The 69641-nt window shown below is 52.7% G+C and overlaps 3 protein-coding genes across 4 annotated transcripts in view; 1 reads left to right on the top strand and 2 right to left on the bottom strand.

Moving 5' to 3' along the window:
* Positions 1-18315: 18315 nt before the first annotated feature.
* On the bottom strand, positions 18316-30420 carry NDUFA8 (NADH:ubiquinone oxidoreductase subunit A8). Its single transcript, XM_049773081.1, has 4 exons — positions 30279-30420; positions 24042-24205; positions 21199-21364; positions 18316-18629 (listed from the first exon to the last, which is right to left on the bottom strand). Exons 1-4 carry the CDS (start codon positions 30327-30329, stop codon positions 18492-18494), a joined length of 519 nt encoding a protein of 172 aa, XP_049629038.1. The 5' UTR covers positions 30330-30420; the 3' UTR covers positions 18316-18491.
* A 155-nt stretch (positions 30421-30575) lies between these two features.
* MORN5 (MORN repeat containing 5) lies at positions 30576-58905 on the top strand. Of its 2 annotated transcripts, XM_049773082.1 has the most exons (5): positions 30576-30697; positions 34628-34775; positions 37286-37397; positions 37886-38017; positions 58687-58905. In XM_049773082.1, exons 1-5 carry the CDS (start codon positions 30651-30653, stop codon positions 58764-58766), a joined length of 519 nt encoding a protein of 172 aa, XP_049629039.1. In that variant the 5' UTR covers positions 30576-30650; the 3' UTR covers positions 58767-58905. The 2 variants fall into 2 exon arrangements, 1 of the variants encoding a protein (XP_049629039.1); XR_007495851.1 differs by lacking the exon at positions 37286-37397.
* Positions 58906-64766: 5861 nt separating this feature from the next.
* The window catches only part of LHX6 (LIM homeobox 6), a 25393-nt gene continuing 20518 nt past the window's right edge, over positions 64767-69641 (bottom strand). The window contains exons 9-10 of the mRNA XM_049773073.1: positions 69544-69641; positions 64767-64787 (exon numbers count right to left, since the gene is read on the bottom strand). The exon at positions 69544-69641 is cut by the window's right edge and continues 6 nt beyond it. Of these exons, the coding sequence (XP_049629030.1) occupies positions 64767-64787; positions 69544-69641 (119 nt within the window). The remainder of the gene's footprint in view (positions 64788-69543) is intronic.

Genomic DNA, 69641 nt, shown 5'->3' with positions numbered 1-69641 from the left:
AGGAGGTCAAGTGATAGGCATGGTTCAGTTATGGTATTACAAACACAGTGTCTAAATGAAAAGTGTGTGTGTGTGGGGGGGGGGGAAGTGTCTGGGAATGGGAGGGAATGGGAGTGGGGAGATGGGAGGGTAACTGGGGAAACTGGTGACAGGAAATGAGCACTGGCAAAGGGATGTGGTGTTGGAACATTGTAGGACTGAGACTCAACTATGAACAACTTTTAAACTCTGTATCTTGCGGTGGTTTAGTCAAAATGTAAATTATTTTTTTAAAAGAATACCAACTCCACTGTGTACTGGGGCTGTGCTAACACATGAGCTGAGCCATGCCAGACTGAGTGGAGCCTGCAATAAACACGGCCATCTGCTCACCTTCCTACCCGTGTCTCTGACCCCGCACCCTGCCAGGAGTCAGGCAGGGCCTGCACAGTCAGTTCCACAAGCCCCAAATTTTGCTCCTCACACCCGCATCCCAGGCACAGTATTTTCCTGTTTCCCCATTAGGTCCGTCAGTTCTTGGTGGCCAAGACCCCACATGCCCCCAGGAGCTCCTCCCACAGCTTCCTTCCTGTGCTCCACCAGTCCCTCTACTCACTCGAGGGGCCTTGGACTCACCCACTCCAAACCAGCCACTTTACTCCAACTGGCCGTTCTCCCATCACCTCCCTTCGTGCCCTGCCTCTCCTCCCATCCAGGCTCCATTCACTTGGTCATTCATTCATTCACTCATTCATTCATTCATTCACCCACCTGCCGGTCCACCCATCCTCCTCCCTCATTTATTCACCCATCCACCCACTCATTCATTCACCCATCTCCTTCTCTCTTCCTCCATCTACCCACTCATTCATTCACCCATCCCTTTATCACTACTTCCATATATTTACCCATTCATTTATTCATCCATCCATCCATCCATCCCTCCATACACTCATCCATCCATCCATCCCTCGCTCCCTCCATACACTCATTTATTCATCCAACTGTCCATCTCTCACTCCAACCATCCATCCGCCCACCCGCCCATCCATCTGTCCGGCCCCCTGCCTCTGTCTCTCCATCAAACACATCATTGTTGATCATTTGGGCTCTGATATCAGAAGCAAAACAGCCCCTGCCCAGTGCTGACAGCCTGTGTGAAACACAATGTGATGGACCCCTAGAAATGCTCACTCTGAAGCAGTGGGGCATCGCCCATCAAACTCTCCACACCTGCCTCCCCAACATCGCATCAGCCTCAGCCTTTGGTTCTGCAGACAGGTGGACAACTGGACACACGGACAATCTCGGCAGAGCTCTGCAGTGGCCAAGCTCCCTCTCCAGCTCCCCAAGGTGTCAGGTAGGGCCTAGCTCCCTGGTGCGCACACATGCTCCCTGTCTCCCCAGAGCTGGCCCCACCCACTCCATCTTCCTGCTGGGTGCCCCTCCCCAGCCCTCGATCACCTGCCCGTCACCCCCCCACTTCCCACCTCTCTAACCCTTACTGGAAGGCCCAGACCCCCACTCAGGTGCCTGCTCTTGGGATGCAGGCACGTTGGTGCCCTGGGAGAGGCCCAGCGGACTGTGGGACTGCCCAGGTATGTCTCCCCTTGCCAAAGCCTCTGTGGAAACCAACTGCTGCGATTCAGGGAGTTTCCATGGCAACCGCCCAGGCCCCGTGCCATCGCCTGCAATCAGCACTAGGGCTGGCCACCCGCTGGGCCTCCTGGTTTGTTCCCCCAGGAGGGGAGGCAGGGGGGGAGAGGTCCAGAGCCCTCCCTCTCCTCCTCTTCCTTCTCCCTCCCCCCATCCAGGCACCCCAGCAGAGCAGGGCTAGAAGGCTAAAGGTTCAGGAAGGCTCTTCTGACTGGGCGGCAATGGGCCTCTGCTCTCAAACAAGCCACTGGGGCCAGGGGTGGGTTAGGGGGTGCTCCTTGCAGGTCCTTCGTCTCTCTGCACCTCTGTGTGTGTGTGTGTGTGTGTGTGTGTGTGTGTGTGTGTGTGTATGTCTTCATCTCTTACATGGTGGCTGTGGGGAGGGGACCAGGCTGTGGCCAGGCTGTAGTAGGTGCTCACCTAACAGCATGGTCAGAATTCAAGGACTGAAACAGCTCCTTTCTGCTGGGGCTTGCTGGTGACCAGTAGCTGGAAGAGGGTCAGTGAGTCTCTGGAATAAGACAAGCCCACAGTCAGGTAGAGGTACACAGGGAAGGACCCGAGGCAGGAGTTGCCAATGGATGGAACAGGCAGGACAGAGCGGTGGCTGAGGGCTCCCTCTCTATTCCTGAGGGTGTCTCCTGGGGATGTGGGGGAGCCTCACAATGCCAGAGTCCACTCCACTGGCTCTGTGACCCAGGGTCCCGGTGGGTGAGGGTGCCCTTCACTGATGCTGCCAGGCACCGCCTGATCTTGGGAACTGCAGCTTCTACTCTGGACCAAGACAAAGGCTGGGGGTGTGTGTGTGGGGGTGAGGCAACAGTACAGGTGGGAAGGCATTTGTTTTTCAACACACCCAACCAGCATTCCATCCGGGGCAACCCATATAGTCCCCTGAGTCTGCCAGAGTAATTAATTTCTGAGGGCAGAGCCAAGGTTCAGCCCTGAGCACTGCAAGGTGTTGCCCAAAATTCAGTGACAGACATCTCAAGGCAAGGTCTTGAGACCCTTCTTGGTCAGGCGTGAGTTTCCCAGATGTCAGGTTCTGACCTGACCGTAGGGTCTCAAGTTAGAACTCAAGAAGTGGCCCTGGGGGCTGAAGTGACAAGCATCGAGCATTTGCCTTGCACACAGCTGACTAGGTTTGATCCCAGGTACCCCATAGGATCCCCTGAGCACCACAAGAATGCAGAACTGCGTAGGAGCACTGAGCTGAGCACTCCTGGGTGTGAATCCAAAACAAAAACACACAAGCAAACAGAAAAAGAAGTGGCGGTTTCCCTAGGGCCCCCAGAGGCTGACCTTGTGTTTCAACAGAGGTCACAGCACCCGTTTCTCTGTCCTTGTCCAGTCTCTACCAGGGAAGCCAAGAAGAGTGACCCACTAGCCTGCCCATCAGAGGCCCCTCTGGAAGAGGCTTATTTAAGGTTACACAGCAAATTGGATGTGAACTCAGGCTGCTTGGTTCTGGAACCCAAGAGGAAGAAATCAAGTCTTGACTCCTGCTTTTCTGGGGACCTCTCATTGTCCTCTCCCTGCGTCTACACTGCTACTCCTGGCATCTTTCCCTCCTCGGCCAGGCACGAGTGCTTAGACCCAAAATTTTTTCTTTCTTTTTTTTTTGTTTGTTTGTTTTCTTTTTTTTGTTTTGTTTTATTTTGGGGCCACACCCGGCGGTGCTAAGGAGTTACTCCTGGCTGTCTGCTCAAAAATAGCTCCTGGCAGGCATGGGGGACCATATGGGACACTGGGATTTGAACCAACCACCTTAGGTCCTGGATCGGCTGCTTGCAAGGTAAACACCCCTGTGCTATCTCTCTGGGGCCCGTTTGTTTGTTTTCTTAGATCAGAAATCACTCCTGGCAGGCCGGGGGACCATATGGGATGCTGGGATTCGAACTCGGTCTGTCCCAGGTCAGCAACGTGCAAGACAAATGCCTTGCCGCTGTGCTATCACTCCGGCCCCAACAATTTTTTTTAAGATGCTCTTTGGGGGCCGAAGAGATAGCATGGATGTTAAAGTGTTTGCCTTGCATGCAGAAGGTCGGTGGTTCGAATCCCGGCATCCCATATGGTACCCAGAGCATGCCAGGAGCTATTTCTGAGCATAAAGCCAGGCGTAGCTCCTGATTGCTACTGGGTGTGACCCAAAAACCAAAAATAAAATAAAATGCTCTTTCACAGATAAGTTTTTTTCTTTTCTTTTCTTTTTGTTTTGTTTTGTTTTTTTGTTTTTGGGCTACACCCGGTGATGCTCAGGGGTTACTCCTGGCTATGTGCTCAGAAGTTGCTCCTGGCTTGGGGGACCATATGGGACACCGGGGGATCGAACCTCGGTCCGTCCTAGGCTAGCACTGGCAAGACAGACACCTTACCTCTAGCACCACCATGCCAGCCCCAGATAAGATTTTTTTCTTTTTTGGTTTTTGGTTTTTGGGCCACACCCGGCGGTGCTCAGGAGTTACTCCTGGCTGTCTACTCAGAAATAGCTCCTGGTAGGCACGGGGGACCATATGGGACACCGGGATTCGAACCAACCACCTTTGGTCCTGGATCAGCTGCTTGCAAGGCAAACACCGCTGTGCTGTCTCTCCGGGCCCCAGATAAGATTTTTTTATAATAAAGTTTATCACTCAAATTAATAAAATACAACCTAGACTTATAAAGAAGAGAAAAAACAAATAACATCACAAATAACAGGTCAATATTACAACAGTTACAAGAGATATGCAAATAATGGTAAGGGGATGCTATGACTAACCATATGCCAAAAAATTCTGTAACCTAGAAAAATTAGGCGTATTTACATGAATGCAACATAAAAGACTGAAGCAAGAAGAAACGGAAAAAATTACTTATCACATGAGTGAGTCCTCCAATTTCTAGCCCCAGGTGAGTGCCTAATCAGCGCTCTCTCCCTGCCCTGCCTCCAGATTGATGGGGAAACTGAGGCCCTGGAAGCGAGAATCAAAGGTGCTCTGCCCAGCCCACCCTGGCCACAAGGAGTGGTGGGGTCCCATTCTAGAGGACCGGTGGAACAGACTCCGCCGAGGAGGTCTGCGGCTGCTGTGGGGCTCCCTGCTGGAAAGGTTGGCGCTGAGCTCCAGGGAGGCCAGGGTGTGACCCCCGGGAGGGCAGCACCCTGGGGTCAGGCAGCTTGGCCGGGCTCCCAGCTCCAGCCCGGGCCAAGCCCGAGGTGGGGCTGCCACATTCAAGCGGCTTCCTCTCCTTTGTTAGGAGTGATGCCGCCGGCTTCCTGCAAGCCCAAGAACCCGTCGCAAACAATAGCGCTGTCAGGAAGCCAGGGAGGGTGCCTGGATCTCCCCCATCCCTCCCCACCTCCCGAGACCCGGCCAGACCTTTGTGGTATCTCTTCCAGCCCCTGTCCCCCCAGCCTACTCCCTCCACCCCCACTCCCGCCTTACTCTGTCACCAACAGGCTGTGTGTCTGCGGGCAGGACACTCACCTCCTCGGGGCCCAGGCTCCCTTCTACAACCCCTTCTGCAGCCCCTGGCAGCTGGTGTCAGAGGAAAACAGAGCGACATAGATAACCGGGTGAAGTGCTCGGTGCTTAGGAAACATTTTGGAAATGTGTGATGGGACCCCAGGGCGGTTCAGTGGCTGAACACTCCTGTCTTGGAAGCAAAGATGAGACTGAGTCCGACCACCATGTACTGCCCATACATGCCAAGTGGCTTGGCTGTCTGGAATCCCTAGGATCACAGCAGAATACATCTGGGGGTGTGTGTGTATGTGTGTGTGTGTGTGTGTGTGTGTGTGTGTTGTGTGTTGTGTGTTGTGTGTGTGTGTGTACACAACTTCTGGTGTATGTGTGTGTATGCGCCACAATCAAAGCTCAACACAACCACCAAAACAACAAAGGGAAGGGAAAGGCAGGACAATGATCTTTTGGGGATGAAGAAAGGACATAGCCAGTGGTGTCCAGGGCTAACTCCTCACTCGGTGTTCAGGGATTACTCCTGGCTGGTCGACAAGCACCATTCGAGATGGATGCTGACCCTCAAACCCTGAATGGCTGATGAAAGGCCAGTGACTTACCAGCTGTACGATCTCTTCAGCCCCTAATAATATTTTTTGTTCCTTTTTGGCTTTTGGGCCATATGCTCAGGGCTTATTCCTAACTCTACATTCAAGGATTATTCCTGGAAGTTTCGGGGGTTTTGAAAGTTATGGGGTACAGGCATTGAACCCAGGTTGGCCACAGGCAAGGGAATTGTCCCACCTCTGTACTATCTCTCCAGGCTCTTCAACCATCATCTTCTTTTAGAATTTTTATTACTTTATTTAAACACCATGGCTTACCAGGCTGTTCATGATACAGTTGTTTTAGCCTTTGATGTTCAAACACCAAGCCCACCACCAGTGTCACATTCTCTGCATCTGCTCCCAGTTTTTCCATTTACCCCAAGCCTGTCTCCTTGGCAGGCACAAAATAACTTTAAATAACTTTATATTGCTAGTAAAACAAAAATGTCCTCCTACAAATTGAGAAAAGAAAATAAAAATATGTAGATGTAGCCCAAGCCGTCTCAGGAGCATTGAGTGGAAATGAAAAATGGTCAGATCTAAATACCTATCTCAAAGTTAATGACAACAGAATCCAGAGGCCCAAGCGACAACAAGCTAGTCACAAAAGGTACCGTGACACTAGCAGTCCAGGGGGCTAAAGGTGGAGGTTTGGGATGCATGTGGAGAACTCTGGTAGAAGGAGGTCAACACAGGTGGTGGGAAGGGCCCAAATTCCCTGTCACGGTGTGCCTGAAATACAACTGGGAAAGACTTGGAATTCACAATGGTCTCAATAAAAATGTTTAAAAATAGTAATGGAATTATAGAAAAATTCAGTAGAGGGGCTGAGGAGGTGGCGCTAGAGGTAAGGTGTCTGCCTTGCAAGCGCTAGCATAGGATGGACCGAGGTTTGATCCCCCGGTGTCCCATTTGGTCCCCCCAAGCCAGGGGCGATTTCTGAGCGCATAGCCAGGAGTAACCCCTGAGCGTCAAACGGGTGTGGCCCAAAAACAAAAAAAAAAAAACAAAAACAAAACAAAAAAAAAAAACAACAAAAAAAGTAAAATTCAGTAGAAGGAGGCCAGAAAGATAGCACAGCGGTAGGGCTTTTGCCTTGCATACAACCAACCCAGGATGGACTGTGATTGGAATCCCAGCATGCCATATGGTTCCCTGTGCCTGCCAGGAACAATTTCTGAGTGTAGAGCCAGGAGTAACCCCTGATCGCCATTGGGTGTGACCCAAAAACCAAAAAAAAAAAAAAAAAAGAAAGAAAGAAAAGAAAAGAAAAAAAAGAAAAATTTAGTAAAAGAAAATTTGTAAAAACTGTTTATCTCACAACGAGGTAAAATATAAATGAAGTAAAATATAAGTAATTGTCTGAAGATTTCCAAAGTGCTCAGAAATCGCACCTGGCAGGCTTGGGGGATCATATGGAATGCCGGGATTCGAACCATCAAACGTCCTGGATGGGCTGTGTGCAAGGCAAACGACCTTCCACTGTGCTATCTCTCCTGCCCCTGTCTGAAAATTTATTAAATTGTGGGTTGCTTGTTGAGCCTTCAGGGTTATTGACTTTGTTTGTCGAATGTAGGGGGCTTCTATACTACTTTCCCTTGTAACTTGGTGTGTTCCTACTAAATGTCAGCATTGAAAAATTTGCAGGTGGGGCTGAAGTGATAGCATGAAGGTAGGGCGTTTGGGGTGAATGCAGAAGGATGGTGGTTCGAATCCTGGTATCCCATATGGTCCCCCGAGCCTGTCAGGAGTGATTTCTGAGCATAGAGCCAGGAGGAACCCCTGAGTGCTGCCAGATATGATCCTTTCCCCCCCCCCCCAAAAAAAAGAAAAAATTGCAGGTGTCACAAGGCTACCTACGTAGCTAAACACCCCAAGAATTGCAGGATGGGTAGAGTCGGCCAGTGAGTTTATGTGGTGGTGGCTGTGGGAGGTGTCTTTAGCTGCTGGGGCTTCCGGAAGTATAAGGGAGAGGAGAGGTAGGAATGCTGTTCATCCTCGCTCTGAGAAGGCCCAGAGTTTCTGGCTCCCAGGCTGACACACCTGGAGTTTCTGCAGGGAAACTCAGTGGTGAAGCTAGGAAGTTGGGCCATTGGCCTGGTAGCAACTATGGGGTGTGAATGCAGCTGCTAGGACTTTGGCAGGGCAGAGACTTGGCCCACCCCCCTCCCAAGGGTGCCCCAGAATTTTCAGCTGCAAGACCTGTGTACCCATAAATTTTCACGGCTTGATTTGCAGCTCTTTGGAGAAGAAAATGAGTCTATATATGGAGCTGGCCGAGGCGCTGAAGGGTGGCGGCTGTGGGATGTGGGTGTCCCATATTCTCTTTTCTTATGAAAATATGCTTGACTTGGAATCACGAACATTGTTCACTCACATATTTCAAGCCTTAGATTGTGTATGGAGGTGTGGCTAGGACTTTCAGTTTTAGAATCAGGCAAAATTGGGTTGAAATTCCAATTCCGGGCAGAAGAACGATTGCTTCAAACAAAGGCAAAGGACAGGGCCCGAGAGATAGTAGAATGGGGAGGGAGATTGCCTTGCAAGCAGCTGACCCGGATTTAATTTCTACCACCTTATATGGTCTCTTGAGCCCTCTCAGGTGTGGACTGATCCCTGAGCACAGAGCCAGGAGTAAGCCCTGAGCACCACAGGGTATGGCCCAACCCCGTATCCCCAAAGGGCTGAGAATATCTTTTTGCGAGCAGGAAGCCCAGGTTATATCCCTGGAACCACACGATTCCCCCTGAGCACAGAGCTGGCAGTAACCCTTGAGCGCCACCAGCAGCAAAACCATAACCATGTAAACAAATCCCAAGTTTGGAGTGTGGCTCAAGTGATACAGCTAGGCCAAGGATGTACAAGGCCCTGGGTTCAATCCCCAGAACAGGGTGTCCACTGCCCAGCACAGAGGGGGTGACACAGGACCCCTCAAACACAGCACCCACCACCACGGTGACGAAGGAGGAAAAGATTCCAATTCTGAGCTCTACTAGCTCAACAGGACAGTATATCCCGGCTAGGATACTGGGAGACTAGCTGGACACTGGCTGGGATAGCTCAGAAAGACGTGGCCTTTCTGAGCCCTGGTTTCTTCTCCACCAAAGTCAAATGCCTCACTGTTGTTTTCATGTGCATTTCCCTAATCACGATGAGTGCATCTTCATGTGACTGCTGGCCAGAGGAACGGAATAGCAGAAGGAGCTCGCGATGTGGGGTTCAAGATACCCAACACAGTAGTAGCAATGGGAGAGTTGATTCACACAATGCAGGTGCAGGTGGGGGAGGCCCAGAGGAGGGGCGCTGAGGCCCTTGGGAGATGGGGAGGTGTTGGAATTCTGTGTATAGGAATGAATAGATTGCCTACCACAGAATCTCAATCAATAAACATTTTAAATGATAATAAAAACAAAGTCAATGGGCCAGAGCAACAGCATAGCGGGGAGGGTGTTTGCCTTGCATACAGCTGACCCAGGTTCGATCCCTGGCATCCCACATGGTCCCCCAGCCTGCCAGGAGTAACCCCTGAGCACCACAGGGTGTGGCCCCAAACAAACAAAAGTCAAATAAAGCACACACACAGCATCAGAGTAATAGAGAAACCAGTTGGTGGTGAAGCCAGAGGAATAGGGGGCTGGAACATGTGACAAGCAGCTCAGGTGAGCCCTGCAGAGAGGAGGTGCCAGGTGTGCATGAAGCAGGCACAGAAAACGTCCTGGACCCTCATTCATAACACGCCTGTGACTCCTCCATGCAGCCTCCTCCCACAGCCCCTTGATACTGCCATCCAGTGCCCATCCGGTGCTGCGTAGTTTTCTTTCTTTTCTCTTTTCGTTTTTAGCCCACAACCAGCAGTCCTCAAGGCTGACTCTTGGCTCTGTGCTCAGGAACCACACCTGGTGGGGTTCAGGGAACCATGGGCGGTGCTGGGTATTGAACCTCGATCAGCTGCATCCCAGGCAAGTTCGTTATTCCTCCCACCCCTACCCACTATCACTTGGGGCCCAGCATGACTTTCCATTATTCCCTCACAGCCAGTCCTTCAGGTGCTCAGGGTTGGGGTGGTGGGGGAGTCAGCTGTCAGGTACCAGTTGCGTCCCTACGTCCTTCCTATCCAGGCTTCTGTTTCCCAGTTTGAAGAGCTTGAAGAGCTGCTTCCCCCCTGGTCCCTCTCACTCTCTGGGACAAGCTCATACCCTGCTGGCATGTAAGTGAGCGGAGGCCCCAAATTTCCCCCTGCAGAGGGTAGAGGACAACCCCCCAACCAGCTCAAGCTGTCCCCAGCCTGGGGTGCTTATGTCGATGAACACGGCCTTTTCATTAAGGCCACTGTCCTCCAATTAGCCCCAAGTGCCTGCCAGGACACATGGTGCTGGGGCCCCTTGTTCTAGCAGGTTCTGTGGGAAGGCGGCCTCCTCCGGAGTCTCTACAAACTCCCACCCTACACCCACTGCCAGGCACACCTGCCCCCTGAGGATCACAGTCCCTCCACAGCCTCCTTTGACTCGATCACCAAAAGGGAGATCCAAAAGCCATCCTCCATGAGACCAGATCAGTCTTGCAGCCCATGGCTGCCTACTGAGTTTGCAGCTATGTTGCCCTGAGCAAATCACCTCTCCATCTTCTCCCTTGCACCCCCAACACCTGTGCACTGTCACCCTCTCCACCTCCTACCGTGCCTACCATCCAAAGCATGGACCCCAAAGCTACAATTGAGTGGGGGCTGTGGATGGTGACTCCTGGATTGGGAGCCCACCGCTGGGATTTAACTTGGATCCTGGTAAAACTGAAACTCAAGTCTCCATCTTGGAGAAGCTCAAGTACAGACAAGGAGGTGGTCCAGAAAAAAAAGTCCTTTGCCCAGACAGACAGTGGGTGGGGAAGCTTACCTTCCTAAAAGCTTCCAGTGCCAAGACGGAAGCGCCTTCATCTTCCTGGCCTTGCAGGGTTTCAGCTATGGCTGCAACGAATGACCTTGTGTACTTCTTAAATACTTGAAAATTAAGCTTCTAGTGGAAGTGGGATGTTTTTCTAAAGCAGGCATAGTACAGAACCTGTCTTAGCTTTTAAACCATGAAGCAAGTCAGGCTCCTTGATATAAAGGAAGCCAGGTGCCTGAGAGATAGTACAGTGGGAAAGACACTTACTTCCCTAGCATGGGGCCAAGCCAGATTCAATCCCTGACACCCCATATGGCCCCAGGAGCCCCTCAGTACAGAGCCAAGAGTAACCCCAAACGCTGCTGGGTGTGGCCCCAGAAAAATAAGAGAGCCCATGTGTCAGTTTAAGCTCTTCTAGCCAAGTAACATACACCATGCATCTTGGTTTAGTGACTGACTCCATCCCCTGAGATCTTTTAGGGCTGAAGGGAAAAGGAAGAAGGCAATGGCTTTGGTTTGGGTGTTCTGACATTGAGAGAGGTTAAATATCTTCTCTGTATAGATTGTCTGATCTGAAAAGTGTGTGTGTGTGTGTGTGTGTGTGTGTGTGCGCGCGCACGTGCGCACATGTGCACACACACAAACTAAAGTTCTGCATGTTCTTCACAGTATTGCTCTGGGAGTGTTTCTCTCTGTGAATATTGATCTGCCTCCAGATCCTTAGGTTCTGACACTCCAGTGCCCTCTGCTCTTTATTCCCAGGGCTGTGGCCCAGGCCCCACTGACAGTCCCCAACTGGGATAGCCCAGGCCCAGTCAGAAAGCAGTTCAAGGGTCTGATTGCTCCCAGCCTTCCATTCCAAACTAACTCTCAGGCAAGAATGATGTTGAACAAAACCACTTTAAGCTTATCCTTCAAATGTTGCCATGGGGCCAGCAGATAGTGCAAAGGCTTGAAGCCTACACTTTGTATATGGGAGCCCCTGGGCTTGACCCCACCACCACATGGTCCCTGAGCATCACTCAGATGGCCAGGAGTAGCCCGAGTATCACTTAGTGATGAGTCCGAAAGGAAAAACCAAACAAATGTCAGTGCAGGGATTTAGTATAAGAAAGGCCCTTTCATTTTAATGTAATTTTATTTTAGCTTACTTTTTGAGAAGCAACACCCAGCAGTGCTTGAGGCCTTCCCCTGGCTCTAAGCTCAGGGATCATTCCTGACAGGGCTCATGGAACCATATAGGGCGTTGTGAGTTGAACCCGGTTCAGCTACATGCAAGGCAAGTGCCCTAGCAGATCATGTGGGTCCCGTTTTATGCCATCGTCATTGCTCAGGAAAAGTTTTCTTAAGAAAATCACCGAGGGGCCAGTGGGTAGGGAGCTTGCCTTGCCTCTAGCCAGCCCAGTTTTCATCCCCAACATTCCAGGAATAACCCTCGTGTCACCAGATGTTCCCCAAAAGAAAACAAGTAAATAAAAACTTTAACAGCAATCAGAACAAGCCAGAGAGATAGTACAGTGGGTGTATTATTAGCAGTGCCAGTGGTCAAAGGGGAGGTTGGCTACGCACAAGGCAAACACCTTGACCTCTCCACTGCCTCTCTGATGCCTGTTTTGTTCTTTCAGTCATTGTTTTGGGGGCCACAATCAGTGATGCTCAGGGGCTATTCCAGTTCAGGGCTGAGACTGTGTGTCACCCCCAGCAGTGTTCAGGAGACCATGTGGTGCTGGGGGACTCCAACCCGGATGTCCTGCATTCAGAGGCTTTGTTTCAGCATTTTGAGTTCTCTCCCCAGCCCTTTCTTGTTTTGATTTTTGGTTTGGGTTACTCTTGGCTTTGGGGGCTCAAGGGACACTATGGCATGCTGGAAATCGAACCTGGGTTAGCTTATGCAAGGTAAATAACCTACCCACTATGCTACAGCTGACTCCTTAGTCCCTTCTTGAACCTTTTTTTGGCTTGACTCCCTCCCCAGATTCTCAGAGCCTTTTACTCCTCTGCATGCAGAGGTGCTGCGTGTCCCACAGACAGCACCCGCAAACAAACAAAGCCTGCTTCCCAATACCTTCCTTTCAGACGGCAAGGAGAAGAAACATTATTATTAGCTTCCCTTTCAACTCTTCCACCAGCGCAGCAGAATTGATTAAAACAAGGCTTCCAGAAAGGGCATGCCTGCTTCATTTGCATTCAACCCTCAAATTAAAGGAATACTGGTGTGCAATTAGATGTCTTATTACCATACCCTAATCTGACCTTTTATACCTCCTCCCCTGATTCACAGGTTTTATTTTTTCCTAAGAGGGATTATCCGGCATCTTTGGGGTGGGGGAAGGCGGAGAGAGCAGGGATCCTTCTTTCTCCAGTAGTGCTGATCATCTCAGTGGAAACCTGAGCCTCCCTTCTAATAGAAAACACCTTCGTGTTTTCTCGTGTTTATCTGGGTAAAACTCTCTGTTGAGAGACGCCAACGGCCGGCTGGGGACCATGAATTCAGCAAACAGCTACCAAGCACTGAGATTCCAGGAGCAGGGCTCCAGGCAGGAGAACCCCTGGAAAGTGAAATGACAGGTTTGCTCAGTGTCCAAGATGGTGGTGGCAGTAGTAGTGGTGGTGGTGGGGCCTAAGCACCGGAGCAAAGAGAGAATGTAGTCGAGTTTGGGGGTTCTTGAGGGGCACTTCCCTCGGGGGACAGATGTGAGCTGTGAACTGAAGAAAGTGTTCAGAAAGAAGAGGTGAGGTTGGGGCCGGAGAGATAGCATGGAGGCAGGGTGTTTGCTTTTCATGCAGAAGGACGGTGGTTCGAATCCCGGCATCCCATATGGTCCCCCGTGCCTGCCAGGGGGTGATTTCTGAGCATAGAGCCAGGAGTAACCGCTGAGCGCTGCCGGGTGTGACCCAAAAACAAAACCAAAAAAAAAAAAAAAGAAAAGAAAAGAGAAAAGAAGAGGAGATGAGGAAAGCGGCAGATAGACAGACAGACAGACAGACAGGCAGGCAGGCAGGCAGGCAGAGAGAGCAGAGATTGACTACATGAATCAAGTGGGGCTTCAGGGGTCATGGTGAAAGGGTGAAACTGGAGTTCCCGAGTCCGTCTCCAGAGAGAGCATCCCAAGAGGGGTTGCAACTATACAGCAGATGAAGGAGACACACAAGAGCTGATAAGTCCCCTACTAGGGCTAAGAATGCCTCAACTGCACCAGCCTGTACCCACAAAATGAAACTCCAATCGGAACCCTTCCCACAGGGGTCCTTGCCCAGGAGTAGGACTGGAACCATCATTCAGCTAGCAGTAAAATGATCTCTGGATGCAAAGTCAGCTTCATTCAAGGCTTTTTGGGCTTCCAAGTATCAAACCCTTTCGGACCTCCCACTGGAGAAAGCGATTTTGAACACAAATGGGCAAGAGTAATGCTAATTATTCTAACATCTGGGTGTCCAGGACACAGGACAGATCCAGGACAGCAGGATCTGGGGAAGGGATATCAGGGGAGGAAGGAACCCAGACCTAATCAGAGCATCAGACACTTGAATGTGCATCCAAGGTTGGGATCTGAAAGCTCAGATGATCCACAATCTCTGATCACCTCCAGATGCCCCTTTCTTAGAGAGGAAGCCTGGGGCTTCAAATGAACTCTCCCAGTTGCTCCACTCAGTTCTCATTAGTTTTTTGTTTTTGTTTTTAAGTAAAATATTGGAAACTTTCAGCATCATTATTGGAACAAACTGTGACATGTAATTATAAAGCATTAAGTCACCATGCTAAAATAAGAGTCTTCCTGTATATTAGAAGTAACAGGTAATGTTTTTTGGGGGATAGAGGATCTCTCAAGCATTGCCGGAGGGTCACCAGGGCTTCCCTAGTGTGCTTAGGAGACCATACAGTGACTAGAATGGAACCCAAGGCCTCTGCATGGAGGCAAGCATGCCAGTCCTTTCATCTCCCAACCCCCCAAAATGGTACTTTCTGAAATCCAGTATGTCTCCATCTATTTCAGGGCATAACAAAATATTTGGGGGGTAGAGAGATAGGTTGTACAGTGAACAGGGCACTTGCCTTGCACACGACTGACCCAGGTTCGATCCCCATCACCCCATATGGTCCCCTAAGCACCACCAGGAGTAATTCCTGAGGGCAGAGTAACCCTTTAGCACTTCTAGGTGTTACCATACCCCAACCCAAATGCATTTAATTTAATGATATTCAATGCATTCCAGTTGGGATTAACTACTTACAAACATGGCCATTTAGTCTCAAGGAATGACTCCATTTGTTATAGTCTTGGGGGGCGGTGTGGAGAGTCCCTGGGAAAGATAAGCCTGTGTGCTTATCATTACAGGGATGTCTGTCCCAGATTAAGACCTACAATAGAGAAATAAGATCAAAGTGAGGCAGTGGTCACATTCCTCGGGGCCAGTGGAGGAAAGGCACAGTAAGCATCAGGACAGCCATTCCTGAGATGACGGGACCTTAGCCAAGACTCGGACCTCTGCATTCTGGGGTGCTCCCTCCTGCTCCTGGGAACAAAGGTGCAGGAAAGACCATACCATGTCTGGCAGCAGGAAGATAGCAAACAAGAGGCAAACAAGAGGGAACTTATTGCATGACTGAAATGGCCCCTCGGGAACGGCAGTGAGTGTCCGGGTAGCATGCACAGGGGGCAACCTGGGACCTGCAGGAAAGAGGAAGTTCCTTGGGAAGAAACGTTAAGAATCCAGCTGGGGGAAGACAAATGGGCTGGAGATTAGAGGCAGAGCCTGCCAGGCCTGGGTGCGGGGCTGGAAGGCGGAAGGAGCTGAAGGTGCGTCTCCCTGTTGGGACGTTGGGAGGATGCGGATGCCGTGAACTCAGATAGGGAAGCCAGGAACCGGCCTGGCAGGGGGGACAGGACAGGGCGAGATCCATTTCCTCTGGGGCCTCCTTTTTCTCCAGCCAAGCCAGCAGGAAGGAATGTGATGCGATTATCATTTGAAGTCCTGCTCGGGGACTCCATTGCATCTGCTGCTCACCCACAGCTCTCAAACCTCAAGCCCTGGTGACCTTTTACCTACAGTCATTACCAGGCTGGTTTTTTGGGTGGTGGTTGTTGGGAGGTGGTTTTAGGAATTCCATCCTCCCTCAGACTCTTGGTCCTAGAAGGCTGTGAGGTGGTGCTAATCCCAGGAGGACTACAGGAAAAGCCAGAAGTTCTTTTCTTTGTTCCTGGACTTCAACGCGGAGGCGGGGTGGGGCGCGGGGGTGTGTTGTGGAGGGGTGGATAGGACTGCTGTCCAATTTCGGCAAAAGTAGAAACATTCTAGAATGGACTTTGCAAGCATGAACTGCTTCAGAGAGGTGGCCACGCTTTGGGCAGGGACGCAGATTGCCTGGGCAGTGGGATAGATTTAGTCATGGACCTGTGCTCAAAGAGACCCCTCGCTGCCCCCATGTGTGTGGAGACCACAGGCCAGCAGTGCTGACTAAGAAATTCAAGATCTACTCCACCGCCAAGGAAGCAGATCCTTCGCTTCAGTGATCACTGGGCAATTTTTAGAGTGGGTGGGCAGTGCCAGAAATCAAACACAGGGTCTCAAACATGCTGGGCACGTGCTCTTATCCCCCTGTCCTAAGAGCTTCAAACTCATTCATCTGAGCTTAAATCACAAGTCTAGTCCTTGCTGGCCTAGTTGCACAGAATCGTCTCCTAGCCCCGCTTTGCGTAGACACTGAAGATGTTAACATCTAGGTTTTTCCTCAGGCGGACCACAAGGAGTTTCAGAAACCTCCTGCTCTGCCATATTGCAAAGGGATGGGAGCAGAATCTCTGGAGGTGGGCAGCAGACAACAGTATTTGAGGGGACTCCGGGTGACACGGGTGTTCTAGGCTGAGACACACCACGTGGGACTGGGCGAGTCAAGGGTGATGGCGGGGGCCAGCCCATCCTCACGGATGCCTCATCTATCACTTCCTGCAGATCTGTCTAAATCTAGGCCCTTCACTTGTGACATGGGGGTGAGGTTCTTTCAGGAGATGCAGCCACAGGAAGGCCTGGTGTCCTGGGTAGGAGGAACCAGGGAGGCACTGTGGGGTTTAAGGCTAATCTGCCACCAAGAGGTGACTTTGATGTATTTGGCCAGAGTGGTTTGAACGTCTGTTTCTTAAGCAGTTTGTTTTATGGGGGGAGCCACAAAAATTGATGTTCGGGTTACTTCTGGCTCTGCATTCAGGGATCATTTCTGGCAGACTTGGGGAAAGCCTATGGATGTTGAGGGTAGACCACATCAAGACAAATACCCTTCCTGCGGTACCTACCTGCTCCGGACCCTTGGGAAAAGGTTAAAGAGAAAGAGTTCAGGAGGCAAGGTACCAGCTTTACAGGTGGCCAACCAGAGTTTTATGGCCGGTACCACATAGGGTCCTCAGAACAAAGCACCGCTGGGCAGACCCAGCCTCTTCCCCCAAATTCTGTCTCTTCATGAACTGGAGAATGAGCACAGGTGGCTGACAAGTCCCTTCTGAAGAACAGAATTGAGTAAAATTGACCTAAAATGTTCCCAACTGTGGGCTCAAGAGTAATGTGGCTGGAGAGGGCACATGCAGAGAAGGCAAATCACACACTGCTTTTTCCTTTCGTTTTGCTTTTTGTGACACTTAGTAGTACTCAGGGCCTCCTCTTGGCTCCGCACTCAGAAATCATTCCTGGTGGGACTTGGGGAACCATGAGGGGTGCCAGGAACCTAACCTGAGTCAGTCACATGCAACACATGCGATGCAAATGCCTTCCCCGCTTACTAAGGCTCTAGCCTGTTTATTTTATTATCCTTTGGGCACAAGACCCCAAACCTTATCTGTGTAATGCTTCTTTCTCAGCAGACTCTGTGGTGGGGGGAGGAGGGGACACTGAGAATAAGTGCTGGAGTCTGAGGTGACCATCTGGGTCCAGAGAGGCAAAATCCTGTGCGATTTGAGGTCACAACCCAAAGATGCACCATGACCCGCCCAGACTCGGAGAGGAAATGGCTTCACACTGAAAAAGGAATTGAGGCAAGCCGGGAGAGCTAGAGAAGTGCTTTGAACCCAAGCCTTAACCTGCCCGCTGGGAGGTAGATAAGCAGGCTCCCTTTCATTTGTCCTCAAACCCAACCTTTCACTAGAGGTTAAGGCACACACCCAAGGCTGGAATTGACACTCGGACCTCCCAACTTCCTGGCTTTGGAGCCGGGACCTCCACCTCCACCTCCCTTGTCTATCTGGAAAAACATCTGGGCCACAGTGCTCTAGGGTGGGCTCTCGTGGGAAGTGGTGGAAGGAGGTTCCTTAAGACACTCAGGACCCCGCCTCTGAGTCACGGGTCCCTCTAGCTCTTCGCTTCTGTCCTGAATGCTTTCCCGAAATGACCTGGGGAAATCGATTTGTCTGAGACGCAGATTTATTTTGTTTGCTTTGGGGTCACACCTGACAAGGTTCGGGGCTTACGCCTGGTTCTGTGCTCAGGATCACTCTGTGCTTGGGGGACACTTTGGCGTGCTGGGTCCGCCGAGTGCAAGGCAAATGCCTCATCTGCTGCGCCTGGTCTCTGACTCCCTGGTCTGAGACCCTGATTGGGAAGAAAGACCGTGGGGACTTCAGACGTGCCCGGGGCTGCCCGCCCTTTCTGCTTCCTCTCCCCTGCACCCTGTGGGTGCCTCTTGAGCCAGAGAGAGGGAGGAGAGGCAGCGAGGGAAGTCATCTTTAGAGGCCAAAAGGTGATATGAAACATAATAAAAGACAACTGTTTCCTTTCAAATTTTTTAATGGCCAGGAAACAGTACAGACCAACTGCCAAGTCACATAAATTAACTTTTCTGTTAACGTTTGTGATCCCGGAAAGAACGCTCTATCAGAGGACGCGGATGCGCCGGTGACCCGGGCGCGTGACCGAGTGCGGCTAAGTGTGGGCTGCGGGCTGTCTCACATGTTCCAGAAGTACAGGCGGCTGCCGTGCTTGGCAGGCTTCAGGGTGCCTTCGATCTCGGGGTTGGGTGCCGGCCTGGGTCTCGAGTGATAGGGATTCTCGGGCAAAGGCCGGTCTGTCTTCACTTTGGTGACCTGCGAGAAGCAAAGAGAAAGAGAACTGTGTGTTTGAGGAGAGGGTGGGGTGATCTGGGGACAAGTACATAGCAGCTGCCACCCCCTCAACAGCTCTCCAAGGAAGTCCCATTTCGATCCGTTTCATCCTGGAGCAAAGAGCGCAGACAAAGAGTGCAGAGAGTATCCCTGTACCCCAGACGGGGACATAAGAGATACGCACCGTCTCCCACATCCACCGATGGAGCTGTTGAGAGCAGAGCCTAGCTGGGCCCAATGTGGTGACACGTACTGAGTGGACAGACCGTCCCCCCTCAAGGCCTGGGGCTCACAGGAGAGAACTGAGGGCGAGAAGTGCCCAGTGAAGCCTGGAGGGAGACGCCCTGCAGCACTGGTTCTCAGCCATAGGCTGCGTTCTTCTCATGAAGATGGGTGCGTGGGCAGAGCCTGTGCTCAGAGATCCTGTGCCACCCCAGGAAATAGAGGCCAGGTGATGAAGGGACTGGAGGACACAGGTGTTCGCATTTGAGCCCGGTGGCTGTGAAATCGGGGTGTCACCTAAGTACAGCCGAGGCTGGACAGTGTGCACAAAGTGAGAGTAGCGTGGACCAGGCCAGGGGCAAAGCATTTATGCCCAAGTGTCTCCCCAAAGGGCCCCCAAAGTCGATCAGAGACTGTAAAGATGAGCCCCAGATGTGGTTAGACCAAGGCAACACTGTTAAGCCACGAACCCTCAGCCCTCCCACCCTAAGGGGTAGGAGTGAAGGAATCCCAAGATCTCAGGAGCTCTGGGGTCAGTCCTAGCACAGACCAGCCCTCAGGGCCTGAGGTGTTATGAGCTACCAAGACCAGACGCTGGGACTGGTGGGCGTGTGGCGTCTGGAACCAAGTTCGAGTCTCATGGATGCAGATCATACAGTCCAGCAATTGGTCTACCTCGAGCTCGGCCCTCCAGGCCTCTTTTAGAGATTGCAACGCCTTTCCACTACCTATGGCAGCAATCTCAGCTCTGGCTCTGCACAAAGGGAAGCGAGATCAACTGGACTCTGTGGGCCAGGCGCCCTGCAGGCAGACACGGGCACTGGCTCCAGCTGAAATCCACCCAAAACTGGGGATTCACCCTGCTACTCCACTTCGACAGATGTGGCCAGTGTCTAGGGCTCTTCAGCATTAGTGGAATCAACTCTCTGCTCTCACACCCTGAGTTTCTGGAGCTGGTCCGGAGCTCAGGGGTAGATCACAGTAGATATGGGTCTGAGTCCCACAACCACCCAGCCCAGAGTTCCCTCCTCCACATCGCACGCCCTGTACCATTCCCAAGGAATGGGAGGTGGCAAAACTCAAGAACAGGCTACTTCATAACGGGTCTTTTGCACCAGGATGTGGAGGGGAAGCGTCATCTTGTAAGCAAGTGCCCTGAATGTTCTATTTTTTATTTATTTATTAATCAAATTATTTCCGCTTGGGAGCTACACCCAATGATGCTCAGGGCTTACTTTACTCCTGGCTCTGTCCCCAGGGATTATACCTGGCAGGCTCAGGAGACACCATACAGGGTGCCAAGGGATTGAACCCAGGTCAGTTGTGTGCAAGGCAAACACTCTCCCAGCTAGGCCAAGAATGCTCCAACCTCATTCCTGAAGCTTTTAAAAAGAAAGTGATCTCTGATTTCTTTTCTTTTCTTTTCTCTTCCTTCCCTCCTTCCTTCTTCCCTCCCTTCCTCCCTCCCTCCCTCCCTCCTTCCTTCCTTTCTTTCCTACTCTCCTCCTTCCTGGGTTTTGGGTCACACCGGTGACACTCAGGGGTTACTCCTGGCTATGGGCTCAGAAATTGGTCCTGGCTTGGGGGACCATATGGGATGCCGGGAGAATCAAACTGCAGCCCGTCCAAGATTAGCTTGTACAAGGCAAATGCCCTACACCACTTGTGCCACCGCTCCAGCCCAATCACGTCTATAGCAAAGATGAGATTCTAGGCTAGGTCCATTGACTTGGAGGTTTTAGCTCCAACTCAAGAGCTCAAAAGCCTGCAGTATGGAGAGTTGGAGCAGTCCAGTCCAGTCCAGAGCCACCTGGCAACAAGCACAGCTGGCTCGGAGCCCCAGCATTGTTGGGAGTGACAGCCCCACTACCAACAAAAAATCAATCTATCAATCAATCCACCCATCAAAAGATCCTTGTTAAGGAATTCTAGTATGAAGACATGGGAGGACCACAGCAGGAAGAACCAAAAAGTACAGGGGTGATTACAGTGAGGGGGGTAATGGGCTCGCTTTCCATTCTACATGGGACCCCAGTGATGCTCAGGGATGGAACAGCGGTGGGTGTGCTTCTGAGATGGCCGCAACTTTCCCACCCAGTTACTCCTCACTGGATTTCCCAGCAGCCTTCAAGCTCCCCGGTGGCCTGGCGCTGCTGCGTCTTCACACCTTCTCCACTTACCTGTGTCTTGGACCCCTTCTGCTCTCCAAAACCAGTATCCCTCCCATGCCGGCTACACCTGGGGGCTGCCTCACCACGACCTCCCCAGCAGTGGGTACCACCACCACTGGTGTATGCCCACCTGGTTCCCCGTTGCTCCCCAAGCTTACCTTGGACAGCTCGCCCAAGTCGGGTCGGATCCAGCCCAGCTTGTCCAGCACACACTCATCGAACTTGGCCTGCTGCTTGCGACAGTGCCGGAACAGCTGCAGGTTCGAGTAGTCGATGCAGGTCCAGTACTCCGTGAAGGGCTCCGCACAATGGAGCTTAATCTGCCTGGAGAGGAGAGCATGAGGTAGCACCCTGGGAGAAGCGCCGAGAGGGAGAGGGTGGTGTGGTGTGGTGTGTGCAGGGTGGCCAGTGGAACAGATCCCCAAACCGAAGGCTGCAGGAAAGGTCCATGCAGAAGCTTAGCTCACTTGGAGGACAATCTTGGAGGTGCCTCATCCCAAGAACTATCGATGTCCGAGGAAAAAAATCTTTATACAGCAAAATTAAATAAGGGGAGGCTAAACAGTTGGGCCTGGGACACATACATTTCACTCCGAGAACAGGAAGCCCTCACTGGGGCCTGTTGCTTCTTTCCCCTAAACCCAATGCTAGACATACTGGTGTGACCACTTCCGAAGAGAAGGGGCAGGGGCAGAGCTGGGTTCACGAATAGTTGTTGGGGCAGTCCGTGCTCACTTCAGCAGCACACACACTAAAATCGGAAGAGACAGACAGTCCACAGCTAGGGAAGAGGAGATGAACCGCAACAGGTAAATGCCCAGCTGAGGTGGACAAGCCCTGAGGTCAGGCCTATAGAGGCGCTCACACACCTCGAACCCGAGAGGGTTCCTAGTCAGGGAGAAAAGCGGACCTTTCGTTGCTCCCGCAAAGAAGCAAGATCACTACAGCGCCTCAAGGAACTTCTAGGAATAGCGAAAGAAAAAGGTGCTGGTGTGAGGCCTTGATCCTGAGCCCCAGAAAAGTGCTGGGCCGGCCGTGCCAGTGGCTGCTGGGCAAAGGTTGCATTTAAAGCAGGATAAGCATCATCTTCCTGAGAACTGTCAATATCCTAGGACACCTCATGTGCAAGATACACAGGACAGGACGCTGACAGAGGGTGGCACAGGGACCCTGGTGTGCTGCTCTCCGGCCCACTAGCCTGTGTACCCACTTCCCTCTGCAACCCCTGTATAAGGAGGGAGCACAGGGATGATTTCTACCTCCTTGACAAGGTAGGCGCATGTACCCAAACTGGACCCCTATCATCGCTACTCGAGACGCCCCCACCTAGGAGATGAGCTGCTGTGTCCAGGGCTCCACAGGGGCCACCGAGTCGGGACCCTGAACACTCCTGGCACCTTCAGGTCTCCACTGTGGGCGTTAGCCTGGGACCCCCACCAGGTACACAATTTCCTACTGACCTTTGCCAGCAGAATGACCTCACCACTTGCATGGAAGTTCTCCCACATCCCTCAGGCACCCCGGGAACTGGGAAAGTTGCATTTCTACTGACAGGTACCGCCACCTCCAGGCTGAGAGGACGTGGGCCTGGCCAGAGCGATCTCAGAAGAGGATTTCAGATCAATGTACAAGCACCCAATGTTACTGGCAACACTGTCAACACACTGCGAAGCCAGAACAGAATCGCCTTTTGTTCCTAGACAGGAGAAGGATGTGCGGTGCTTGTGAGGCATCAAGAGAGACCAAGGAGAGGAGAGTGCAGAGCCAGGACTAAGCCCTAAGTACAGCCAGGTGTGGTCCAAAACCAAATGCGTGTGCATGCGAGTGCGTGTACAGAGACAGCGGCAGCTAGCAAGAAAGCAGCTGTTATGCAAAGGCATATGATGTTTTCCTCTGACGCCATCACAGTGGACATCTGGGGATTTTGCAGAGTCGGCACTTCCTTCCTATTTTCCGGCATCTCCTTGGGGGGTGGCCCCTCTCTGCTGACTGCACTGTGGAATGGGTGATTCTAAGTGGACTCCCACATGAGGCCCGGTCCAGCCCAGCACTGTTCTCCCAGTGTGGGTGACTCGCAGCCACCCTGGCCTGCAGGAGGAGCCCTGATCCTGAGCACAAGCACCTGGGTTTTTCACAGGAATGGTCACCTGCAGGCCCAGAGCAATAGCATAAGTAGGGCGCTTGCGGAGCACGAGGCGGCATGAACTGGGATCTCTGGCATCCCATTTGGTCCTGATCCCACCAGGCATGATTCCTCAGTGCAGAGCCAGAAATCATCGTGGAGCATCACCAGGTGTGGGCCCCCCAAAAGAAAAAGAACGGCCACCTGCAGTGGATACTGTGGCTTCTGTTCAGCAAAGAAAAAAGTCTCCCTGAAGACAGTTTTGACCAAGAAAAGACCGCACGGAGCAGAGCCAAACGCAAGCCGCAATCAAAGGATGGAACCCTTTAAACTGCCTTACATCCAGCCTACCTGATGCCCACCCTCACTGCAGACTGTGCCAGTACACAGCCCATTCGTTCTGAACTTTATTCCTGTCCCTTTACTAACAGGGAGTTCTGACTCACAGGGCTGTTAAAATATTTTCCTACAACAACTTGTTCAAATTTCGGACAATTTGAACGGGATCCCTCACAGCCCATCAAGCACAGCCAACTGTCTACTTCCCAGTGCAGCTGAGAACACAGCTTCTTTCCATCGCGCTGTGTGCTCCAGAATGAGTACAAACCATCAAGGTGTGGCCAGCCTGGGTTGAACTGCTTTTGGGGGGGGAGACTCTTTCCCTAAGCCCTGGCGGACAGGTCTTATGCTCCAAGCAGGGAAACTGAGGCTCATAGGAGCAAAAGAGCTTGTGAACTGAAAAGTGCGAAAAGCAGCAAGATCAAAACAATGAGGACCAAAACCATGACCGCTGACCCAGTAATGACGAGGGTCAACCTGCTTCCCAAGTCTCCCCTCCAAGCTCTGCCCTGAAAACCGTCCCGAAGAGCCTGAGTGTACCTGAAGAAGTCCAGCGCACACTTGTTGACAAGCTTGCCCTCCTCCAGGCACCGGCGAGGGTCCTTCTCCTCCCAGCGGCAGAGCATGAACTCCTTGTTGGGCTTGTCACACTGGGCACCATAGTGGTGGGCAGCGGCCTTGAGCACCGCAGAGCTGACTTTCACCTGCGGAAACAGAGTAGAGATTGGTGACCTGGCGCCCTCTGCCAGCCCTAAACTTGTGGCCCAGGACACTTGCTTGAGAAACACAACACAGCTGAGTTCACAGCTCACTGCTGGGGTGCATATGCCAAGGGGCCGCACTACAGGTTTTGGTGCTCTGTGGACACATCTGGGGATTTTGGGGGTTTTGTTGTTGTTTTTTGTTTTTTGTTTTTTTGGTTTTTGGGCCACACCCAGCAGTGCGCAGGGGTTACTCCTGGCTGTCTGCTCAGAAATAGCTCCTGGCAGGCACGGGGGACCATATGGGACACCGGGATTTGAACCAACCACCTTTGGTCCTGGATCGGCTGCTTGCAAGGCAAACGCCACTGTGCTATCTCTCCGGGCCCTGTTTATTTTTTGAACCACACTTGGTTGATGCTCAGTGCTTACTCCTGGCTCTGTGCTCAAGGATCACTCATGGAGGTGCTTGGGAAACTACAGGGGGTGTGTGTGCGCCAGGGACTGAACCCAGGTTGGCCACGTGAAAGGACGCTACGTGCAAAGACCTGCTGTCTTACTGTTCCAGCCCCAGCCACGTGTGTTTTGTGTTCTGTGGTCTGGAGGGCTACCCTCTTCCAAACCCTCCTGATTATTCTTCCAGAGACTGCTACCTCTACTCCCCACAATAATTCATACATCTTGTTACATCTTCAACTAGGCAGAAAGGGTACTTTCCCAATTCTGGTTCTCTTCTGGGTTTTCATATGTCTAGAATTTTTGTGTCAGAGGCGACTCTGTGGCCACCAGAATGTGACACCTGAGAGGGGAGGACTTGGGTTTGTGTTTCCAGAAGAGATCCAAAGTTGCAAGGGCACGAATTCTCCCCAAGTCAGGTAACACTGCCTCTGGGTCACCAAGCACCTGCAGCTGGAGAGCAGAGGCCTGAACCCGCAAGGCAGCTGTGGGCAAACCCCCTGCCCAGAGCAAGGACATCTGCATTCCGTTCTTCTTTCCAGGTCCTGAAGTGACTGGCACATTTCTCTTCTACTACTCTTTAAATAAAATGTGTCTATTCAATCTTCAAACTAGTTGTACGCTGCATCCTCTTTTATCTTTTTTTTATTGGGGGGTGGGTATTGGGCCATATCCAGGGATGCTCAGGGGTTACTCCTGGCTCTGCACTCAGGAAACATTCCTCACGATGTTCAGGGGACCATATGGGATGGCAGGAATTGAGCCTGTGTTGGCCATGTGCAAGGCTCCCACCTACTATCCCACTACTATCATCACTCTAACCCCAAACACATCGTATCCTCTTTGGAACTATCCTGCTGAACTCTTGACAGCTAAGACTAAAAACGTTCACTGACAAAGCTGCATGCCATCCTGTTCCTTCCACTTCTCCTTCCTTCTTTCCTCTTATAGTTCACACCCAAACCCCAGGATGATGTTAAAACACAGGCTGACGTAGTAGCTGCCTCCCTGCCGCTCGTGAAACTCTAGAGCCCATCTCGGCTGAGAAGTGCTGCGTGCAGGGGATGCAGTCTGAAGAAGCACCATGAGAGTCTCCTTCAGTCCTAGCAGCCCCTATAGCTAGTCACCTCCACACGTCCTGAATGAATCTCTGCTTGCTTCTCCTCCAGGTGAGGAAGGGTGAGTGGGATCCGGTCTAGGCTCTCCTGTTCCAACTCTCGCACCAGCTCCTTCCCCTTGCTCCTGAGAGCAGATTCCCCTCCCCCCAGCCCACCTTCAAAGCTGCCACCCCCAAAAAAACTGCCCTGTCAATGCCCTTTGTCGCCCCACCATTTGCTCCCACTTAGGCCTGACTAGAGTGACCCCTAATCAGCTAGGCTTTGACACGCCATTCTCTGTGCCTCATCTCCCAGCCCTAAATCCCAATATGCCTTTTGGAGCAAGCTACTATCTCCCTTCACCACCAACCACAGGCCTCAACCTTCCATCTATGCTCCTAAATTCCTTCCGGTCAACCTAATCATTCCACTCCCCCTTGCTCTCCAACGGTCCATAGATAAAGGACTAACATCCAAAATCTGTAAATCACACATACACACGGAAACACATCAGTAACCCAACAACAAAGAACAAAGATGGGAAAAGAAGTGAATAGACACTTCACTTCCACAAGGAAGACATACAGATGGCCAAAAAGCAGCAGAAAGAGCATTCATTATCAGGGCCAGAGAGATAGTACAGTGGGTAAAGCACTTGCCTTGCACACCACCAACCCAGGTTCAACCCCAGGCATCCCATATGGTCCCCCTGACCGCCAGGAGTGATTCCCGAGTGCAGAGTCAGGAGTAACCCCTGAACATGGCCAGGTGTGGCCCAAGCCCCCTACCCAAATAAAAACTAAAGAGCATTCATTATTGCTTCATATTTGAAAACACATATCAAAATGACAAGGAGGCATCACCTCACACCAGTGAGAATAAATAAATAAATAAATAAATAAATAAAAACCAGTGGGGCTGGAGAGATAGCACAGTGGTAGGCATTTGCCTTGCACGCAACCAACCCAGAATGGATGGTGGTTCGAATCCCGGCATCCCATATAGTCCCCCGTGCCTGCCAGGAGCCATTTCTGAGCGCTGAGCCCTGAGCGCCCACCGGGTGTGACCCGAAAACCAAAAAAATAAAAAAATAAAAAAAATAAACCAGTGTTGGTATGGGGTATGGTGGGAAAGGAACCAGCCTCTGCAGTCAATGCAAGCCCCTATGGCAAACAACACGGAGATGCTCAAAGGAAGGAGAGTCCCATGATCCAGCAATCCCACCTCGAGGCTCCTCTCATCTATTAGAACAAACCGAACCAAACCTAAGTCACCAAACCCTCTAAGCAGCGAACCTTAATGGCGTTCAAAGCATTCTGGGTCCAAATAACTTTTCCCAGATTCTCATCCAACACACTCTGGAGATGCAGGGACACATCCAAGTTCTTCCAGAACAATACACTCTCGCAGCTCGGCACCCATTCGGGGGCCTGCAATTTCCCCAGCTCGGGTCCCAGAAGACTCAGGAGCCTCCCCCTCTCCCGCTCTCCACAGGTCCTCCAATGCCACTTAGTATCACATTATCCCAAGCAACACCCTCTCTGTCCCCCGTGTGGCCTCCAAATGATACAGCTGGAATCACTTCATTTTACTACAAAATAGCGGTGCCTGCAAACGCTAAATACGCCCAATCAAGGAAGGCAACAGAGGCCAGGCATTCAGACGTGACTTCAAGCCCGACTCTTTTCTTAAGCCATCGCCAGTCTCTCTTCCACACTCTATCATCATACTTTGTCTTGCTAGTTATTTCTGTAATTTTCTGTTTCTCAATTCAACTGTGTGAACCCTTGCAAAGAAACTATTTTTCCTCCACAGAAAGAAAAAAAACCTCAGATGTTTGCTGAACCAAACTAAAGTTTGAATAAAAAAAAAAAAAAAAAGCTGGAGAGATAGCATGGAGGTAAGGTGTTTGCCTTGCATGCAGAAGGACGGAGGTTCGAATCCTGGCAGCCCATATGGTCCCCTGAGCCTGCCAGGAGCGATTTCTGAGCGTAGAGGCAGGAGTGACCCCTGAGCATCGCCAGGCATGACCCAAAATCCAAAAAAAAAAAAAAAAAAAAAGAGGGGGCCGGAGAGATAGCACTGTGGTAGGGCATTTGCCTTGCACATAGCAAACCCAGGATGGTCGATGGTTCGATTCCCAGCATCTCATATGGTCCCCCAGCCTGCCAGGAGCGATTTCTGAGTACAGAACCAGGAATAACCCCTGAGCACTGCTGGGAGTGACCCAAACACCAAAACAACAAGAGGCAATATTGCTAAAAAGGGATTTCAGTGTGCACTGAGAAGGGATGGGTATTGGAAAATTGTATAACTGAAACTCAACTTTATAACTGTGTATCTCGATGATTCAGTTAAAAAGTTAATTTAAAAAAAGAGGGAGCAGAACAATAGTACAGAGACTAGGGTGTTTGCCTTGCATGTGGCCGACCCAAGTGAATAACCAGCGTCCCACATGGTCCCATGAGCCTGCCAGGAGTGATTTCTGAGTGCAGAGCCAAGAATAACCCTGAGCACTGCCTGGTGTGTCGTTCCCCCCCCCCCCCCCCCAATAAAGAGCCACAAAACTAACATGGTTTCTCTGCGGGACAATAAATAAAAGATAGACTGTTGGTAGCATAGGCCCCTCACTCCATGTCAACACTAGTTTTAAGTCCCTGATCACAGCTAGAAATGCTTCAGAGGGGGCCGGAGAGATGGCATGGAGGTAGGGCATTTGCCTTGCATACAGAATGACGGTATCCCATAAGATCCCCCAAACCTGCCAGGAGTGCTTTCTGAGTGTAGAGCCAGGAGTAACCCCTGTGCGCTGCCAGGTGTGACCCAAAAAAACAAAACAAACAAAACTATGGCTGCCTTTCTCACAGACATCAAGAAAAAGTCACACAACCCCCCCCCAAATAAAAACAAATAAAAATAAAAAGGGCCGAAGGGATAGCATGGAGGTAAGGCATTTGCCTTTCATACAGGTCATTGGTTTGAATCCTGGCATCCCATATGGTCCCCCGAGCCTGCCAGGAGCAATTTCTGAGCGTAGAGCCAGGAGTAACCCCGGAGCGCTGCTGGGTATGACCCAAAAACCAAAAACAAAACAAAAAAAAACAGTCACACAGGATAACATCATGTGAATTTCTGACTTGTCAATACAGTGAATTTGACGTATTTATTCCTGCTCACTGTTTCCACCATGGTGTCTAATTTTTTTTTTCCTATTCAGCCCTACTCTGCCATCCCTTGACTTCAAATCTTCATCTTGGCCCAGGGAGACAGCTCAGAGTTACTGCATCCGCAGGTCTGATCCCCAGCACGGCATGGTCCCCAAGAAGCCAGGTGGAGGGCTATCCTGAAACAAGACAACCCGAGTAGCCCCTGGTACCGTGGGGAGTGGCCCCCAGATCAAAGCAAACCAAACTCTTTCCACCTAGTCCTGCAAATTCACTTCCAAAAAGCCCACCTGGTCCAGTTACTCGCTTCACAGCACTGGTCTCCCCAAGCACAAAGAGGTCCAATAGAGCCCTCTGATCCTCGATTCTGCCCCCAACACTGTCATTTCCAAACTAGAATTTTAGGGCCAGCGAGAGCTTGCAAGCCAGGCCTGTGCTTTGCAAGGAGGTAGGGGTTCCAGGGGTGGCACATGGTACTCTGTGCAGCACAGCTAAAGGCGACCCCACCCCAGACCCCAAAGTCAAGAGTGACCCAAAAGCAAAAAAGCACAGGACTTAGAACCAGCCACCACACTATATGACCTCGAGAGCCTCTTCTTCGGAGCTGTTTCTTTTCCTACAAGCAGAAGATGCAACGAATAGTGTTGTGGGAGGATTCCAATGAATTCCACATCACGAACATTGTGCATGTGAAGGGGGGAAATACAATCACGTTGGGACACTTCAATGTGGGGGCTTTGGGGCCGGGGAGATAGCACGGAGGAAGAACGTTGGCCTTGCAGGCAGAAGGACGGCGGTTCGAATCCCATAGGGCATCCCAGAGGGTCCCCCCCTTGAGCCTGCCTGCCAGGCGCGATTTCTGAGTGCAGAGCCTGGAGTAACCCCAGAGTGTTGCCAGGTGTGGTTCCCCCCCCCAAAATTGGGGGCTTTTTATCTTTTGAGGGTGGGCAACCTAGTGCTGTTAGGAGTCAGTTACTCCTGGCTCTGCACTCCAGGAGCCACTGCTGAGTTCCAGGGGCCTCTGGGTGCTGGAGACCCCAGACTGAGTCAGGTGCAAGGCCAGCACCCTGCCAGCGGTACTCTGGCTCCCTGCGGCCCTCAACACTCGAGCCTCGGGCACGACCCTCCTCCGCCTGCCGTCGTCCAGGGCCTCTCGGCAGAAGCCAGGCGGTGCGTGCATCCTCCTGCCTCGCGCCCGGGCTGGGGGTCAAGGTCCTCCGCAGCTGGCGCCGACGCTGCAGCCCGGAGCGGGGCCTGGCGGGCCGGCGGGGCCACGGCGAGCTCGCGCGGCAGCAGGCCTGAGGACGGCCCCGGGGCAGGGGTCGCCGCCCCGCTCGCGGCCCTGCGGACGAGCCTCACCTCCTGCACCTTCAGCTCGTCCAGAGTCGGCAGCTCCACGATGCCCGGCATGGTGGCGCAGCCCCGACCCCGCCGCGAGGTGCCCTCGGCCGCGACGCCGCGTCTCCTTGAACTCCCCTTACGGGCGGCCGGGCGGAAGAGCGACGCCGGGGCGCCCTGCGCAGGCGCGGGCCGAGCTGCGCGTGCGTGGTCCTGACTACGCGCGCGCGCGTCGGACTACGCACGCGCGGCTCAGCGGTCTGTCGCGGGGCATGCGCGGAGGTTTCGGGCACTTCCGCCCGGCGCAGGGCAGAGTTTCACTTGGGCCCGCCCCCACGGCCCTTGGTTGCCGTGGTGACGGGGGAAGCCCAACGCAGAGCCCCGCAGAGCAGCATGCAGTACACAGGGAGCCAGTACCTGGGGGAATACGTCCATGGGAGGTAGGTAGCATTGGACCCAGCTGAACAGGCTATGCCTGGAGAAGGAAGACCGAACGTCTGTCCCTTTGCCTCTTGCAAGGACCTCGGGCCTGCCACTCACTCTCCCAAATTTGGCCTCCTTCAACCTGGGTGACTGGCAGACCGAATTAGGGTTTGTTTTGCAAGGATCCAGATCCCCCACCCCACCCCAACCCACCCTGTAAGTCCATGAGAAGGAACCCTAAACTGAGAGGAGCCCAAAGCCTAGGCAAGTGGACTTTCCACTCCTAGCTGAAGCAAAGAAAGAGTTCAAATAAAACCAGATAAAATAAAAGCAAAGTTGGTGCCCTCCAGGAATCAGGAACTAGGGGTTGAGTGAGCTAGGGTTGTTCTATCTGAAAAGGCTCCCCTGACAGCCCAAGTTGGAATCAGAGAAACCCTGGAGAGCCAGGGTTTGAGTCAGAGTATTCCCTAGACAACCGAAGTTGAGCCAGAAAAATGTGATGAATTAAGACATGTATACAATGAAATGATTGGACTGTTACTGCTTGTGATTTCTATATAAACTGCTTGAAGATTTGCTCCGAGTCCTTGCCAAGACACCATAGTTGGATGAGGCTCGAACCTCGGTTCACGGAATAAACTCCCTTTTGCACCTTGCGTTATCAGAGATGGTCTTTGTGTGTGTGTGTGTGTGTGTGTGTGTGTGTGTGTGTGTGTGTGTGTGTGTGTGTGTGTGTGGTTTTTGGGTCACACCCGGCAGTGCTCAGGGGTTATTCCTGGCTCCAGGCTCAGAAATTGCTCCTGGCAGGCACGGGGGACCATATGGGACGCCGTATGGGAAGCCGGGATTCGAACCGATGACCTCCTGCATGAAAGGCAAACGCCTTACCTCCATGCTATCTCTCCGGCCCCCAGAGGTGGTCTTGGACTCTCCGCGCCAACATGGATATCAACTCGAACCCTAACAGTTTGTTTGCTGGATGGGGCAGGGAGACATGCCTGCCTGCTCGACAGTCATTCCTGGCCTTGTTGGAAGACCATCTGTGGTGCCTGAGACTGAACCCAGGCATCCTACCTGGGTGCAAAGCGTGTACCCAGCTCTTCATCTCTAGCCCCAGGGAGAATGGTTGCTTTTTATTTTGTGTGTGTGTGTGTGTGTGTGTGTGTGTGTGTGTGTGGTTTTTGGGTCGTACCTGGCAGTGCTCAGGGGTTATTCCTGGTTCCAGGCTCAGAAATTGCTCCTGGCAGGCACGGGGGACCATATGGGACGCCGTATGGGATGCCGGGATTCAAACCGATGACCTTCTGCATGAAAGGCAAACGCCTTACCTCCATACTATCTCTCTGGCCCCTGCTTTTGATTTTTTACTCTTAAGGAAAATGGATATCCAGAGAAGTGAAGCAAAGTGCTCAAGGTGGTTACCTGTCAAGTCACCTGCCTAGCTGAGATGCCATCATTCCCTATAGATTGTATGTATTTGTTTGTTACCTGCCAGTTTCAGATGTGGAAGTATAAATGTGGCACTTACTGTCTGACAGCTGTATTGCCAATGAATAAACCGAACATTTCAGACAGTGATTTTCCTGAATCCCCCCCAACTCAAAACAACCCTATGGGGTAAATTATCACATCTCCATTTTACAGATAGGAAAAATGAAGCCCAGAGTATTTGCAGAACTTGCCCAAAGTGACCTAGTTAACACTTTGCAAGTGAGAGATTTAAATGTAGGTCTACCTCTATAGCCCATGTGCTTTCCCATACAGGGATGCTCCTGAGTCCATATATTCCATATTCCATTGGGAGAGCCTCTGAGAGCTTTGTGGAGGAGATAATGCTAGGTAGAGAATCCAAGTGAAGAATGTTTCCAGGAAGGACAAGCAGATGTACAATAATTTAAAGGGCTATATAGATGAGACCTGGTGGGGTGGGGGGAAGGGGAAGGAGGGAGAGAGGGGGAAGAGAGAGAGAAAGAGAGAGAGAGAGAGAGAGAGAGAGAGAGAGAGAGAGAGAGAGAGAGAGAGAGAGAGAGAGAGAAGAGGTTAAGGCACTTACCTTGCATGAGGCTAACTTCAGTGAATTCCTGACACCGCATAGAGTACTCTAAGTTCTACCAGGGATCACTCCAGGAATAGCCCCTGAGCACTGCAGGATGTGCCCCCACCCTTCTTGCCCATTAAAGGCTTCTGGAAAGGGCAGGCAATTCTGTTTGACTGGGAGAAGACTAGGGATGGAAACAGAAAAGGTGGTTGGTTCTTGGGCATAAAGAGATGTGAGGGGAACAGACACTGGATACTATTAGGAGGGCCAAACTTGAAGATAATTTCTACAAATTAATAAGAGAATGAATTAGGAGCCAGGAGTGTGGTTTAGTGGCAGAACACCACATGACTTTTGTCATGACCTGGGTTTGATCCCTACCACTGGGTGTAGCTCACCCCCCCAAAAAATGATTAGCTGCAGACTGTGCATAGAGTAACAGATGTAATTTCAAACAAAAGGGTAAAAAAAGATGTCTGGGCCTGAGAGATAGAGCCTCTGACCACAGTTTAAATACCACCACCAACACATAGGGTTCCCTGAGTACCACCAGGGGTCACTCCTAGGCATAGATCCAGGAATAGCCCCAAAAGCTACACTAGGTATAGCTCAAACCCTCTCACCACCCCAAAAATCAAGTTGAGAGAGGTGTTGAAGTTTGGCCAAGGCCACAGAGAGGTGGGGCCTGGCCTAGATACAGGTGGGTATGACTCAGAAATCATCCAAAACATTCAGCAGAATAAATAAAATAAATAAATAAAACACTCAGCAAACATTGACCAAATCTATATAAATGCCTAGGTAGAAAGACATTGACCCAATCTAGTGGGTAAGGAATGAGGCATATTTCTTTTAAATTATTGTTTTGGTTTAGGGGCCACCCCCAGTGGTGGTCATGGCTCTGCTCAGGGATCATTTCTAGCAGTGCTTGTTGAGCTGCTTCTTCATGAATGATGTGGCTGAGATGAACTGAGATAATGTCTAACAATTTTTAGAATAAAGGGGTTGACTTATAACCAGTGCTTAAGAAATATGCTCTCAAGTTGGAGAGCCTTGCATGTGGCCAAACCCAGTTTTATCTTTGGTACCATATGGTCCTCTGAGCATTATAGGGTAAAGAGCAGGAGGCTCCCAAGCACCACCATGTGCAGCCTTTTGAGCCACAAGGTGACTAGGGAATCCCTAGTTCGTGTTAGGGAATCCCTAACACTATAGGGCCCAAGCAGCATAGCCAACTTGGACCCTTGCACTGAATTTTTGGGGTTGCAGAGGAGGGTTTTGGTTTGTGAAGGAGAGGTAATGCACCCAATGGTGCTCAGGATTTACTCCTGGCTCTAACTCCAGTTCAGCTTCATGAAAAGCAAGCTGTACTGTCTCTCCAAGCTCCTCAAGCCCTCACATTGAACCTCCCACCCACTTAGCCAAGAATTGCGAACAGGAGCCCCCAGGTCTCTTGAGAGACCCCCCCCCAAATTCATAAGTAAAACAAAATAAATTTTACACTTCCAATTAGCCCACATGTGTTAGGTGCAGAGTGGCTGTTGTGGGGGACAGAGAGGACAAAGACCAGATAGACGCCTGATAGACAAGGCCATTACTTCTGCCCAGTGGAGGCCACTATAGAGTTTTGGGAAGAACCCCTTGACTCTGGACCTGAAAAGAGGTGGAGTAGGGGGCAGTGTAAGTGCCAGGACAGCTGCTGGCTGAGAGGAAGGACTAAGTTCTAGCCCTTCCCTTCATACTCCTGCTGTCTTTGGAGGGAAGTGAACCAAATGCTGGCTTGGTGTGGAACAATGCTGGGAAGCAAAACTGAGTCCTTCCCCAGCTACACCATTCCTTCCCCAGCACCTGCTCCCTCAGATCCTCCAATTACCACATGGGACTCAGCGATGCCCCCTCTTGCTTACAGGATGGAGGGCAAGGCCGAATACATCCTCCCCACTGAAACGAGATACATTGGGGACATGAAGGATGGCATGTTCCACGGTGAAGGGACGCTGTACTTCCCCAATGGGAGTCGATTCGATGCCACCTGGGAGAACGGACTGGCCATCAAGGTGAACAGCTAGGCAGTGCCTGCAGAGGGGACACTCCTGCCCTCCCTGGTTGGTGGCCTCCCCCTGTCCATGCCCCATCTCTCTTTCTCAAAATCTCTCCAGGCTTGGGATTTCTCTGCCTCCACATCCAGAAGAGCCCTAGTATGTCCCCGATTAACCTCAGTTTATTTTTGTGCACTAACTGTGTGGCTGTGGGTTCAACCGTGTTCCTTTCTGGCATTTGTGGTCCTTGTCTCTGAACCGGGACCAGTGGATTAGTTTCCCATTGTGGCTGTAAACTAAGAACATGATCCACTCAGTGCCTTAAAACATGAGAAGCAGGGACCGGAGAGATAGCACAGCCAATTCAGAAAGGACAGTGATTCGAATGCGGTATCCCATATGGTCCCTCAAGCCTGCCAGGAGCGATTTCTGAGCGCAGAGCCAGGAGTGACACCTGAGCATCGCCGGTGTGACCCCAAAACCAAAAAACAACAAAACATCAGAAGCTAGAGCCAGAGTGATGGATAGCACAGCAGGTAGGTCACTTGCTTTGTATGAGTCTGACCTAGGCTCAATCCCTGGCATTCCAAATGGTCCCTCAGTCGTCTCTAGGAATAATTTCTGAGTGCAGAGCCGGGAGTAACCCCTGAGCATTGCTGCGTGAGGCCCAAAATAAAAACAAATAAAATCAGAAGTTTCTGCAAGTCAGAAGTCTAAAATAGACTCACTCTCTGCCTGCATTCCAGGGCTCCAGAAAGATCCAGGTTCCTTTCTGGCTGCTAGAAGTTGCCTGTATTCCTTGGCCTATGGCTATGCATCATCCTGGTCTTCTCATCAACTCATGGGCTCTCCTTCTGCTTTTATTATCATCTTCTCTTTCTCTGACTCACCCCTCTCTCTTAGAAAGATTTGGATTGCATTGGTCCCCCTGTTAACTTCATCCCCCATTCTTCCTGTGTAACCTTACCTGATGGTAAGACATGCCTATTTCTGGGAGGGATCTTTGGTAGGTAACAAAAAGATTGCCTCAGCGGCAGGAAGGGAATTGAGGATTGAGAGAGATTCAGCGAGAGAGAAGGAATAGGAGAGCTGACAGGATGGAGGGAGAAGAAACATGTTGAATGCATGGGTAATAATGGAGCTTGCTTGAAGGTTATGATAGAAGCCACACGTGGTGGCTAGGGCCTGAATAAAGCTAAAGTCTCCTGAAACAATCTCCTGATTGCTGTGAGTCTTTTTCTCGAGGCTACCCTGAACCCTCAGGTGCTCAGGTTGGAGGGAGTTGGAGATGCGTGGCCTGGGCCGGCAGAGAAAGGCCTCACCCTCCATCCATCTCACCGTCATCCACTTCCATCCAGTACTCCATAATTAATCTGTTTTACTACACCCCCCTGGAGAATCTAGGATCATTTTCCCCCCTCCAGACCCTTAAGTTCCTCACATCTGCAAATCTCTTCCATCATAGTAGGCGGTATACTTAACAGGGTCCAGGTTCCAGGAATTCAATGGGATTCCTTAGAAAGACTGGGGGTAGGGCACAATCCAGCCACCTACAGTAGCACTAGGCACCTCCCTTGCAGTTATTTAGAAGTGAGCCGTTTACGTTGGGGCCATACCCAGCACCTGGCCAGCAGGAGCTGCTGAGAACACGCTAGCTGCTACTGCCATCCCTATTAAACAGCCAATCTGATCACAATCCCTCACTTTCTTGGCTTTGTGTGGGCTGTGAGTACAGCTCAAGGATCAGTATGTAAAAATAGGGATGCTCTTTTTCTCTGGGGAGTGATCAGTAACTCAGGAAGAACGTGCAGGCGCAGCCAGCTCCTGACCTGAGGAAGGTGAAGAGCTGCTCCTTGTTTTAGAGAGCTTGGAGAAGGAAAAGAAGCTCCAGGAAAAGGATGTGACTTGCCCAAGGTCGCATAAGGAAGGAGTATGTGGAATTTCCACCCATGTTTCCGGGTGCCCAGGCCAGTGTGAAGGCTGCTTCCTGAGACTTCCTTCGTCACCAAGGCAGCATAGGCAGGCTGTGTTTGGACAAAAGCCCTCGACCTTTTTAGCTTTGATAATAATCAAAGTCATAAAAACTTTATTTTTGTTGTTGTTGGGGGAGAGGCACATCTGGTGGTGTTCGGGGCTTACTCCTGGCTCTGCACTCAGGGATGACACCTAGCACAGCTCTGGAAACCATATGGGATGCTGGGGGTTGAGGCAAGTGCCTTCCCTGATGTGCCATCTTGCTGGCCTCCAATTTGCCATTATTTCTCAAGTGCTTAGAAACAGGTGCTGAATAACTCTCCATCATAGTTCTAATCTTCCAGAGGGCAGGCCAGTCAGGCCATCTGCCTAAGGCCCCCCAGTGCCAGCCACAGAGCTCAGCCCTCAGCGTCCCGTCCTCCTCAGAGCTGTGTTATTGGGTGAGAGGTCACTTCCTCTCCCTCAGAGAGAACCACCCTTCCCCTAGATGTCTGGCCTTGGCAAAGGGACATTCTTGGCGACCTAGACAAACTTGCCTATGGCCTGTGTCGCAGGGCACCTACACCTTCGAGGATGGCCTGCAGTATGAGGACAAGTTCTGGCATTACTGTGACGGCTACGATCGGAGATTTTACACCGAGATCTGCAACGGTCTGAAGCCAGCAGGTACCAGGCTCTGCCTGTCTCATTACCCCCACAATCACTGGGTGGTTAATAGATAGGAGGGAAGGGCTATGACCATGGCACCAACTCAGGGTTTCAGCAGGGACTGCAGAAGGCAAAGGAGCCACTTTCTGGAGCCAGAATGACTACATCTTAAATCTCAGCTCCACTACCCTGGTTCAGAACCAGGCACTGCAGGGCCTTGACCTCTCTGTGCCTCAGTTTCTCCCCAACACAATGGCAACAGCCCCTCTATATGGAGAGTTAGTTGGGTTTGAGCTTTGGTGGGAAGTTATTACTTTTCTTTTTGGGCCACACTCTGTGGTGCTTACAGCTTAATCTTGACTCTGCACTCAATAATTACTCCTGGTAGTCACGGGGAATTTATATGGGATACTGGGGGTTGAACCTGGGTAGGCTACTTGCCTTCCCCACTGTACTCTCTCTCTGGGCCCATTGGCACTCTTAATAATCCTGACTATCCTTTCAAGGTATCTGTCAACTCACCAACATGGACCCACCCAGAAAGGTGCCTCTAGGCCATTACGACTGTGGAGATGGTTTCTATGACCCCAAAACGAGAATCGTCAGAGATTACCAGAATCGCTTTCTGAGAAATGCAGGTATGAGTCCTCCGAGTTCTGTGGCACATGTTTTCTCTTTTCTCATCCTCACACATGTGTCTCTATGCACATGTATGTATATTGGGGACATGTATTTTAGGAGAAAGCAGATATATGGCTAAAAAGATAAACATGAATTACCTGAGGGGCCGGAGAGATAATATTACTGTAGAGCATTTGCCTTGCACACAGCAGACCCTGGATGGATGGTGATTCGAATCCCGGCATCCCATATGGTCCCCCTAGCCTGCCAGGGCCAATTTCTGAGCGCAGATCTGGGAGTAACCCCTGAGCACAGCTGGGTGAGACCCAACAAAACAAACAAAACAAAACAAAACAAAACATGAATTACCTGAATGTTTTGCTCTTTGGAATTCCCCTTATGGAAAAACCTATACCTGGCAGGCAAATTTATAGCAGGGGTGGCGAACAAGTTCGACACAAAGAGCCAAAATTTTAAACTGTGAGAGTCAGAGAGCCACACCACACAGTGACCTGCCAAAACAGACAAACACTCACACAAAAGCATATAATTTTAACAATAATATATTAAATACATATTGCACATTGCCATTTTGAGTGGGGGTCAAAATCCTGTTCACCACCCTTGACTTATAGAATGAGATAAAGGACTTTAAGGTCAGCCTGTGACCACTGAATGTGGGACTGTAGGAGGAAAGTGCTGAGTTCTTCCTGCTCCTTTCCACTAGTTATTTTTGTTTGTGTGTTTTTTGTTTTTTGCCTCACACCTGACTGTGTTTAGGACTTATTCCTGGTTTTGAGCTCGAAGATACTCCTGGCAGGCTCAGGGGAACAGATAGGATTTAGGGATTGAAACCAGGTTAGCTTCATGCAAAACAAGCACTCCACCTCCTCAAGGGCTCCTTTTTGCTCTTTTGTTTTGGGCCGCATTCCACACTTGGTAGCACTGAGGGGTAAATCCTGGCTCTGCACTGATTCCTGGCAGGCTCATTAGACCATAAGGGATGCTGGGGATCAAGCCCGGGTAGCCCACGTGCAAGGCAAATGCCCTGCCCTCTCTGCTATCACTCCAGCCCCACTCAACAACTGCTTAGTGAACACTTGAACACAGAGTAAGGCACTGGGCTTGATACCAGCGATCAGAGGTGGCCAAAGTTACACATGAACCTTCTTTCTGTGGAGTTCTACTTTTACAGTAAGTGATACTGGAAGCTCATGTACTTGTGGAAAGGAAATGTGGCTTTAGACCAGGGCAGGCAGGATGGAAGTGGGGGGGGGGGTCCCAGCATAGTGGGAGGGCTGCTGAAGTGTAAAATAAGAATATAAAATAATCCAAGAGTTGGGTGAAGCCACCCAGGCTCCATGTTTCTGACCCCTCAGGCGGACGGATCTGATGAAGCAGGGTAATAGAGGCAGAGAAATGTACACAGCAGTCAGAAAAGATATTCCTCGTTGTCAGCTTGCTTGCTTCCTCGAGGCTTTTTTCTATGCCATGTGCTGCCTACGCGCCATGTGTTTTATTCCCTCTCCTGCCCCATGCTTCCATTCTCTAGCCCCAAAGCCAGACTCTTGATTATCCAGAATAAAGGTGGTCCAGGTGTGTTTTTTACATACCAAAAGGAGAGATTAGGGAAACAGGAAGTTGGGGAAAGGGTCCCACTGAGGGAGTACAGAGAAGCGGCATCTCATTGAGAACCGAATCCCAGCAAAGGAGCAACAGGAGCCAAGGAGATGGTTCGGAGAGAGATTAGTCAGCAGCCCTCCCCTTATTGCTCAGCGTCCTCACATCCTCTGTCCTCCGATCACATACGTGCTTTTCTGTAGGCCACATTGCAGCTGTCGCTTGCTCCTGTCCCAGAGTGGAGAAATAAAGAAGGAAGCTCATTCCTTCCTGCCCCTCAGAGGACAGGGCTTTGAGAGCCACAGAAACCTCTTGCAGGTCCCAATTTCCAAAGCCTGACTCATGCACACACAGGAGGGTTTTGACTGAACACCCACCATACGGCAGAGATTGGCCACCCCCAAAAGAAAAATGCACCCTTAGAACCCCAAGTACAAGCCCCACTGAATGATGCAAATCTACACCCACAAGGGTCTTCTGTATGGTCACCCACCAGCCAGCCGACTGCCAGGCTGGCCACAATGAGGCAGTACCACCACGATCCCCTCTTGCTGTGCCCCAGTGTGTGACCTCCCCAGCTCAGAGCCACCCAGGAGGCCCCGGACCGGACTCCCTAGAAGTGGCGGTTCTCCTGCTGTGTTTACTCTGGACTGGCCTTTCTCTGACTGTCACCCACCCAGGGACACGGCATAGGGCCAGCTGTCCTGCAACCTCAGGATGCCAGCAGGAAAGCACTGTTTGTGGGGGCAGATTGGAATGCAGGGGGGGAAAGAGACGGTGGCCCGGAGGCTGGGTCAGTCCCTGGCGGGAGAGGTGAGTCAAGGTTAATGACTAGGTGGCCGGGGACAGACAGTCCCTGTTAGTGGTTTGCAGGACCCTCTGCACTTGATCTGTCCTATAATATCGGGCCCAAAATACCGCTTGGCACCCCTTCTCCTCCATCATAGCCTCTTAAGGATGGAAGAACGCTAGACATTATCCAGCCCGACTCCCTCATTTGACTGATGAAGAGAAAGGGAACCCAGAGAGGGAAAGAGGCTCAGGCCCAGGTCAGCCAGCCAGCCGGCAGCCAGCCTGAGAGCGGGAGTCTTTCTGTACCCCTCATCCTCTCACCTTCCCCTCTGCAGCCTCTTTTCTCATGAGAACCAGAGACACCGCTCTAAGTGCTGTGCCACCTGCCAGAAACCTGCCTTGGCTCCCTTCTCCGTCCTCGGAACTGCCATATTCCCTGCAGGAACAGCCACTGCAGTCTGTGCCACTCTCCTGCCAGCCCACCCCTGAGTCTGTGCTTTCCCCCTTTCATTCCCTCTTGACTGTTTTGTAAGGAGGCCAGAAGCTACGGGTGACTGAGGCAGGATTCTACAGGCAACTATCGACCTTGGCTGTAGTGTCGTCTGGGGCACTCTGGGGCAGGAGTAGGCTGGCTGGTGGGCGACCACACAGACCCTTTTGGGGTAGATTTACTCCCTTCAGCTGGCTTGTGAGACTTGGCATTCTAAGGACGCATGCATTTCTTCTTGGGGGGTGGCCGATCTCTGCTGGGTCAAAACCCTCCTCCAGTGCATGCATGAAAATTTTAAGCTTTGGAAATTGGGACATGCAAGAGGTTTCCGTGGCTCTCGCAGCTTTGTACTCTGGAGGGCAGGAAGGAATGAGTTTCCTTCTTTATTACTGTGGGGGTGTGCATGTACAATGGGATTTTGGGACTTTACTCTCAGTTCTGTGCAAGGTGGACACTGAAACTTAGGGATATAGTCCAGCCTCCCACAGGCAAAGCCTGAACTTAGCTCTTTGACGTTTCTCCTGCCTGCCCACTCCTCTGCCCCTTCTTTTTGGCAGTGCCCACAGTCTAACACAGTGTCAAACAGTTTTGCTCACAACTCTTTGTTTGTTTGTTTGTTTGTTTGGGGGGCCACTCTGGGCAGTGCTCAGGGGTTGCTTTCTTTGTACACAGGAATAGTGAGTTCTGGTATGCTTAAGGGGCCATAGGATCCTGGGGAATGAACTTGGGTCAGCTGCAAGCAAGGCAAACATTACCTACTATCTATTACTCCAGCCCCTCTACCCCCCCTTTTTTTTTTTTGGTTTTTGGGCCGCACTTGGCGATGCTCAGGGGTTACTTCTGGCTATGCACTCAGAAATCGCTCCTGGCTTGGGGGACCATATGGAATGCTGGGGACCGAAGCCAGGTCCATTCTGGGGCGGCCTCACTCTTTTTCTTTCTTTCTTTTTTTAATCAAGCAGCTGAGTCTGGCTTGAGTCCAGTGGTTGGCAGTCATGCTTTCTGGTCTACAAAGGTCACAGAGGTCTGGCTGCAGGGTCACGCAAACTTCTGGGTGCTTGAGCAGAGGAAGGCTCCAGGGTGGCCCATGATTGGCTCTGTTAGGTCTGGCTATGTCTTGGTGTGTGTACGGGGAGGGGTTGTCTTGAAAATGAAATGCTGCTGAATGGAGGAAAGGGACAGTGTGCAGACTATTGGTGATGGCCCCTCCTGTCCCTACCACTCTGTCTAACCGATGTCCGATGTCCATTGCATCTGTTCTGGCTGATGAAGTTCCACAGCCCAAGGTGCCTTCCTTCCACTCCAGCTCTGCCTGTTCCCAACACTTAGCACATAGCACAAGGGCCCCCCAACTCCCGAAGAATGGCGGATGGTTCCCCTCCAAATTCATCTGCCACTCAGGGTCCCAGAGCTGGGACAGGCACAATGGACTGTGGGCACCAGGCTTACTCTCCTCACCTTCCCAAATGCATCCTTTTGGAGAGCCACATAGTCTCAGACAGACCGTACTCCCAGGCTGGGGGGTGATGAAGGAGGTCCCCACCACCCCCCTTGTCAGCTTTGTGCACAAGTGTATTCATTCTCCTCTTCTGTTCCCTCCTTCCTAGACCGATGGTGTTACCTCCTTCCCCAGGCTCCCTAAACACCTTTCCTGGAGCCCAGCAGGAGCCCAGCCATATTCCTAAATGGATGGAAAAGGTTCCCACCTTTTTTTTAGCACCAAGACAAAAACTCAGCAGTACCCAGAGTGAGATGATACCTTATTTGAAAAATGGGGGGCTTAATTCTCTGTGGGCCAATAAGGACCCTCAGGAAGGTATTTGGGATAATTGCCTTTAATAGGGTGGGAAATTGGGAGATTAGCTCTCACCCTTCCCTCCCCCAGCCCCCTTTCATCCCTGGGGAGCCCGGAGAGAGGCAGAAGCTGGGCCCAGGGAGCAGTTTGTATTTCTTCCCGGAGCTGTTACTTGCCTCAAAGCTTCTAGTCGGAGCCATTTGCAAAATAACTGCGCCCCTCGCTAATTCTTCCTCCCTCCCCGCAATTAATGACACCCAGGCAAGTGTCTTCAATGAAAGGCGCGTTATTAATATTCAAAGGAAAAAAGAAACCCTCGTAACCATTTTAATATATACAACTAACAATGAACTAAATTTGCTTTGTGGAAGACAGAGAGGGAGCATCCCAAATTAGTCGACGGAAAAGCGGAGATTCTTTCCCCCCAAAGGTCTCGGAACCATCCAGAAAGAATATCCTGATCATCAGAAACGCCGTCAAGATTCCCGCCAACATTATCCCCTTTGTTGTCTCAAACGTCAAATCAAGCACATCTGGCAAATGTCCTCGAGCTCACAAATCTCAAACAGCACATAATTCTCAACGGTTAAAGAGATAACGCGCTGCTCTTCAAAATAGCACCAACTTTCCTTCAATCAGAAACAATGGCCGGGCTTCTCAAAAATGTCACATCCCGGGGATTATTTGCAGAGAGAGCCCCACGGAGTGGAAACCTGTGGGCTCCGGCAGAATTTTAAATCCGGGCCAAAACCTGCCGAAAGGAACAGAGGTTTCTCCAGACAATTGGGAGAAGGGGAGACCATGAGGTGGGGCTGGAGAGGGAGAGGAAGAGGGATGCACCCCCCACGAAGTGACCTGCCGACTGGGTGGGTGGCAGCCAGATTGAGGCTTCGGAGAATGAGGCTGCAGAAAATAACGAAGCAAGAGCAGGTACCGGATACTCCATGAAGAAGGAGGCTTCCCGGGAGCCCAGCTAGACGAGGAAGGAACCTGAGGCTCTGGGTGGTTGTGCTTTTGTAGAGGAAGAAAACAGGGCAGGAACCTGGGGCTTTTCGGGGCTCATCTGTCCCAGGAGGTTGACCTCCGTCTAAGATCCGCTATCCACAGAGTCATATCTGTGTGCCTACCTGCTAGTACCATCCTCCAGAAAGAACCCAGCCCAGGCCTTGAGAGGGGGCCTGTCCCCAGTCAGAGGTGCAAGGCAGTGCCAACAGCATGGGTTTAAGGTTCAGGCTCAGTGCAAAGCACCGCCTGAGTTTCTTTTTGTCTTCTGTCTGATCCCCTCAGTTGTCTTTATTATTCCCACTTAAGAGATGAGGAAACCCAGGGTCAGAGCAACATGCAATGGGAAGGGCATTTGGCTTGCCCACCACGGCTGAACCGGGTTGGATTCCCAGCATTCTATATGGTCCCCCCACTCCAGCCCAGTGAGTCCTGAGCGCAGGGCCAGGAGCAGTCCTTGAGCGCTGCGGGTGTGGCCCCCAAACAAAACAAAAGCATGAGGAAATGGGGAGGTGAAAGGCTTGACCCTAAGGGACACCGAGAATGCTGCCCTGGACCAACCCAGATCCCGCTGACTCGGCGAGAGGTAATAGTAGAGAAAGTTGGTTCGAAGAGTTAGGAAGAAGCCAGAGTGTGTGGGGAGCGAAGGGGGCCCAGACACGGGGCATCCATTCCTGAGGAGCGAGAGAGAAAGTTTTCAGCTCCTCGAGTCCAAGGTCAGTGCTCTGGAAACCAGCGCCTTCGCCCAGAGGGCGCGGGTCTGAGGGAGCCAGGGCTGGACCCCCATTGCCCATGGCTGCCAGGCCTCCTTCCTGGCCAGCCAGGCTGCAGTCTGCCTCCCCAGCCCCTCCACAATGGCTTCTGGGGAATGGCCCAGCCCCACTCCTCCCTCCTGTGTGTCTGTGCCAGACAAAAGGCAATTTACCCAAATGTTATAATCACCTGGAGGCTGGCACGCGGGTCATCCCTGCTTCTCTGTGGGTATTGTTCGGGGAGCCTTTATGAAGGCTCTGTGGGGGCACGGTGTCACGTTGGTACGTGCCAGAGAAAATGCCCGCACAGCTTCCACCCCGCCGGCTGCCTGGGGCATGGGCTGCCAGCACGGGGTAAGGGAAACGAGGGAGGGGGAACAGGGCCCCCCAGCTGGAAATTGCAAGGGTTGGACCATTCTCAAAGCAGAAGCTCTCTTGGCTCTTGGTGGGTTCTGCTCAGGAAGGGTGGAAGGGGGCTTAGAGTCGGGGTGTCTGGCTCCAGAGGTCATGCTTTGTGCTGGCACATTCTCGAGCAGAGCAGAGCTACGGCCCCAGAGAAACAGGCTGGAGCCCTCCGAACTGTGTCCCAGGGCCAAGCCACCACCCCTCCTCTATCCATGGCCCCATCCAAATCTCAGCTCCCTTTCCATCCTCTACCCCACCCCAAAGGCCCTGGAATTCCCTTGGGCTGCCTGGGTGAGTCCCCCTGGGCCAGCATCCTGGAAGAAGCCAGGCTGGAGCCCACGGGGCTGGTGCTTCCTCGGTCCTTCCAGTCTCTGGCACTCGAGGCCCAGGAGAGGAAGATGTGGCTGCCTGCGGGCAGAACTGGAGGCCCACCTGCCCTCAGATGCCAGCTGGAGGAGCTGGAGCAAGTTGCCTCACACCTTGGCACCTTGGTCCCCTCCCCTGAAAGATTGGGTTTCCTCGAGGGTCAGAATGATAGCACAGTGGCTGGGGCGCTTGCCTTGTGCACTGCTAACTGACTCAGGTTCAGTTCTCAGCACCTCCTAGAGTCCCCCCAACTCTGCCAGGAATGACCCCTGTGTGCAGAGCCAGGAGTAAGGCCTGAGCACTGTGGAGTGTAGCCCAAAACAAAACAAAAATAATTTTGGGGGCCAAAGGTATAGTAGAGTAATAGAGTGTTTATCCGACTTGTGATCAGCCTGGGTTCGATCCCTGACATCCCATATGGTCTCTTGAGCACCACCAGGAATGATCTCTTAGTGCAGAGCCAGGAGGATGCCCCGAGCATGGCAGGGTGTGGCTCCAAAGGAAAACAAGAAAAGAAAACAAATAGCGCTTCCTCGGAGGGTTGGGAGAATTGGGTGCTGTTACTGTGGTCTGTGGGCTAACAAGGCCAGGACGATCTGGACTGTGACTGTTTGCATCCATGCCTGTCCTTTGTCACAGTGGTGATGGGGCCCCTGCATTGTAGGGGCTGGCGGAGAGTGGGGGCCTCCTTGACTGTGGCCCCAGGGAGGAGCCAGTGTCAGCTTGACAAACTGTCCTCTGCCCTCTGCCCTTCTCCTTATTGTTTCTTTGGAGGAGGGATGTGGTGTAGGAGGATGCTTAGGGGCCATTTCCTGGCAGTGCTTGGGAGAAACATGGTGCAGGGGACTGAACCATTAACCTCTTACGGCACAGCACAGGCACCAGCCCTTGGGCTCATCACCTCCTGCTCCTTCCTCCCTGCTTCTGGTGCTGAGTTCAAGGCTATACCACAGGACCATCCAACCACATCCCTAGGCAGCCCCAGTGCCCGGGATTGCATGGTTCTGGATCTGCCTCATGGTCCACCTTGTTTGTTAGCTCCCTAGAGCCTCTGAAGACCTCCCCAGCATCAGACCTTCTCAGAGGCTTTGCAGATACCCAGGAGGGGGTGGTCTTGCCTGGGGCTGGGCTCCAGGGCCGCCCCCTATCACCCAGCACCAGGGGTCCTCAAACTTTTTAAACAGGGGGCCAGTTCACTGTTCCTCAGACCATTGGAGGGTCTGACTCTAGTAAAAACAAAACTTATGAATGAATTCTTATGCACACTGCATAGATCTTATTTTGCAACGAAGAAACAAAACAGATACTAATACAATATGTGGCCAGCACAATGGGACCCGAGGCTGGGGGTTCCTGCACAAAAGCCCTCCGTAATGCCCAGGAGACTGTCGTGCTGCAGATGACGCAAAGCATCACCAAGTATGAGGATCAGGAAGAGAGGTCAACCTCAGCCTAGATTTCTAGTGCCCTGATATTCATGTGGAATTGAAAGCATCCTTTTTGTTCTTTCTCCCAAATACCTGGGGATAATAACCTCTGGGTTGCTGGGACCAAACGTGAGAGGACAGTGTCAGGGAGTGTGGACCCAGAGGAGATATAAGTGGCATGAAGGTGGCATTGGAGTAGGTCTGAGATGGAGGGTGGATGTGGGAACTGGGGAGAGAGCCCCACAGGAGGTACATTGGCAGCACATGTGAGGCCCCAAGTTCAACTCTCATCTCTCTGGGCAGCACCCAGATATGGATCAAGTGATTCCCTCCCCCCCAAGCAGTGCTTGGCTGGAATTGGGGAGAAGAGGAGGAGGCTACTGCCTGGAGAAAAGGTCCAGAGACACACAGAGGAGCCACAGTGGATCCATCCTGAGGCCCCCTGGTGTGTTAGAGAAGGGAAGAGGAGTCGAGAGAGGACCCGTCAGGACTTCAGATGGACAGACCAGGCTTCAAAGGGTGTGTAGGAGAGCGCTTGAACTGGGTGTTCCAGGCAGAGGGGCCTGGGCTGGGCAGAAGAGAACTTTGCACAACAGCCAAAGAACATGGGACTCAAGGCAGCTGTGACAGCTGCTAAATGGTTCTTCAGGAAAAGTGCTATGGCAACGGCTGAAGTGACACACTTGACTTTTTTTTTTTTTTTTTTTTTTGGTTTTTGGGCCACACCCAGCGGTGCTCAGGGGTTACTCCTGGCTGTCTGCTCAGAAATAGCTCCTGGCAGGCACGGGGGACCCTATGGGACACCGGGATTCGAACCAACCACCTTTGGTCCTGGATCGGGTGCTTGCAAGGCAAGCACCGCTGTGCTATCTCTCCGGGCCCACACTTGACTTTTTTTTTAGAGGGCCACACATAGCGGTGCTCAGGGCTTACTCCTGGCTCTGCACTCAGGGCTCACTCCTGGATTGAACCCAGTTAGTCACGTGTCAGGCAAGCACCTCCCCCAGGACTATGGCTCTGGCCCAGTGAGATAAGCTTGGGCATGACCCGAGTACCCCTCTCTAGCTGTGCAGATGAGGGCAGAACTAGAGTCACCTTTCAGAGCTTTGGGACTCAGGACTGCTGACCTTGACTTTGTGGGAGTGCGGAGAGGCTGGGGTAAGTCCCAGTCTGTCCCTGGGTCTCACAGACCCTCCCCGCCTCCCCCAGCCTTCTCTAGTTGTCTGCTCCCTTGGGGGGCTGAGGCCCCTTCTCCTGGGTCAGCTCCCTGTGCCTCTGCATTCCCAGTCCCCCCGGAGAGCCAGGCCAAGCAGGAGCAGAGGGATCAGTGATGCAGGGACAGATGGGGACTGGCCAGCCGAACTGCAGTCCTGGCACTCCCTTCCCAGAGCTGTAGCTGTGACACCACCACACGCTCGGTGGGTGCAGCTCTGGGCACTGGAGAAAACAAGCAGACCCAGGCAGAGGCAAAGCAGGGAGAGTGTCAGTGTGGGTGGGTGCTGCTGGCTGCCTCAGGAGGGGTGGGGTGACCCCACATCAGCACATTCTGCCTCCGTGCCCTCTTGGATGAGTACCCCACTCATGCGTCCTTGGCCCTGGAGGACCACGAATGGATGGCACCCCAAAGGCAGGAAGGACTGGCCTTTCCCAGTCCTTGGCTGCGCACCTCTAAGTAAGCCCCGGCCTGCCTAAGAGAGTCCCAAGGGGCTCAAGGACCACGGGCACCCCCAAGGAGAACCCCGGTCAGTGGGGCTTCCTCTCTCTGCTCTGCCCCCACCCAGCCCTGACTCAGCCCCGGCTCAGTTTATGGTTTCATTCATGTCCTTTCTTCCTTCTTCGATTTTTTTTCCTTTCCTCTCTCCTTCCCCCTCTAATCCCTCTTATTCAATTTTTACAGATTACTTTATTTAAACACCATGGTTTACAGGGTTGTTCATAATACGATTGTGTGTGTGTTTGGTTTTTAGTTTGGGGCCGCACTCGGTGGTGCTCAGGTGGTGTGCTGGCTCTGTGCTCAGAAATCACTGCTGGCAGGGGCCGGAGTGATGGCGCAGTGGTAGGGTGTTTGTCTTGCACGCAGCTGGCCCAGGACGGACCTCGGTTTGATCCCGGTGTCCCATATAGTCCCACAAGCCGGGAGCGATTTCTGAGTGAAGAGCCAGGAGTAGCCCCTGAGCATCACTGGGTGTGGCCCAAAACAACAACAACAAAACAAAAACAAGAAATCACTGCTGGCAGGCTTGGGGGAACTATATGAGATGCCAGGGATTGAGCCCAGGCTGGCCATGTACAAGGCAAATCCCTGTCCACTGTCCACTGTACTTTCACTCCGGCCCCAGTTGTGGTGGGTCGTTTCCCCCTCCCCCACACACAGTTATAGTTGTTCATGATTGAGTTTCAGTCATAGCATGACCAACAACCTTCACCAGCGCATATTTCCCCCCACTTATGTTCCCAGTTTCCCTCTCTCCTTTCCCATTGACTTCTTCCCTGCCTACCTCTGTGGCAAACATTTTTCTTTTCTCTCTCCTCTCTCTCTCTCTCTCTCTCTCTCTCTCTCTCTCTCTCTCTCTCTCTCTCTCTCTCTCTCCCTCCCTCCCTCTCTCTCTCTCTCTCTCTCTCTCTCTCTCTCTCTCTCACACACACACACACACACACACACACACACACACTGTTTTGCAATATTGTTACTGAAAGGATACCATGATATCACTTTATCTCCCTTAAACACCCAGTTCTTGTTCAGAGTGATCACTTCCAACTCTCATTGTCTCAGGGCTCCCTTCTCTGCCCTAACTGCATGCCCCACCCTTTGTGTCAAGCTTCCTGGCCCTCATCTCTATCGTCTCTGGATATTATCACCATGCTATCTTTTGTTTATATACACCCCACACTCCTGTCCTTTCAACCAACTAAGCCAACTAAAGTGTAGCCATACTCTCAATAAGAATATAAAAGAGTGTGTGCTTAAACACTTCAAATGGATTCTTACAACTTCGTGACTGTCAGTCGTGACCGAATTTTAAACAAACAACTGTGATTCCCAGAGTCTTGAGCGTCCCAGAGAATTCTTGCAGGGTGAACAAACCCAGCCTGCAAATGGATGTCAAGGGCAATGGATTATTTTCATTTCTGAATTTAATAATTCAGCCAGATGCATTAATTGTGTTATTAATTTCAGTTGTGCACTTTCTCCTTGGAAACTTTAAAGTCATTTTCACCCCAGCTGCTTTTATTCGAATAAGCCTTACTCTTCCCCACAAAAAAACAAACGAGGGGAGGACCAGAGCAATAATTAAGCAGCTGGGTGTTTGCTTTGCATGCAGCCAACCCGGGTTCAGTCCCCAGCACCTCATATGGCTCCCTGAAATTCACCAAAAGCCAGCAGCCCTTTGCACTATTGAGTTGTTTGGCCCCAAAACCGGGGGTGGGGGTAGGGGAGGGGGGAGTAATAGCACAGCTGAGAAGGCATTTGCCTTGCACACAGCTGACCTGGGTTCAATCCCTGGCATCCCATATGGTTCGTAAGCCTGCCAGGAGTGATTTCTTTTTCTTTTTCTTTTTTTGGTTAAAAACCCCACCTGCACCTCCCGGGAGTAATTTCTGAAAGTAGAACCAGGAGTAACCCCTGAGCACCTTTGAATGTGGCTCCCAAACCAAACAAGCAAATCTGTGGGTGCTGGGTCCTGCCCCTCAGGTTCCCTCTGGGTGAAGCAGCCCAGGCTAGGAGCCCCCATCCTAAAATCCATCCCCCATTTGCCCCAGAGGTGCCTCCTTCACTGGAGAAGGTCGTGCTCAGGACACGGCCTTTTGGCCTCCTGGCACCACCACTTCTAGCCCAGTTCAAAGCTTGCTTCTTGCTGGGAACAGTCATGGGCACTGCCACCCTCACTGCGGGCAGAGGCTCCCCTCAGGGGCCTGGGGCCTGCCCCAGCAGCTCACGCAGTGCCGACTGTGCACAGAGGGTGTGGCCAGGCTGTGGGCTGGCACCTGTCCATGAGTTGGGGCTCCTGGTTTGCCAAATAACCCCATCCCAGCCTGGATCCCCAGTTCCCATGACGAGTGCAAGTGGCTTGACCCCAGGACAAGTGGAGGCCATGCACACGTCTCCTCCCTGGGCATCAGATCACGAACACAGAGGTCTTTCCCTCCACATTTGCAACACAACCACTCTGTGTCTCCCAGAGGGGAATAAAGGGTGGTATTCCCCCCACCCCCGCATCTGCATGCCCGAGTCCCCCCATTCTCATGGCTGAGGAGTGGATGGACATGCTCCCCTACCACCCAGCTGGGGGAACCTGGACCAGAGCCTCCTTTCATCTGGCTCCCCCCTCTCCCAGCCCTCCTGGCCCCAAGAGGTATTTCCTGATCCAAAAGCACACCAGGAAGGCACTGACCTCTCTGAGCTGGCTTGCCCTGTCCTGACTACCTCACCCCCAACAAAAGCCATTAGTCAGTTGCTTGGTGCCCTGAGCGTTGACCCGTATGTAGATGCTGTCCTGGCATCTGCTATCTTCTGGCTCCAGGAAACCAGAAGTCCCAGAGTGCCCTGGGTTAGCCCCTCAAGGGACTAGGAGACAGTGAAGGGTGAAGGAGCATGCACCCAACTTGGGTCCGGGGCCTTGCACCGCCTGGTCCCTGAGTTCTCCCAGGTGTGGCCTTAGAACCCTAAGCCCTGGCACTGCAGAGACCAAGCATTAGAGCGTTTTCTGGCCTTGTCTTGGGCCACTGGTTTGGTGGGTCCAAGAGCCCCAGGAGCTCCTGAGCTTGGGATGCGCCCCCTCAATAAATGCTGACTTGAAGGCTTGATAGTTGGGATTATATTCTACCCAAAGGATGCCTCTCTTGCCTTTCTGGGCATGCACTGTGCCACCATCTGGGTCAGCCCCTCTGCCCACAGCAGGGATGGCCCCATGAACCGAACCCCAGAGTGGGCAGGGTATGTCCCACACGGCCAGTAAGGTGGTGAGATGGTCCCTGCCTGAACTCCATGCAGCCTGCATTCTCTGGGGGCAGGGAAGTTCCCTCCAGTTTGGGGGATCTCCTTCCCCTCCTCTTCTCCTCTGCCAAGCACTTTCCAAGTACAGTCTCACCTCGTTCTCAAAGGTGAGGACCACTTTCACAGCAGGAGGACTTTAAGGGTTCCTAGCTACTGCACCCCAAAGTTGGTTGCTCTTTTTTTGTTTTGTTTTCTTTTGGGGGTTCACACTCAGCAGCACTAAAGGGTTACTCCTGGTTACTCTGCACTCAGAAATCACTCCTGGCAGGCTCGGGGGACCATATGGGATGCCGGGATTCAAACCGCTGTCCATCCTGGATCAGCTGCGTGCAAGGCAAATGCCCTACCGCTGTGCTATCTCTCCAGCCTACGTTGGTTGCTCTTAAGCATCATCATGGTTGTCATTTTTCTCCACACTGTCTCTTGCCCACTACTGGGGTGCAGGCCTGCCATGCACCTGCACTGTGATTTGCAGGTTCTCTGCTTCCCTCGGAACCTCGATGACCTGCAGTTGCACCCCGTGAAACCCACTTTGGGCCCCAGGCTCCACACAGTGCTGGTGTAGACTTGCCTCCACCTCCTCCCTGCAAGCTAGGTTCCAAATGTGGTTGGGGGCCCAGCGAGGCTGCTCAGCTCCTGCCCTGGAGATGAAGAGAAACCACAGCCAGGCCCAGCCTGAGCCTTGGCATGTCGCCTTCTCCCGCTCTTCTCTCTCTCATTTGCTGAAGGCGGGGAAGATGATTTTCCCTTTGTCCAAACCCTGCAAAAGAAAGCCATTTCTTTTATGTCCCCTGGTTGATCCGCCTCCATTCATTCCCAGCTCATTAAGGGCTTGCTGCGGGCTTCTCCAGGCTGGGTGCTGGTGACCACAGTGGGTTGGCCAGGCTGGCCCAGGCTAGTAAGGGCACCCTTCGATGGCACCGTGACCTCAGCCCGAGGCAGGGAAAGCGTCACCCAGGCAGTCTTCATCCCCAGCCCCACCCAAATACTAATGTCCCTCTTTTTTTTTCTTCTGTTGGTTTTTGGGGCCACACCCAGTGATGCTCAGGGTTTACTCCTGGCTCTGCACTCAGAAATCACTCCTCAATGGTTTGGGGTGGTAGTGAACCATACGGGATGCTGGGGAGCCAATGAAGTAATAGCCTGCAAGGCAAAGACCCTCCCCACTATGCTATTGTTCCACAGCCCACTCCCACCCAAGTTCCTATGACTTAGACCTCAGTCCCTTTAACACAGGGCACTGTTTGTGATGAAAGCAGCCTTTGCCAGGCAGGAGAGGGAGCTAAACAGGCTGAATACAGACTTTGAGTGTGGGGGGCCAGCTTCCAGCCCTAGCACACTGCATGGTCTCCCTAGCACAGAGCGGAGCATACTCCCACCCCGAAATACCAGGTGTATGTCCCAGCAACCACAATCCGGAACAGTATTCACCTGACACAAACAGGTTTAATGTTTAAGACACATTTCTTCGATCCTTCTCTTGCTTTTCTATACACTGTAGCCCAGCAGTGGGGAATGTCCCAGGATTCTCTTGAACACCATCTCTTGCACACAATGAACCAAGGTTCGATTCCTGGCATCCCCTATGGTTCACCACCACCAGTAGTAATCCTAAATGCAGAGTCAGGAGTAAGCCCTGAGTATTGTCCAGGTGTGGCCCCCAAACAAACAAACACATCGCATAAAACTGCAAATAAATGCAACCCATAACAATACGTCTGGTTACAGGAGGTGAGAAAGGTGGGAAAACTGTTTTGGCTAGCAAGGGGTAAGGGGAATGTATCTATCTCCTTTTATAGAATGAGACACTCCCTAATTGGGAAAACTATTCATTTGCCAATGAACTTTTGGAACCATTTCCAGAATTCCTGCAAAGTGAGTTGGGGACCCCAGGATTCTGCTCCCACAGTCCCTCCCCAACACCCATTGGTTTCATCTCCCACAGCTGGTGGGTTGTCACTGAAGGAACCAACACTGATGGATAGCTTCATAGTTTCTTTCTTTCTTCTTCTTCTTCTTTTTTTTTTTGTTTTTGGGTCACACCTGGCAGTGCTCAGGGGTTACTCCTGGCTACACTCAGAAATCACTCCTGGCAGGCTTGGGGGACCATATGGGATACTGGGATTCAAACCACCGTCTTTCTGCATGCAAGACAAATGCCCTACCTCCATGCTATCTCTCTGGCCCCAGTTTCATAGTTTCTGACTAAATGCCTGTGGTGCTTCCGGTCGCCCCTTGTTTCTGCTCTAATCTCACACCCAGTTGGCATGCTGCATCTGCCACATCCAGAGAATTGTCTGTGAGGGCAGCTCACAGAGGGCAGCTCTCCAGAGTCTAGAATTTGGGGAAGCCAGGGCTAGAATCATAGTACAGCGGGGAGGGCACTTGCTTTGCATAGAGACAACCTGGGTTTGATTTCCTGCATCCCAGAGGGTCCCCCAAGCCCCACCAGGAGGGATCCTTGAGCACAGCCAGGTGTGCTCCCACACCCCGTAAAAAGTATCAGAAACAGGTCTAAGGAATAGGACAGTGGGGAGGGTGTTTGCCTTGCAGTGGCCAATCCAGGTTTGGTCCTCAGGCATCCCATATGGTCCCTGGGCACAGCTGGAAGTAGCCCCTGAGCGCTGCCGAGTGTGACCCCAAAACCAAAATCCAAACCAAAAGAAAAAGTATCAGAAACATGTCTCCTTGGTTGGCCTGCAGTCTCAGAACCATGTTTTTCTCAATAACTGTGAAATATTGGCTCACAACAGCGCCCACTCGGTAAGCTTTGGAAAACTATTTGTCAAGTGAATGAGTCTATGGCGAGGCATCCTTTTGTGTGAGAAACGCAGCCAGTTTCCTTCTGGGCCAACTCCCAGACTTAGCAACTCTTTCCAACAGCATCGCTGAGTTGGAGTAGGCCCAGAACTTTCCCAGGATCAACGCACCAACCCAGAAACCTCCGTCCCTTCTTCCCCTCTGAAACCTGGGCAGTTGTGCCCAGGCTACTCACTGACAGTTGATGAAAGAGTTTGTGGGGGGTGCTTTCTTCCTCACTACCACCACCACCACACCCCCCCCCCCCCGCCTCCTGCCCCAAACCGGGGAGAAATGATGGGAGAAGGTGAAGATGTTCTCAGACAATCATATTAACATATTCCAACAATCACGATTTGCAAAATAGTAATCACAACCGCTGGGATCTGGGAGGCATTAATCAAAGTGGCGGGCTTAATTTCATTTTAAATATTGATGAAATGTGCTGCGGCAGTGTCACCCCAGAGGCGACGGTAGGGCCAGGGGCACCCGCCGCCTCGCCTCCCGGGTGGCTAGAGGGGGCCCCAATCCCCACAAGGGGAGGTGGCGGAGGGGTGGGAGCAGCTGCTGGAGGGGCCGCATCTGTGATTCAAATTGGGGGGCTGTGCCGCCAGGTAGAGAGCGAAAGGGGTAGTGAAGAGGGCTGTTAAGTCTCGGCTGTCAATTTGTGCCGCATAGGAGGGGCCCGGACTGGTGGAGCACAATGGAGCGAGCCTGGCTGGTTTCAGGGGTTAGCGCTGAAGAGGTTGCAGCTGCCTTGAAGCTGCATTGACTGCATAGCCGGAGACTTCAGAACTGTAATTATCAGCCGGGCTGCTCGCTGCGGTGTGGCAGGAGTGGATTGTGCCCGAGCTTAACTCCTTGTGCGCCAAGGCGATCCCAGGGGACCCAAGCCCCCTGCCAGGTCCCGACAACCTTTCGAGGGAAACTGAGGCTCACTCGCTTTCTGCCTCGGACAGATCTCAAAGGACACAGCATGCCGTGAGCCAGTTTCCTGGGGGATAATGAAGTGGGGAGGGGGGTGTTGCAGGAGAGAGACAGAGACAGAGAGTATGCAGGGGTAGGGCAACTTACCTTGCATTGGTCAACCTCAGTGTAATCCTCAGCACCCCACAGGGTCCCCCAAGCCAAGCCAGGAGTGATCCCTGAGCACAGAGGCAGGAGTCAGCTCTGAGCATTGCCAGGTGTAGCACCCCTGAACTAGAATGACTAAAATTAAATAATGGGGGTGCAGGTGGGCAGGAAGGAGTGTTCTCTCTCTCTCTCTCTCTCTCTCTCTCTCTCTCTCTCTCTCTCTCTCTCTCTCCCTCCCTCCCTCCCCCCCTCGTTCTAACCTGACATGCCCAGTATGAATTCCACCCATTTGGACCAGGGACCAGGCTTGGTCTCTAGAAAACTGAGTTGACTTCAGCTCCCCAGAGCCAGAGGCATAGTACAGGAGCTAAGGTGCTAGCCTTGCATGCAGCGGACCCCAATTCCCTGGTCAGCATATGGTCCCCAGAGCACTGCCAGGAATAGGCCCTGAGCACAGCCAGATCTGGCCTAAATTCCATGTCCCTTGGAGTACCCCCCCCACACACACACACACACTGGGCTTTTACAAGGAGTGGAGAGGGGAAAGACTCATTCTATGGGGGCTTGGCACTTCCCAGGAGGGAAAGGGGGAGCTGGGGCGGAGGCTCTGATCCCTGTAAGGCAGAAGAGCACTGAACAGGGATGCCCATGTTCTCCAGCTCCCTGGTTTTGCCAGCCCAGGAAGATAGTCAGGCCCCTCTGCATGCAGCCCCTGGGGACAGAAAGAGCCTTGGGGGCAGCGCTGGAGGTTTGGTCCTCCCAGCCTCAGGGACATGGCCAAGATGACAAAACAGAGCAGGCACAGAATAGGGGCCTGAGGTAGCACTCGAGACCCTCCTCCCGGATTAGAGCCCCAGATAGGCTCCACGAAGGAAGGGCTGGGCCCCAGCGAACCTCCTGGAAACCAGGGGTAGGGGGCACCCAGAGGTCGAGCGTGGCAGGAGCCCGACTTGTGCCAGGCAGCAGCCAGCACGGGAAAACTCAGTGGGCAGGGGCAGCGAACAGACCGAACGGAGCGGGTCCCAGTGGCAGGCAGCCCCGAGCTGAGCTAGCTGAGCGAGCAGCTGGACACAATGCGACTCCAGCATGGAACTGCCGGTGGAAATTGAAACCACATTCTCCCACAAAGCGCGACGCTTGCCACTCGCAGGGCTCTGAACCCCACCGTTGGAGTGGGTCCTCGTGGTGGGTCCTTGTGCTGGTAGGGGGATGGTGGGAGCGGGATCGCAGAGAAACACAAAAGGCAGCGAGGCGGGTGGGAGGCCCTGCAGAAAGCTGGCATGGGGTCCCGAGAATGTGTCTTACTCAACAGTCTTCCACACGAAGAAAAACAGTCCAGGGCTGGAGGCCGACAGCCTGTGGGCTGGCCCCAGGCCCACCCCTGGCCACCCCGCTCTTCCCTCCAGGGTCTGCTCGTGCATCTGTGCAATAACACAACAGTGGGAGACTCCTGGGGCATCGGAGCACTTGGGGCTTCGAGCACTGGGGCTTCGAGGGGCGTTGGTTGCCCTCCCAACACACTCTCAGAAAGGACCTAAGAGAGGGGCTGGAGAGAGAGCACAGCGGCAGGGCGTTTGCCTTGCACACAGACAACCTGGGACGGACCTGGCTTCAATCCCCGGCATCCCATATGGTCCCCAGAGCCTGCCAGGATCGCTTTCTGAGTGCAGAGCCAGGAGTGAATCCTGAGCACCGCCAGGTGTGTGGCCCCAAAACAAAACAAAACAAGAAAGGACCTAAGAGAACAAAGTGGATCAGCCCCAACTGGATCTTTTAAGGGTTGAGAGAGGGAAAGAGGAGAGAGGGAGGGAGAGAAAGAGAGAGATCTCTGGAGCACAGGATGTTTGTATAGGAGGCCCTGGTTTCATATTCGGCTTCCTGCATGCAGAGGTCCTCTGAGTACTGCAGGAAGAAATTCCCAAGGACAGAGCTGGTTATGAACCACCCACCCACCCCCCAAAACATAAGAGAATAGAAAGCCAAAGGGCCAAGATTATTGCTGCTCAGTGGTAAGAGAGCCATATGTACCTAGTATATGGAAAGCCCTGGGTTCAGTTCTGTGGAACTGCATTTTCTTTATTTCTTTGTTGTCTTCCTTAAACAGCTGCATTCTTTTAGGAAGTTCTAGATAAAGAATTTAATTCTGTTTATATTGTTGCAGGTGGGGGGAATGGCTCCCACCCAATGAGTCATGATTTTTTGGGGGGGTTGGTGAATTCTGGTTCAAACCACTAACTCCTGGTTTATTTTCCATGAGACTTCAGTGAAGTGGGGCCTGGGGAAGGCCGTCTTGTGGGATGCACCTCGCCCACCTGGGAATGCCTCAGTGGTGTTGGAACTGGTCAAGTCTGCTCTGAGAGCCATGCCATCACACATGCGCCTCACTCCAGCCCCATAAGGCCGCTGGCAAGCTGCGCCTGAGTCCACGTGCTCTGCTGGGCACAAGAACTGTCCCCCATCACCCGGCTTCACAGACTCAGGCTGGAGTAAGGATTTGCTCTTCCCAGAAAAGTGGTAATCGGTCAGTGCTGACCTCTGCCCAGGTTTCTCGGAATCATCACATTGCCTCGCAGGAAAGCATCTCAGGGAGAGGCAAAACTGTGACAATAATTTTATTGGGGAAAATGGGAAGGGTAGAAAGAGGAAGGTCGGGAGAGTAGGTAGAGAAATGGAAGAGGGAGGCAGGTACATGTCTCAGGGTAAGGTATAGGTGAATCAGCAAGAAAAGGGTGCTCACAGCACATTTAAAAGAAGGGACCCTTGGGGCAGGAGCAGTAGTACAGCAGTAGGGCATTTGCCCTGCACACGACCAACCTGGGTTTGACCCCCGGCATCCCATATGGTCCCCTGAGCCTGCCAGGAGCGATTCCTGAGTGCAGAGCCAGATTACCCCTGGGAACCGCTGGGTGTGGCCCAAACCCCCCCAAAAAGAAGGGGTCTGAAAGATAGTACAGCAGGTAGGACACTTACCTTGCATGCAGCTAATCCTGGTTTGATCCCCAGCACCCCATCTGGTCCCCCAAGGCTCTAGGAGGGGCTCCTGAATGAAGATCCGGGAGTAGCCCCTGAGCGCCACTGGGTGTGATCCAAAAGCAACAATAACAAGAAAACCAGGACGAGTCAGCCCCGGGCACGGCTCATGACCAAGTCCCCTCTTCTTTGCAGATGACGATGAACACGAGTGGATCGTCCGCACGTGCCGGAAAGGCTGGGAGGAGAAAAAGGCCACTGGACCCAAGAAGTGAGCTTGGCGGCAGCCCCGCTGCACGAATCCCTCCACACCACTGGGCAGACTGGATCCTGGGATGGCCCGAGGTGTGGAACCTGGCTTTGACCCAGCAATAAAAGTGCTCCTCGACCCAGGGGCGTCCTGTGTACCTCTCACTCACAGAAGCCTGGCCTGTACCTGAATCTCCCGGGCACTAGAGGGAGGTCAAGATTCCTGGACTCTGTCCTATGGTTGCTTCTGGGAATGGGGTTCGCCATGTGTCCAAGGGGGACCAAACAGGATGCTGGGGGTCGAACCCAAGGTATTTCTTAGACACATGGACGTCGGAGCTCCATTGCCTTGTGCTAGGAGAGCTGCTTGAGTAACAGCTCCAGAGCGAGAGCCATGGGCTTATCAGAGAGGGGTCGGCATGCCCAGATGGCAGGGATGGGGGGATCTCAGGGTCCAAGAGACATGGCATCTGGCCCTACAGCTGTGTGAGGACAACATCCAGTTTCCTCGTGAAACCAAATGATCTGCCTCCCAAGCTAGTTTTCCCAGGCCAAGAGAGCGTGCCACGGCATTCCACACACCAGGGTTCAAATCGCAGCTCCAGGACTGAGCAGAACCACAGGGCAACGGGAGAGTGTTTGCCTTGCATGTGGCTGACCTGGGTTTAATCCCCAGTGTTTGGGCCCCAACATCACCAGGAGTGATCCCTGAACAGAGAGCCAGGAGGAAACTCTGAGCCTGCCAGATGTGACCCCAACCCCCCCCCCCAGATAAACTCCAAAGCAAAATTTCAAAATCCGAGCTCCAGGGGCTAGAAAGATAATAGAGGGCATTTGCCTTGCATTTAACTGACCTGGGTTCAATCCCCATGCTTGGGCCGCAAGCACCACCCAGGAGTGAGCCCTGAGCACAGCCAGGTGTAGCCCCTGGTTACAAAACAAACCCCACAAAGCCCAGCTCCACTGTAGCTGCCACCCACGCCTGGCAAAGTCATGTTGCTTTCCCAAGCCTCCATTTTCTCCTTTGTGGACGGGGTCTGAGGAGGCAGAAAGCAGGAAGAGAGCTGCGTGGAGTGAGAGGGAGTGAGCCCCGACAGGTCAGGAGCTGGAGTCGGAATCATGTGTGGGTCAGGAAGTGGGCTACAAGGACTTGAGCAAATGCCCGGCAGGCAGAAGACCTGGATTCCAGCCCCAGCACCGCCTGGTCACAATTAGCACCTGCATAGTAGAGACCAGGAAGCGTGTTGGCTGCACCACCAGAGGATGGATAGTCCCTCCGAATCCCCTCAGGAAGCATGTGTGCCCACAGAAATCCAGGGGAGAAAGAGTTGACATGCTGCAGGCCACAGCAGCCTGTGTCCGTGTTTGAAAGTCCGTCTTCAGAGACTGTACATGTTGCTGAGAACTGTAGTAGGAGCATGACTGGCCTGAAAGCTAGGGGCCTCTGAGTGCCAGGCAGGAGTGGGCACAGGCCTGGACACCCACTGTGCTGAGCCATGGTGGACCCCAGGGTCACCTCTCCCCGACACCCTGTCCTGACACAGTCACTGGGTAAAATGACAGGTCATGGAGCTGACAGGGTTCAGAACAACAGCATCTTCACACAGAGCAACAAGTTGACCCTCAGGAGCATCTAATTGAAAGTGGAGGGGCAGGAGGGTGAGAGCTGAGGACAAGGTGCAGGGAGTGAGATGCAGAAATCTTTCTTTGTTTTCGTTTTTGTTTTTGTTTTGAGGCCACAGCTGGCGTTAATCAGGAATTACTCCTGGGAGTGCTCGGGGGACCAAAAGGGATGCTGGGGACCGAGCCTGTTTTGATCGCATGCGAGGTAACGGTCCTACCCACTGGACTATCTCCCCACTTCCCACATAGGAACGTTTCGTAGGTAGGAACTGTAGCAAGTCAGCCCCTGAAGAGGTTGACTGATGGTGGGATGGAGAATGAGGCCTTTTTCTTCCAGCTCGGAGCACGCGTCTGCCACCCTGTCTAGCCCACGGTTCTGAGGTGAAACGGCGGGTAAACAGCTCGCAGACAGTCAGGCTTGTGGAAATATTAGCTTTATTCAGAGGACAAAACTGAAGTCCAAAGACTCAGCTTCAGTTCCAGCCAGCCAAAGCCCCGGCCTTCCACAGACCCCTGTTTTTATACTCCAGGAACCTAGGACGAGGTGAAGTCCAGGCACCCACCCCACTCCCATCATCTTCCCAGCAGCTCCTCTACTCAGCACCAAAAGGAAATGCTGGCTACCGACTCTCACCTAGTAGGCTGCTCCAGGCTGAAAACTCTGGGGCCTTCTAGAAATGGGGGCAGCAGAGTCCCCTTTCTGCATGGAAGACAACTGCCACTGCCACGTTGAAACTCTCCCCAGAGACGTCCCAGCTCCGCGATCGAACCCTATCCAACTCCAGGCCACCCAACTGTTCCAGCTCGATGGTTCCTGGACCCTGCACCCCGTGGGGCAGTGCCACACCTCAGAATTTCATAGTAGCGTCAGCTGGCTGTGATCACAGCCAGTCTGATGCGAAGGTTGCCCAGAAGAGCACTGAGCTATGAGCCTCACCAGTCGGAACACAGAAGACTCAACTAGCACCAAATCCTGACACTGAAGTTAGCTATACCATGGAGAGATACAATAACTCATCAAACAGACTCTTAGTGATCTAAGTTTTGATCCTTCCGTTTGCCTTTGTGTTATAACAAATAATAAGGTGTAAGTTTGTGTCTGCAAACGGACAGGCCCTGGTGTTGGGTGGGAAACCGGTGGAGGGAAGGTCATAACTGGTCATGGGATTGGTGTTGGAACATCTGATCCTGAAATCAAGTATTTTATGAACAACTTGGTAAATAAAAAGTAATCACAACAGGGGACTGAGAGAGAGCAGAGTGGTAGGGCATTTACCTTGCACACAGCCAACCTGGGATGGACCTGGGTTTGATTCCTGGTATTCCATAGGGTCCTCCGAGCCTGCAAGGAGTGATTTCTGAGCACAGAACCAGGAGTAACCCCTGAGGGCTGTCAGGTGTGGCCCCAAAACCAAAAATAAAATAAAATAAAAGTAACAACAACAAAGAACGGAAGAATAATCAAAGCAGACGTGCTCTGAGTTGAACTCTGAGGAGAACCTCAGGAGACGGGGACATACCCTACTGCAAGACCTCAGCCCTGTTGGAACAAACCAACCAGTTACTTAAAGAAGGCTCCCGAAACCAGAGACACATGCATTCCCCACCCCACACAGCAGCAAGAGACTAACCATGGCTGAGTGTTGTGTATGTAAATATTTTAGGGGATTATTATGTTACTGACCCTACCCTGATTGGTGATTGTGCCCTACTCTAGGGTGTGACCTGGCATTCTGCCCCCCCACCCTAGGGTAGTACCTGATTCTGCTTCCACCATTGGTTGGTATCTGATCCCACCATTGGGTGGTACCTGATTCTGGAGGATAAAAACAAGGGTCTGTGGAAGGCAAGAGGCTTTTTGCTGGAACTGAGGCTGAGTCTTTGGACTTCAGTCTTGTCCACCGAATAAAGCTAATATTTCCACAAGCCTGACTGTCTGCGAGCTGTTTACCCCCCGTTTCACCTCAGAACTGTCGGCTAGATAGGGTGGCAGACGTGTGCTCCGAGCTGGAAGAGAAAGGCCTCATCCTCCATCCCTCCATCAGTCAACCTCTTCCAGGGCTGACTTGCAACAGCTGAGGATATGTGCTGGCCCCCATTTCCCATTGTCCCCCCATCCCATCAACCTGTCTCACCACCTCTCATCCCATCATTAGCTCGCACCCATCTTCCAAATGCTTCCTCCCAGCCAGTACTCTGCTTTGCTCCTGTCCTGAGACAGTGGTGTGTGAGAGGACCCAGCTCCCTCCATGTGCCTCCATTCCCAGGAGGGCCCATCTGCTCCTCACAGGTGAGTCAAAGCTGTGCTGCTGTAGGCAGTTGGACCCTCAGCATCCTCCGGGAGACGGTTGGGAGGTTGGGAGCCAGTGGGGAAGAGAGAATCTGCCTCTTTTCCACTATACCATGTTCCCGGAGAGGCTCTGTGCCATGGGCCGCCCAGACACCCCAGACACAGGCAGGAGAGCACCCTCGGAGGCCGCAACCCAGCGCCAGCACTTCGACTTGCATTCACTTTATTTATTACACAAATAAGACATTTACAAAGCACAACATTAAAGGTATATAACAAAACAGACATTGGTTTTACAAAAAAGTGCTTACATTTTTTTCCGTGTGTGTGTGTGTGTGTGTGTGTGTGTATGTGTGTGTGTGTGTGTGTGTGTGTCCTTTCCCCTTTTGTGTTTAAATAAATAGTCTTGAGGCCTGTGTGTTCCCAGACTGCTCTAATGGGCCAGTGGAGACAGGTCTGAACGGTGACAAACTAGAAAAGCCGCATGATCCAGGCGAGGAGTGGTGCCTGGGGGCGGGGGAGGCTCTGCTACTCACGGACCCCTGCCTCACCCACCAACATCCAGGGAAAGAATAGCAGACCCCACCGTCCCCATGGGCCCCACGGCCAGGGCTCAGGCCCGAGCCACTTCTGCCGCCCAGCACAGCCACGTTCGTCCTTCGCCAGGGCAGCTTGAAACTGAGCTGTGGGCTCCCCGTTTTGAGGGGGCCCCTCTTCGCCCTGAGTCAACTGGAACCACCTTCAGAAGGAAAGAAAGTGGGTTCCTCTCTGGGATACGCCCAGAGCAAGAATCACAGACAACATGGCAGCATTTGGACCCCAAAAGCCCCAGCAGGCTCAGTGGCCACTGCTCAGTGATGTCTGCCATGGGAGTTTGTGGGGCCAATGGGGGGGGGGGGTAGCAGATCCTGCTGCGTCAGGAACTCGCTTTCCCTGTCCTTCAAAAGTCAACGTGCCCGCAGGAGTGTGGGCTTAGGCCAAATCGAGCCTCACTGTGAAAGGCATCAGGGGTGCTAACAGGGCAGATCTCGAATCCCAGGGTAGGCCTGGGGGAAACGGCGCCCTCTGGAAATACCAGGCATGGCCTTGCCCTCTGAGCCCTTCTGTTTTGGGGTGAAAGAGTGGCAGCAGGCTAGGGGACGGGCGAGTCCCTTGGTACTGGGGGGCTGAGACTTCACCCTAGTGACAGGCACCCTTTATCTCGACTCCCAGCTGGATCCAAAGTAATCCTCTTCTGGTGATTATGCCCCCGGTTCCCCTAGGAGTGTCCTCCACGAAGATCGGGCCTAACCACCACTCTCAGCAAGGTGTCGGGGGGGGGGTCCCCAACTTCACTGTCCCAACATTCAGGAATGTCCTCGCTCGGATCCCCTCTCTGCGTGGCACCACCTCAGCTAGAGACAAGCCCAACCGCAGGCCACAACTCAACTTCCACGCCAGCCCAGACCTCGATCCCCCCAACACACACACACACACACACACACACACACACACACACACACACACACACACTGTTTGGTCTGTGCAGGCGCCTCTCTCTGCCCTCTCGGGCCTCTCTCAGCCGGCCAGTGTTTTCTTCTCTCTCAGAATGAACTTGACAGAACCAGACACATGGAAATGATAAAACCAGAAGACGGCTTTCCTTGGGGGCCAGCCCACGAACACCGCGGAGCTTTCCAGACAAAAGCCAGGGAATGGATGACACGGGGTGGGGGGACTGTCAGATGGTTCCCAGGAAGCAGTGAATAAAGGCCACCGTGGGAAGGAGGAAACCCTGTCCCCACGAAGCCCAGTGGTGTCCCACAACTCAAGTCGGCCTTCTGCGGTCATGGTCTGCTGCTAAAAGAGGATCCGGTCCAGATGGGGGGACGGAGGGGGTCGGGAGCGGGGACTGGCTGTTCTTTTCACCCTGGTTCCAAGTTTCCAGGCGCTCTGCACTGGTCCTGGGAGGGGTCTGGTTCTCTGCAGGACGGGAGGGCCGGGCGCAGGGGGCAGGACATCAGTGGCGGTGGAGCAAGCGGGTCCCTTGGCCGCGGCTTGTGTCCCATGTTTCAGTGGCTGAGGGGCAGCTCTCGGGTGCTTGCGGACAGATGCGGAAGTGCTGATGGCAGCCTTAGTATTGGAAAAGGATGACCTGCAAGATGAGGTCAGAGGAGAGCACTGAGCTGGGAGATGCACCCCAGCCCTTGCCAGCAGCCCCCAACCCAGGTCTCAGAGCGTGGTGGTCATATGGGGCCCATGTTCAAATCCTAGGTCTGGGCCAGTGAGATGATAACACAGCGGGGAAAGTGCTTGCCTCGCATGCAACCGACCCGAGCTCCATCCCCAGCACTTAATATGATCCCCAGAGCACCACCAGGAGAGATCCTGAGCACAGAGCCAGGAGGACGCCCTGAGCACTGCTGTGCATATTCCTCCCCTGCTCTATCACAGACAGACTGTGTGGTGTCGGGCACTTCTCGTGCCCTCCCTGAGCCTCTTTCCTCAGACTACTAAGCCCCTCTCAGCCAAGTCTCCTGGGCACCACGGCTGCTCCTGGCACTGTGTGTGGAGCTGCATGTCCATCCCACCAGGGAGCCCCCCACAACGACCTCCATTTAAGCAGGAAGGGCCCTGGGTCTCAGAGCCTCATGGCAGCAGCTAGAAGCCAGCAGAGCGGGCTGGCAGACTGGGCCGGTGTGCACATGGTTTCTGCCTCCCAAACCCACCGTGATCATGGGCACAGCAAGCAACAGAGCAGGTGCTTCGAGGGGCACAGCCCAGAGTTCCTGGCAAGGAGGTGCTTCCTCTAGTTCAATGGTCCTCAAACGACGGCCCGCGGGCCACATATTGTATTTATTCCCATTTTGTTTCTTCACTTCTAAATAAGATCTATGCAGTGTGCATAGAAATTTGTTCATCATTTTTGTTTTTACTATAATCTGGCCCTCCAACAGTCTGAAGGACAGTGAACTGGCCCCCTGTTTAAAAAGTTTGAGGACCCCTGCAAGTCTAGTTGATCAGGGCCTCTGCCCCTTGCCTGCTCCCTCATATACATATATATATATATATATATATATTATATATATTATATATATATATAATATATATATATAAAGCATCTGGCCAGCCTCTGGGAGCTGCCCACACAGCTGATGATGTAAATGCAGGCCACGGGTGACAGGCAAGCAGGATGTGCCTATCCAGAGTTCAGTGACAGGAGAATAAAGGGTCTGGCTACTGTTTTCTGTTTGGGAATGTTATCTGCCCAGATGGGTTCCAGGAGGAGGTGGCCCTCACAGGGACCACTTCTTGTATGTGCGAGTACTGAACATAGCAGCACTGCCTATGAATGGGACTATACACGTGGGCGCACTAACTTGCACAAGAGCACTGCCTGAACGCGTGAGCACTGTCTGCGTGCAGGAGCACCACCTGCCCGCGGAAGCACAGATTGCATGCAGGAGACACACGAGAGCACTGTCTATGCTCAGGAGCAGTGCTTGCCCATGGAAGCATTCTCTGCACGTGAGAGCCTCCCTACATGGGGAAGCACCATCTATGTGTGAGTACAATCTGCACTCAAGAGCACCGTCTCATGTGGGAGCACAGCCACACCCTGGCTCTGTGTGAGACTCTGCAGGTGCCACAGCATCAGCTCTCAGCTGGATGGTGGGTGCAGAAAGGACCCTCGTTCCCGCTCTGTCCACCCAGATACAGAGCTCCTGGGTCTCACAGGAGGAGGTGATGGGGCAGGGATAGAAAGCCTGCATCCCCTGAGCTCTCACAATCTCACCTCCCTCCACCAGAGCCAATGCTTTTCTCTAGCCTCAGAGCCAGGAACAGCTAGAAGACTGGCGAAAGAGAAGGTCTCTGAGAAGGGACAACTGTGGCCTCCGCCTCCCCACCTGATCGCTGGCTGATCGGTCTGTCCTGACCAACAGCTGCCCAAGCACGCAAACCACAGGTCGCTGAGATGTGGCCAGGATGGGACCTGGTTCTGGGAAGTCTCAGGCAAGCATGTGAACAGATAGGGCTGTGTCGGGGGTTCAGGGTGCTGCTGTTCCCCCATAGGCCTGCAGGCCCATTCTCCTGGCCAGGCCAGTCTTGAGCAGAGTTAGACCCGACCTGGAGAAGTCCACAATCCCCTGCCTGCCTACACGACCCAGCAGGCCTCCGCTGGGCCATATGTGGACAAAGGCCATTGTCAGCAGGCAGACAAGCCTGACAGTGAGTGGGCACATGCTCAGGAGGGAGGAGACACCACACAGAGCTGCTGGATGTGAACTTGGAGCTGGGCCCAGCAAGACAGAACTTGGGCCCAGCATCCCGGCCCCAGGCCAGCCCCCTGCCAGGCCCCAGGCTGGCTCGTCCTTCAGGCCGCACCAGACATGATTGTCGGTGCTAAATCTCCCTGAGAAAAGGCTCCCCATATTCCCAGTGGCCCTCCACATCATGCCCAGCCTCCTGCTCTCTGGGCCCAGTGTTCTGAGAGCTTTGTGCCTCAGCCACATGAACACCTCCGGTTCCTGACACCCAGGGCCCCCAGGCTGGCTTTTCCAGTGGCCTCTCCTCTCTCCTGAGGGCCCTTTTGGTCTCCTTTTTGTCCTCTTAGAGCTCCTCACTCCCTAGCATCAGGCCTCAAGGCCAAGTTTATGCCTCGTCTCAATGGCCCTGTCCCCCTGGGTGCAGCTGCCCTTGCTGTCCTGCTGCAGCTCCTGAAAGGTGGAGTGGGAGAGGGTTATGCCAGCAATCCTGGGCAGTTCTAGAGCCAACTATGAAGGTAGGAAGTCAGGCCAGGGTGGCTCTGTGGCTAGGCTCACACAACAAGAAGGCCAGTGTCGCCCACAACATGGAATGCTCCTCCCTCACACAGAAGCTGTTGCTCCATCTGGGCCTTGGCTTCTGTCAGGGAGACGTGAGGGGGCGACCAGAGCGCACAGTGTAACCTCAGGGGGCACCGATGCCATCAATTGACCTGTTCATTCTCCACATTGGTTGCACCCTGGACTGGCCAGGTCATAGAGAGCCTGAATCTCCTTCTCCTGCAGGCACAAAGCAGCAGCCATCAGAGCAGGGATGGCCTGTGTCTGCTGGCCTCACTGGATGGTTGCAAGGTATCTCAGAGGGGTGTCTCCAGCCCCGTGGGAAGCTGGTATGGAGCACCGCAGGATCTCGCGAACCCTCCATCTAATGAGGCTTTGCCTGTTTCCCCAGGATGGCCAGCATGCAGCAAGCACTCAGCTGGGGCAGAGCAAGGGGGTGTGGCCCTGCCTGGGGGGGTACCATACCCCAGACCATGGTCTATGCCCTAGCTGAGCCTTCCCTCCTGCCCACCCCCAAGGGCTGGACATGTCCTGTACCATCTCTGAGGCTCTCTGGCTCAAAGGCCCCTATGCTTAGCAGCTCCCTGTCTTCATCTTCTGGCTGTCACAAGGCCTGAGCCCTGCCTTGAAGTGTGTCTGGGGGTGTCTCTGAGAGGCCTCCCGGGTCCCCATCCCCACCCTTTAAGGTTCAGACTCCCCCACCTACAGGCCAGCTCAAAGGTCCCCTTGAGTCTCGGTGACTCCTCTGAACCTGCCAAGCTCTGATTCAGCCTGCAGGTGTGGGTGCCCACACAGCCCTCCTTGCAGGCTCCTCAACACTGCACCCCTCTTCAGCTCCTGTTCTGACCTGCTGACACTTCCCTCGCGCACGCACACACACACACAGACACACACACACACACACAGACACAGACAGGCAGGCAGGAAGGCAGACACACACACACACACACACAGACACAGACAGGCAGGCAGGCAGGCAGACACACACACACACACACACACACACACACAGACAGGCAGGCAGGCAGGCAGACACACACACACACCACACACACACACACACACCACACACACACACACACAAACACACACACACACACACTGGAATCGCTGAATCCCATCTGCTCTTTCTCTCATCTCCAGGGACCCAGGGAGGGTCAGAGTGGACTGAACCCAAGGGAAGTGAATGACTTAACACCCATGGTCTCTCCTTCATGCACGGACCCAAGAGGGGACACTTCTCAAATCTGAGGCTGTCTCAGACAGGGCCCCTCAAACTTCATGAGGCTTTTGGAGTTTGCTGCCCAGAGCCACTCCCTCTTCTTTTAACTGCACAAAGGTTGGAGAAAAAAAACAAAAACAAAAACAAAAAACAAAAAACAAAAAACCAAGGGTCCCAGGGCTCAGAAATATGCCCTGATCACCTATAGGAATCAGTCCCCAGGCCTGAGCTAGCCAGAGATAGGGGTTCACTGAGGGGCCCACCAGCTTGCCTTCTAGACCCCCTGGCATGCAATTCACTCCCAATAGTCAAGAGTTTTATTTCATTTAGGGGCCTCACCCACTATACTCAGGGCTTACTCCTGGCTCTGTGCTCTGGGATCACTCCTGCCAGTACTGGGGGGGACCATATGGGAAGCTGGAGATCGAACCTGGGTTTGCCTTATTGCAAGGCAAGCACCCTACCCACAGTACCATCTTTCTGGCCCCACTTCCAACACACAGCACTGACAAAAAAAAAAAGAGGAAGAAGCAGTAAGAAAGTATGGGGTCAGAGGGCTATAGATAAGGGAGGTAACATGAGTGCCTTCTTGCCCTAGCCAGACTGGTCTGGTAGGGACCAGGGCAGCTTTCCTTGTCTTTGTGCCTGTCCCTGGGGGTGACTAGATGCTCAAACACATGAGAAGTAGCCACTGCTCAATCAATGCCACTGAGTGAGGGACCCCAGGGACCAGAGCTGCTCCATGATGGTATCTGAGTGTGCTAAATGGAGAGAGCTGCCTCAAACAGGGGAAGTCTACCTGAGCCCCGAGAACCACCCTGGCAGGCCAGCCAGGCTCCCAGACCCCAGCAGGCTCCAGTTACCTTCTCGGCCCGGCTGGAGAGTGGCCCGTCCATGTCGGCTTTGAGGTGGACCGGGGGTGCTGTGTAAGGCAGCCGGCAGTGCACCTGCCCACACTGGA

This window comes from Suncus etruscus, chromosome 5 (genome assembly GCF_024139225.1).
Source record: "Suncus etruscus isolate mSunEtr1 chromosome 5, mSunEtr1.pri.cur, whole genome shotgun sequence".
Taxonomy (NCBI): domain Eukaryota; kingdom Metazoa; phylum Chordata; class Mammalia; order Eulipotyphla; family Soricidae; genus Suncus; species Suncus etruscus.
Note: the sequence above shows the minus strand (reverse complement) of the source record. Positions and strands in the feature narration are given on the sequence as shown.

Excerpts from the sequence above, each read along its gene's own strand:
- MORN5 (XM_049773082.1), top strand. The coding sequence starts at position 30,651 with ATGCAGTACACAGGGAGCCAGTACCTGGGGGAATACGTCCATGGGAG. Across the intron at positions 34,776-37,285 it reads AGAACGGACTGGCCATCAAG|GGCACCTACACCTTCGAGGA; the intron begins GTGAACAGCTAG and ends CCTGTGTCGCAG. Across the intron at positions 37,398-37,885 it reads CAACGGTCTGAAGCCAGCAG|GTATCTGTCAACTCACCAAC; the intron begins GTACCAGGCTCT and ends TATCCTTTCAAG.
- NDUFA8 (XM_049773081.1), bottom strand. The coding sequence starts at position 30,329 with ATGCCGGGCATCGTGGAGCTGCCGACTCTGGACGAGCTGAAGGTGCAG. Across the intron at positions 21,365-24,041 it reads TGTGCGCTGGACTTCTTCAG|GCAGATTAAGCTCCATTGTG; the intron begins GTACACTCAGGC and ends TCTCCTCTCCAG. Across the intron at positions 18,630-21,198 it reads ACTTGGGCGAGCTGTCCAAG|GTCACCAAAGTGAAGACAGA; the intron begins GTAAGCTTGGGG and ends TGCTTCTCGCAG.